This window comes from Triturus cristatus, chromosome 1_2, assembly GCF_964204655.1.
Source record: "Triturus cristatus chromosome 1_2, aTriCri1.1, whole genome shotgun sequence".
NCBI classification, from domain to species: domain Eukaryota; kingdom Metazoa; phylum Chordata; class Amphibia; order Caudata; family Salamandridae; genus Triturus; species Triturus cristatus.
The window spans coordinates 377,623,392-377,695,480 of NC_140580.1; positions in this window are offsets into that span (position 1 = coordinate 377,623,392).

The window sequence follows — 72,089 nt, forward strand, 5'->3', positions numbered from 1 at the left end:
AACAGAGAATCTTTTTTCAAGATTATGGTGATGGTCAGGCATAGTGGGAAGAGCTGAAAGAGGCCCAGGACACAGTCTGCTCCTCGGGACTACAGCTATCATTAGTGCAACAGGTGCAGTTGCATTGGGTCCCAGACGTTTGAGGGGCTCAAAACACCTCAATTATAGGTAGTAGTGTTTTTGCTTTATATATTTTCTCTTTTATAAACCTCACATTTAGCGCCCTATTTTTGAGAGGTTTGCGTCATGCTTGCACCATGCAACGTGGTCCGATTTATGAAGCTACCCAAAGTCACTTTGCCTGGCTTTAAATGGCTTCAAAAATCTGGGGTAAGGCAAGGCAGCGCAAATCACTGTGTTGCCTTACTCTGCGCCAGGGAAGCGTTCCATGGGCTTTGCTGTGGATGTTCCCACACAGCTCCCATGGTTTTTGATGCATTCCCAAATTTACAGGGACTTGTAAACCTGAGAAAGCACCAAAAAGAAATGCCTCCCCAGGAGAGGCATGACGAGGAGAAATATCTTTATTTCTCCTTGTTTTTCCCTCTTTCTATGTGTTCTGTATTCTGCAGCACACATAGTAAGAGAGGGAAACCTCTCAGGATTGGTTTTGTGCAGGAAGGTGCCCCTTCCTGCACAAAACAATCCTGCCTACAACGAAGGCACCCTTGCACCATGGTGCAAGGGTGGGTGCCTGTGTTGGTGCTAGGCTGCCAAAATGGCGCCAGCGCAGGGTAGAAGGATAGGAATGTGCCGTATTGGATAGATATGGCACATTCCTGCCATTTCCCTGTGACACAGGGCAGAGAAGCAAGCCACAAGTGTAATAAATATGTCCCAATGTGTGGATTATGAGCTACAGAAAAAGTACCCTTGAAATTATAAGCCTGCTCCCTGCATTTCACCCTGACCCTTCCACTCTCCCAAGTACTACCATAAGTTTTTGGAGGGGGCCTGACTTGAAAACACTTTTGTTTAGAGGGGGCTCACAGCAAAAAAGTTTGAAGACCTCTGCCCTTACAGATGAACAGACCTGCATTCAAATTCCTCAAACATGTATGTCCATGTATATACCAGTGGTGTATCTTGTACAGACTAGATTACCAACTAAAATAGCCCATTCTACAATATGTTAACCATCATGAGATTTTCACATATTCTTAACACTAAAGATAAAGTGTACTCTTTCCAATAGCACCAGGACCTGAGGTAACAATTGTAACAACAATACAAAAAGGGTGACCCATAGCAAATAAAATAAAATGTGTGCATATTCATAATACTAAATGAAAATTAGTAGGAAAGACCAACTAAGTAGAAAATATCATGAGGGAATGCTTACAAAGGGCTTGATTTAGATCTTGGCTTGACGGGTTACTTCGTCACTACAGTGACGGATATCCCATCCGCTGAAATATAAATCCTATAGGATATAATGAGATTTATATTTCTTATCCGCCAAAATCTAAATCAGGCCCCAAATCTTTACATTTATTACAAAATTATACTAACACACTGCAGAAGCAAACATATTAAGGAACTCACCCATCAACTCTTATGTAGAGAAACTCATGAGTCATGAAGAAAAGAAATTAAAAACCAATTATATACAACAAAGGGAAATAACACATCGAGAGGGCATGTAAATGGTCTATTTTCTCAGAGTCCATCAAGAGGGATGCTTTTCTTTTTCTGGTCTTCATCAGGACAAAAAACACATCACAATATTTTTAAAATATGGTTGGTTACATCCATGGTTACATCCATGATTCCGCCTAAGTGTTCTGAAGACTCTAGGAGAGGCATAGAAAAGAAACACATATGCATTTTCCACCTTACATGGGAAGTTATCTGACTTCTTTGAGGACAAGATTACTAAAATTGTTGGTAATTTGAGGACATATTCAATTGCTGTAAACTTGGCGAAAAAGCAGTATTCCAGCCAGAACCCTGTTGGTCCATCTGTGCGTGTTTGCTCAAATTTCTCTGAAAGAATGTGAATGGGCCATTCGTTCTTGTAAATCTGCTTCACCTGATGATTCATAACCTCATGGATTTTGATTGCTGGCTTGAAGGTGAGTAATCCTCTTCTGAATCAGTTAGTCAATAGTTCCATTCAATCTTCCACTGTACTAACTTGTTTGAAACAGGCCAGAATTATTGATTTATTTAACAAACCCTAGGTGGATAGATCAATGTTTGCTAATTTCATGTCAATTTCACTTTTATCAGCTGTGTCAAAAAGGTTGGAGAAACTCATTAATGGGCTGCTTTCCATATACTTGGAACAAGGTCAGCTGTTGCCTCACTCACAGTCTGGATGGAGACCACAATACAGTACCGAATTGGCACTAGTAGAGGTGACAGATTCCATCAAGTTGGTACTTGATCTGGGGAAACAGCCTACGTTGATTTTACTCTATTTATTCACTGTCTTTGACATGGTGTCTCACTCTATTCGCCTCCAGGGACTGGAAGACATCAGAGTCATAAGTTTCATTCCGGCATGGATCATCTCTTCCCTCTGTGATAGAGGCCAACTTGTTTGGATGGAACCATAAGCATCAGACCCTAAAGTGACCAGGTCTGGAGTACCACAGGGCTCTGCATTGAGCCCAAACCTTTTTAACGTGTCCATGGCTCCTTTGTTCTCCTTAGTTGAGTCAGTCAGTGTCTGGATAATGTGATATGTAGTCAACACACAGCTTGTTCTTTCCATAGATATGACTCTCCTGAAACAATCAGGCTGTTTAAGAGCTGTCTGTATGCAGTTTTTTTGTGGAAGTGGGCTAGTAATTTACAATGTAATGCCAGTAAAACGGAAATCTTGTTGCCTTCCCCCCCTTCCACTGGGACATGGTTTTCTGGCCAGAGTGTACCACCTCACCTCCCCCTCCAGCTACTGTAGCCTACAATTTAGGCTTAAAGACTGACTGCTGGTTAATCTTAAGTTCTCTGTTTGTGGCAGCAGTTGGTTCTGCTTTGGGTTGTTAAAACTTGTAAAGAAATGTCTTTATCTGCTCCCTCTCAGGCACAAACAATGGTGATACATGCTCTTATCATCTTGCGAGTTGACTATGCCAATGCTTTACATCTGGGCCTTCCAGCCCACCTGTTGAAGATGTTGCAGATGGTTCAAAATGCAGCTGCAAGGATGTTATTAAAAGTCTCTAGGCAGACACCTGTTTTTCCTCACCTAAAGGAGTTGCACTAGCTCCCCATTAGGGAGAGAATTCAGTTCAAAATATTACTTATGGCCCACAGAGCTTTTTACCATACGGGAAGTCGCTACCTCTCTGCGAGGATTACTCGCTATCATCCAATCAGAACTCTCTATTCCTCTGAAGCAGAGGTAGTCCATGTACTGAGAGTCAAGCAGAAAAAGTAGGGTGGTTTGTCTTTTTCCCATCTTGCTGCACGGGCATGGAATGTCCTTCCCCCAAATTAGTGCGCATTGTAGGAGGGAAACTGATTTAGACGATCACTTAAAACCTGGTTATTCAAGGCACTTTTTTAGTAGGAACACTGTTCTGCAAGGATTTGGGGTGTAGTAACCTGTGTTGTATTTATCTGGTTACTTATTCCCTAGCTGCTCAGCCAGTGTAAATGTGATGCTTGGAATGTTGGTGTGAGAGTCTTGAATGGAACAAACAGTTCCTGCACATCATCCAGGTTGGGTTGTTGAAGGCTTACCTGATGCTCAACCTAACCAAGACAAAATTCTTGTCATTTGCCAAACATAATAAACAAGAAACAATACAAACCTGTCTCAGTGACAGGAACCTGGATGATTTTGAACCCCAACTTTCATTACATGCCAAGTCACTTGAATTCCCCCTGGATACCAACCTCACTGCCAAGGAATTATTTGCCAGAAAAAGACAACCTGGTACCAGTTTCCCTCATCTAAAGAAAGTGAAACCCTTTCTTCCAGAAAACAACTTCAGAAATGCTGTTCAAGCCCTCATACTTTTGTACGACTCCACACTGACACTCTTTTAAGGCATCCTACATGACACACCCTTGCCTCATCCAAGGCCTGAAGAAGTATGATTACATCACTCCCATCCTGATGGAACTCCATTGGCTCCCCTTGCCAGCTCACACATCATCAAAACCAGCTGCATCATTTACAAAGTAATCACAAACAGCACCCCTACTTATCTTATAGACAAGCTCACCATCTCTGGTGGTTCTCGGTACACCTGCAGCCAGAACACCAAGATAATACATACTAATAAGTGTAAAAACAGAAACACAAGCTAGCAGTCCTGTTCTAACTATGAACCCAGGATCTGCAACACCATCCCTGTATCCATCAGGACAGTCCCAACCATACCGCCACTGGGGATGCTTCTTCTAATCGCCAGACTCCTTTTGTGTCTCTTTTGGCTAATAGTAGCCCTCTCACAATCAGTATGCTTGTGTACCAGGAACTTTCCACTTTTTCCATGGGACCTAGAAGTGCTTGTTATGGATACATAACAATCTTGAAGTCGGTTACACTTTTGACCTCCTCCCAAAAAAAACTGCCTCCAGCAATAGCTGGGCATAACCAATTATTATTTAATAATGTAACTTTTTTTTTCTTACATCTAAGGCTTTAGCAGTCTGTGACTTGGTTCATCTTCCACAGCCAGTCAGGGAAATAATAGGATCTATGGAAGTATATAAACTGTATTAATCATAATCTGCAAGAGATTGCTAGAGTTAGAGGAGCCATTTGGCCTCCACCCATTCTTCTTCTTCTAGTTCACACATAACCACTTCACACTTACTTCTCAGTTCATTCCATGGATCAGCTGAATTAGGTATTAAGGATCTATATATTAGTGATGGGCCCTTTCCACAAAACTGTTCTATTGTAATTTAGGTTCAACGGGTTTGAATTTCGTAAGAGGTATTGAATTAGCTGCATGTGAGGCAAGCATGTTTCTAAACTACTTGAAGAATTGTGTTATACTTGAAGAATATTCTTGGGCAAGCTGTTTGCACGAGTTTATATGACCACCTCCACATATGATTAACTCCCCATATGCCTTCCAGCTTCTCAATACCAATTTGGTCCCATGATCTAAATGCTTTAGGCTCAGCAAAATGTGGCAACCAGTTTCCCACCAAAGTGGAGTTTGGAGTGTTAGTTGTTTATTACATTTTATCAATTTCGCTGCTTGGCACCACCAGCGTCTAGGGGTGACAACAAACACTGGTAGTGTGTTCGGTGTAGGGGTACCGTACAAAAGATTCAGAAGTCCAACGTATTCCAGTATTTGAAGTTCCAATCTAATTGAAGGATTGTCCCTCTCGCCATTAATTGCTAACATTTGGGTAGCCCAATATTGCAATTGTATATCGGCAATTCTCTCAACAAATAGAGGCAAATATAGAGAGCTCTATGATTTTGTTTGGGAAGGAGGAGACATAGCACCTCAAAGCTAACTCTTGTTGCTACGCCCTAAGGGTGGGATCCCCACTCTTCGGGTGCAGGGTGGGTTCAACCAGTAATGGTGGACATGGGCAGGATGGTTGTTCGAGGTGGATCAGCTCATTAATGATATCATGCGCCCATGGGATATCACTGACCATGTCATGAGTAATGTAGTATATGATGTCATCAGCAGTGCATTGCAAGGGGGCACGAGTTATAGTTAGCTTAACTAACTATAACAGCCGAATTTCTCTGGTTTTGTACAAGTGAAATGTCCAACTAACTAAACCCTGTGTTTTTTTCAGTGAATTTTGAAGGTTTTAAATGTTAATTTCTAACTATAACATCCCTGAAACCTATGTTTTTTTTCAGTGAATTTCAAAGGCTTATTAAATCCTAATTTCTAACTATAACGTCCCTGAAACTTTCTAATTATGCCTACAGAGGTAGGACATGTGCAGAAAGAGGAAGAAAGGTGCAGAAAGAAGCAAGAGAAAAGCAGAAAGAGGCAACAGAAGTCCAGAACAAGCATTTGCAATGCAATGGGATTCGCATTTACGCGATGCCTATTGCATTGAAAATGGGACTGCAGGCGGGCAAAAAGGCACAAACAGGAGGGGGAATGGCAGCAGAAGTCACGGACTGTGGGAGGGGAGGGGGGAGACACGGGAAGTAAAAAGCGTCGAAAGTAAAGGGGCCAGTAGCCATGGAAGGATACAAATGACGACATACTCGTCATAAGGAGGGACTAACTAGCCTAAAACCAACTTCAAGGCAGCATTTAGGAACTAAGCCAATCAAAAAGATGGGCAGAGAGTGGGTGGAGCTTCCACAAAGCATCCACGCTAAACTGTATACTGCGTGCCTTGCAAAGAGAGTAGTGCATGTGCTGCAACACTAGGCACGACCTAAAAAGGAAGAAAAGTGCAGAAAGAAGGAAGAGATATGCAGAAAGAACCCACAGAGGTGCAGAAAGAGGCCTTGTTGCAAAGTCATCCTGTGCCCTTGGCACCCCCCAACTTTCTGCTGACTGCTACTGGTGGTAACTGACTCTGACTGGCCCTGGGCTCTGCCTAACCAGGCCCGGAGTCAGTGCTATGCTCCTAAAGACACTCAGAATACAGTGAAAACACCTACATATACTAGGGTACACTATGGGTTGGGGTACCCCTGTGATTGGCATGACCTCCCCTGTAAGGCCCTAGTACATAAAAGGGCAGGGGATTAAAACTACCTCAAAGTCCAGAGATTATAATAGCGCATGGTAGTTTAGAGGACAGCAGCCCTTTTCTGCACTTGCATGTGTGCACTGCTGAGCCTGAGGTCAGTTTAAAAGTAGCCCTGTGTGTGCAGAAAGAGGCAAGAGAGGTGCAGAAAGAAGGGAGAAGAGTACAGAAAGGGGGAAGATGGGTGCAGAAAAAAATCAAGAGAGGTGCAGAAAGTAGCAAAAGAAGTACAGAAAGAAGCAACAGAGGTGCAGAAAGAGGCAAGAGAAATGAAGAAAGAGGCAGCAGAGGTGCAGAAACAGGCAGAAGAGGGGTGCCAAAAGAGGCAAGAGGGGTGCAGACATTTGCAAAAGAGGTACAGAAAGAAGCAAGAACAGTACAGTAAAAAACAACAGAGGTGCAGAAGGAGGCAGGTGGGGTACAGAAAGAGGCAAAGGAAGAGCAGAAACAAGCCAAAGAGATGTAGAAAGAGACTAAAGGGGTGCGGAAAGATGCAAGAGAATTGTAGAAAGAAGGAAGAGGGGTACAGAAAGAGGCAAGAGTAGGGCAGAAAGAAGCAACAGAGGTGCAGAAAGAGGCAAGAGGGGTGCAGAAAGAGGAGAGAGAAGAGCAGAAAGAAGCAAAAGAGGTGCAGAAAGAGGCAAGAGGGGTGCAGAAAGAGGCAAGAGCAGTGCAAAAAGAGGCAAGAGCAGTGCAGAAAGAAGAAAGAGATGTGCAGAAAGACGCGAGAGAGGTGCAGAAAGAGGGGAGAAGGGTACAGAAAGAAGGAAGATGGGTGCAGAAAGAAGCAAGAGAGGTGCAGAAAGTAGCAAAAGAAGTACAGAAAGAAGCAACAGAGGTGCAAAAAGATTGAAGAGGGGTGCGGAAAGAGCCAAGAGAAGTGCAGAAAGAAGCAACAGAGGTGCAGAAAGAGGCAAGAGAAATTAAGAAAGCGGCAGCAGAGGTACAGAAACAGGCAGAAGAGGGGTGCCAAAGGAGGCAAGATGGGTGCAGACATTTGCAAGAGAGGTGTAGAAAGAAACGAGAGCAGTGCAGTAAGAAACAACAGAAGTGCAGAAGGAGGCAGGAGGGGTACAGAAAGAGGCAAAAGAAGAGCAGAAACAGCAAAAGAGATGCAGAAAGAGACTAAAGGGTTGCAGTCAGAGGCAAGAGAATTGTAGAAAGAAGGAAGAGGGGTGCAGAAAGAGGCAAGAGAGATGAAGAAAGGAGCAAGGGTGTTGCAGAAAGAAGCAACAGAGGTGCAGAAAGAGGCAAGAGGGGTGCAGAAAGAGGAGAGAGAAGAGCAGAAAGAAGCAAAAGAGGTGCAGAAAGCGGCAAGAGGGTGCAGAAAGATGCAAGAGCAGTGCATAAAGAGGCAAGAGCAGTGCAGAAAGAACAAAGAGATGTGCAGAAAGAGGCAAGAGAGGTGCAGAAAGAGGCAAGAGATGTGCAGAGAATGGGAAGAAGGGTGCAGAAAGAAACAAGAGAAGTGCAGAAAGAGGCAAGTGAGGTGCAGAAAGAGGCAAGTGAGGTCAAGAAGGAGGCTAGAGAACTGCAGAAAGAGGCAAGAGAGTTGCAGAAACAGGCAAAAGGGGTGACGAAAGAGGGACTAGGTGTGCAGACAGAGGCAAGAGGGGTGCAGAAAGAAGCAAGGGAAGTGCAGAATGAAGCAACAGAGGTGCCCGAAAGAGGCAAGAGAGGTGCAAAAAGAGGCAGAGCAATGCATAAAGAAGCAACAGAGGTGCCGAAAGAGGCAAGAGAAGTGCAGAAAGAAGGAACAAGGGTGCAGAAAGAGGTAAGAGGGATACATAAATTTGCAAGAGAGGTGCAGAAAGGAGCAAGAGCTGTGCAGAAAGGAGCAGAAAGAGGAGGAGAAATAGGGAAGAGGGGTATAGAAAGAGGCAAGAGGGATGGAGAAATTTGAAAAAGAGGTACAGAAAGAAGCAAGACTAGTGCAGAAAGAACCAACAGAGGTGCAAAAAGAGGCAGGAGGGTGCAGAAAGAGATAGGAGGGGTGCAGAAAGAGGCAACAGGGTGCAAAAGGAGGCAAGAGAACTGCACAAAGAGGCAAGAAAGTTGCGGAAACAGACAAAAGAGGTGCAAAAAGAGGGAACAGGGGGGAAGACAGAGGCAAGAGAATTGCAGAAAGAGGGAAAAGAGGTACAGAAATGAGCAAGAACAGTGAAGAAAGAAGCAACAGTGGTGCAGAAAGAGGGAAGAGAGGTACAGAAAGAGGCAAGAGGGATGCAGAAAGTTGCAACAGTGATGCAGAAAGAGGCAAGAGGGGTACAGAAAGAGGCAAGAAAAGTACATAAAGAAGCAAAAGAGGTACAGAAAGAGGCAAGAGAACTGCAGAAAAAGGCAAGAGAGGTACAGAAAGAGACAGGCGATGTGCACAAAGAGGCAAAAGGGGGACAGAAAGAGGCAAGAGGGGTGCAGAAAGAAGCAAGAGAAGTGCAGAAAGAAGCAACAGAGGTGCTGAAAGAGGCAAGAGGGATGCAGAAAGAGGCAAGAGAAGTCCAGAAAGAAGCATCAGAGGTGCTGAAATAGACAAAAGAGGTTCAGAAACAGACAAGAAAGATGCAGAAAGAGGGAACAGGGTTGCAGAAAGAGGTGAGATTGATACAGAAATTTGCAAGAGAGGTTCAGAAAGAAGCAAGAGCAGAGCAGAAAGAAGAAAGAGAAGTGCAGAAAGAAGCAAGAAAGGAGGAGAATTAGGGAAGAAAGGTGCAGTAAGAGGCAAGAGGGATGCAGAAATTTGCAAAAGCGGTACAGAAAGAAGCAAGAGCAGTGCAGAAAGAACCAACAGAGGTGCACAAAGAGGCAAGAGTGGTGCAGAAAGAGGAAGCAGAGATGCACAAAGAGGAAAGAGGGATACAGAAAGAGGCAGGAGGGTTGCAGAAAGAAGGAAGGGAAGTGCAGAAAGAAGTAACAGAGGGGCTGGAAGAGGCACAACAGAGGTACAGAAAGAGGCAAGGAATATGCAGAAACAGAGAGGAAAGGTGCAGAAAGAGGGAATAGGGGTACAGAAAGAGGCAAGAGAAGGTGCAGAAAGAGGAAAGAGGGGTGCAGAAAGAGGCAAGAGGGGTATAGTAAGAAGCAAGTATGGTGCAGAAAGTGGCAACAGAGCAGCAGAAAGATGCAAGAGAGGTGCAGAAACAAGCAAGAGAAGTGCAGAAAGAGGCAAGAGAGGTGCAGAAAATGGCAAGAGAACTGCAGAAGGGATGCAAAAAAAGGAAGAAGCATGCAGAAAAAAGCAAGAGAGGTGCAGAAAGAGTGGAGACAAGTGCAGAAAGAGACAACGGGTGTAAAAAGAAGCAAAAGAGGTGCAGAAAGAGGCAAAAGAAGTGCAGAAAGAAGCAACAGATGTGTAGAAGGAGGCAAGAGAACTGCAGAAAGAGGCATGTAAGTTGCAGAAACAGGCAAAAGAGGTGCAAAAAGAGGGAACAGGGGTGCAAACAGAGGCAAGAGAAGTACAGAAATGGAGAGGAGGGGTGCAAAAAGAGACAAGAAGGGTGCAGAAATTTACAAGAGAGGTGCAGAAAGAAGTAAGAGCAGTGCAGAAAGAAGTAAGAGAAGTGCAGAAAGAAGCATGAGAGGTGGAGGAAGAGGGTTAGGTACCGAAAGAGGCCAGAGGGATGCAGAAATGTACAAAAGAGGTGCAGAAAGAAGCAAGAGCAGTGCAGAAAGAACCTACAGTGGTGCCTAAAGAGGCAAGAGGGGTGCAGAAAGAAACAAAAAAGTGTAAAAAAGAAGGAACAGAGGTGCACGAAGAGGCAAGAGTGGTAACAAAAGAGTCAAGAGGACTGCAGAAAGAAGCAGCAGAGGTGCAGAAAGAGGCAAGAGAAGTGCAGAAAGAGGGAAGAGAGGTACAGAAACAGGCAGGAGAGATAGAGAAAGAGCAAAGATTGGTGCGGAAAGAGGCAAGAGAGATGCAGAAAAAGGGAAGAAGGATGCAGAAAGAGGCAAGAGGGGTGCAGAAAGAAGCAAGTGAGGTGCAGAAACAGTCAACAGAGGTGCAGAAAGAGGCAAGAGAGGTCACGAAAGTAGAAGAGATGTGCAGAAAAAGAAAGAAAGGTGCAGAAAGAAGCAACAGAAATGCAGAAAGAGGCAACAGAGGCACACCATTAGTACTAATTTAACACCCACATTTAGCAATAAATAACAGGCTTGCAAAGGGCCTTCCACCACGCTGTAACACTTGTTGCTGCATTTTTGGTAACGTTTGAGTCATTTGAACTAGTAACAAGTTCTTTTTGTTCAAATCTGCAGATTATGCAGCAGATGATGGATTATGTGGCAAATGCGGAAAATGTATAATTGTGCGAAAGTCGGTGCAGCCAAACAGTCGCATAATTTCAATGGCACTGCTCATACCTCTGACTAGGTCCAGAAGTGCTCCTCAGTGGTTCCTTCTTTTTTTTATCTCATTGAGTTTATATTATAGTTTAGATTCTCTGGAAACCAGGAAGGCTAAACCTGAGGTTACCACTTCACAACATAGACTACCATACCACATAATCCCACTCTACATAATTCCTATACACTAAATACCACATACTTTCTATCCACATCAAAGACAAAGTCTATCCACATAATTTTACTGCACATTATACCACATAATTCTACTACACACAACCTACATCCACTCCACTCCAAGAAACATTAGTAAAACACTTTTACATTTACAATGCCTACAGCTCTAACTCTCGCAAATGTGAAACCTGTTACATTGCAAATGCTTCTTTAACTAGTAGTCACGTTTGCAGAGAGGTGGAGAAAGGGGACTGGGCCTCCGACCAGTGCTCAGGAATTCTGCTGTGTAGGACTTACAGGAGGTACCAGGAGGGCTTCTTGGCCCCCCAACGTACCTCAGAATCAAAGTGGACTTCATCCCCCAACCAGTAGTGTGCCAGGAGGCGCTTTTGCAGAGCGGTGGAGAAAGGGGTGTGTGGCCTCCAAAGACGTCTTACCAATACCACTGTGTGAGACTTACTAGAGGTAACAGGAGGGGTAGTTGGCCCCCAAACTACCCCTCCTGGTACTGCCAGTAAGTCCCACACAATAGCATTGCTAAGTTGCCTTTCCCCACCACTCTGCAAACGCGCTCCCTGGCGTGCTCTAGGATGGGGATTACAGTACACTTCGCTGATGGAGGTTCGTAGGGGCCAACTAGCCTACCTGCTACCTCCAGTGAGCCCACACAGTGGGATTGCTGAGAGGTAGAGAGAGGCCACGCCCCCTTTCTCCACCACTCTGCAAACGCGCCCCCTGGCGCACTCCTGGTTGGGGATGAAGTCCCCTTGCCTCATGAGGGTCCCTGGGGGCCAACTAGCCCTCCTGTAATCTCTAGTAAGCCCCACACAGCTAGATTCCTGAGAGTAGGTCCAAGGCCACTCCCCCTTTTTACACCACTCTACAAACGCAGCTCTTGGGGCACTGCTGCTTGGGGGATGAAGTCCACTTTAGTCCTGAAGTTCTTAGGACACAAAGGGACCTCATTGCCCCGCCAGCCCTGTGCCAAGAGACACGTTTGCAGAGTGGTGTAAAAAGGTGTGTGGCCTCGGACCACCTCTCAGCAATCCCACTATGTGGGGTTTACAGGATGTACCTGGTGGGCTAGTTGGCCCCTAAGGATCCCTAGTATTCAAAGAGGCTTAATCCCCCAATTCAGAACATGCCAGGCACGTTTCCACAGTGGTGCAGGGAGGGGGCAGGGCCTCTGGAGATATGCCGGCTTTTTTTAAATGTTGTTTTTGGAAGGGGGACTGTGTGGCCCCCCTTCCCTTAATTATTTTTGGGCCCTGGGGACCCCCTCCCCTAAGCCGTGAGCATTTTAATTTTTTTTTTTTTTAAAGAGGGACACGTAGACCCCTTCCCCGGGCCACTATTGGCCCTGGGCACCCCATCCCCCAGGGCCTGGCCTCGTTTGAACATGCAGCTCCCCTTGTCCAAAACCGATTCTGCATTGCGAGAGCAGGTTTCCTGCTCTCGCTACCAAGAAGCAAAGCAGTGTTTGCTACGGCAGGCTGGGAGCCGTGCTCCCGCCCTGCCATAGCGAATGGCAATGTCCCGAGGGTGGGCATCCCAGGACTTTGCAGGAGCCGGCCCTGGGGATGGGTGTCCCCTGGGCTTTCGAGGGCTCCATGTAAATAGCCCAGGGAGGTGGTGGTCCCCGGGGCCGGGGGTCGCTACGGGCCCCCGTATGTTATTTCTTAAATGCCCTGGGGAGGTGGTGGTCCCCGTGGCAGTGTGGGGGGGCAGGAGAACCCCACACCTAATTTTTACAATAGCCCTGGGAAGGTGGCAGTCCCCGGGGGTTGGGGCGCCCGTGAGGCCCCCTCATCCACAATTAAACAAAGCCCCGAGGAGGTGGCGGTTCCCGGGGCTGCAGGGGCTGCGTCCCCCTCACACACAATTGAAGAAAGTCCCTGGAAGGTGGGAGTCCCTGGGGCTTGGAGGGCCCCCTCCCAACATGTAAATAGCCCAGGGAGGTGGTGGTCCCCGGGACCGGGGTCGCTACGGGCCCCCGTATGTTATTTAATAAATGCCCTGGGGAGGTGGGGGTCCCCGTGGCAGTGTGGGGGGGGCAGGAGCACCCCCACCTAATTTTTACAATAGCCCTGGGGAGGTGGCAGTCCCCGGGAGTTCGGGCACCTGTGAGGCCCCCTCATCCGCAATTAAACAAAGCCCCGAGGAGGTGGCGGTCCCCGGGGCTGCAGGGGCTGTGTGCCCCTCACTCACAATTAAACAAAGCCCCAAGGAGGTGGCAGCCCCCGGGGGTTACGGGGGCCATGTGTCCCCCGCACACAATTAAAGAAAGCCACAGGGCGGAGGCGGTCCCCAAAGCTGCTGGGGCCTGCACAGTCCCTACATATATTTACATATTACCCCCAGGACCTGGCCTACCCGGAGGCTCATTAAAACAAAGCGATTCATGTTTTCTTTTTCTAGGCTGGATTTGCTCACCCAGTGCGAATTCGGCCGATTTATTTTAAAAAAAGTTTTTGCCCTGAGCAGGCCAAGGGGGTCAGGGTGTTTCTACCCTGCTCCCTTTTCTTGTTTTTTTACCTTTTCTTCTGCTGTTTTCTTGTGGCTCAACCGAGTCATAAAATGGCTGCCAACCCTTCCTTGTTTGGAGTGTTGGCAGCCAATCAGAATGAAGCTTGTGCTCAGATATCAATTTTTTTTTTTTTTCTCAGTGACTACTGAACGGATTTACGCCATTTTAAAATAAAAAGGTCGCTTTCTGAACCAAGAGCTCCCAAATTTGGTGTAATTCCGTTCAGCAGTTTGGGCTGTAGTCATGTCTAAAGTTCCTATAGAAATGAACATGGGAAAAACGAGTTTTGGGACCCCCCTTTTTTCTTGGCCCCCACTTGACGAATCACCCTGAAACTTTCAAGACAGGAACTGACCTGAGTGAACCATTGGTTTTGAAAATTTCACGAAGATTTGTCAAACGGCGCCAAAGATATTGGCAAAAGAAAAAACGCTTTTTGAATAGAAACAAGGTCCTAACTATAGCTACCTACTGGCAACTGCCAGTAGGTGATATCTAGATATATATATATATCTCGGCTTGGAGCAACGCGTTTTACCTGCAAACTCTGGTTTGCGCATAAAACTGCTATGCGTCGCCCCCCCAGTGCCCCACTTGGTGGAATTTGTTGCATTGGGGAGAAGGGAGGCAGAATTTATTTTGCCTGACTAAGGGGGACAAACGAAGGACCTTACCTGCTGAACAGCTGCAGCGGCGAGGGAGCACCGGCCAACACTGTTTGGAGGCATCACGTGATGTATTAGAAGTCCCGTCACTGCATTGGGCTCTAAAGGTGGACTCCAACGCCCAGAATGCAGTGCAGCAGCAGAAATAGTGCAAGGTGCCTTGTAGTTGTGAGGCATAGGAGGAGCGAGTGATCACGTGATGGGGTGTGATCACTCTTAAACAACTGAGAAACAGACTCCCTGGAACATCGAGGACACTGAAATGGGCACTGAGGAAAGCCGATCAATGGCTGAAACGCGTCTGCCTAGCGTTTCAGGGACCCTTGTATTGCCAGCACTTTTGCAACATTAAAGCCTACTTTTGAACCCCTGGAGCTGTGTCACACTCTTTTCTTCTTAGAAGAGAGAGACTGGTAGCGATATATATATATATATATATATATATATATATATATATATATATATATATATATATATATATATATATATATTGTTTACGAAAGTCACTGTGAAAAGCCGCTCACCCTCCTGACGACGCCGGTGTCAGCAGCGGACACAGTACCGCTATTATTATTTTCCAAAGAAGTCGTTATCCAGAAATGCAGAATAACTTCCAGCGGCACACCAAACGACGAGTTCAATAAAGATTTATTGTCTCAAAAACCAAACAGTACGATGCATTTCGGCGAAGCCTTTGTCAAGTAAATGACCTGTGCCCAATTCCCCATAGAAATAGGGGTTACGGTTGATAGACAGTGAAAGAATACTATCGAAATATCGGCACTCATGGGAAACAGACTGAATCATGTTGCACAGAGTTTCTTCATGATAAGAGAAATAAATACCTAAATTATAAATACATATATATATCGACTGCATACTTCTGCAATTGCGATCATTATACACATCATGATTCATTTTGAGCCAAAATGCCATTTTGTGGGGGCAAATGGCTGGTTACATGGTGGCTTAGAGTAATCAATAGTAAATGCCAAATTTACATTTTCACAATTGTCTGGTGCCTGTTACAATCAATTAATATTGGTCGATTTCATTTCAATCAAATCGCTGACCACATGCTAAGTCCAAGAACAACGGGTAATGTACCCAATAAATGCAAAGAAGTATCCATTACAATTGCAAAAATAATGAGTGCAAGATTGTGTTCCCCAATCGTGTAGTGCCTATTACGATCAATTAATGATGGAAAGTTCTACGTAATTATTGTGATCAAATCGCTAACCACAGAATGAGCCCGTGTGTGATAGGTAATGTACCTAATGATTCATGTGTACCACAAAATCAATAGTGATATTCATAGTAATGTACTATCAGTAACGCACACAACTCTCATCTCATGTGGTATAGACCAAAAGTATCATAGTATCCCACTGTCAAAGAGGGCGAGGGAGTACTTCTGTTTGCGAGGAGAGTTTATATATGTCTACAGTGATTCTAACGTGTATGAATGCATTGAGTGAAAATGTGTCAAATAAAAAAAATAAAAAATTATATAATAATTAATAAATTGGTGAAGGAAAGAGAGAATATAGTGACTAAGGGTTAGGCTTAATGTAGTAAAATCATAACATTCAGGCTACCTACACTAATCATAGTGTGGCATGCAGGGGTGCTGGGTCAGATGCTAATAATCTGTCTTTTAACCACAGGAATCCTCACTCGTCAGATAGGTCACTATGTGTCAACAAACCTTCATAAAAGTGCAATTCAGTGAATTGGAACAGCAAAAGCTGAAAAAACATACTGGAGAACGAAGAAGGGTGGAGGCATCTAGTGGTATCATCTATGGCCTATATTGGATTTCCTGTAGGTTATTGCTGGAGCTTTTCCCACATCCTGACCGATAATTGGATCCATCTCTATGAGTCCCCAGTGTTTTCTCATGACATTCCTTAACTGATTAGATCTCCCATTGAAGGTGGTAATTAATCTTGGTGCCCCGCTGCTGTCTGTGGGCCTATTTCTGGTCGAGAAAAGTGCTTTGTGATGGGTAATGGCTTTGACTTTTTTGCTGGCAGCTTCAATGATCTTATATTGGTAGCCCCTTTGTCTAAATCTGTCTATCATGATGTGTTGTTCTTTTTCAAAAATATTTTTTAAAGGGGTAGGATGGTTACTTCCGGCATGGAGTAAAGTATTTCCAGCCGTTTTCTTAGGAAAAAGATTCGTAGTCATTTTGCCTCCTTCAATGGTAATGGCAACATCCAAAAACTCACAGTAGGATCGGCTGATGGACTCTGTGAATTTGAGATTAAGGTCATTTTTACTGAGTTCATGTATGAACTCCAATGCTAGATCCACCGGGCCATCCCAAATCAGGAACAGGTCATCAATATACCTGATCCAGATGGGGATGTGTTCGGTGTATCTGTCATTAGCCTCCACCCAGACTACGCGTTCCTCCCACCAACCAAGGAAAAGGTTTGCCAGACTAGGGGCAAAGCAGGTACCCATCGCGGTTCCTGCGTTCTGGCGATAGAGGGCTATATAATCTACTGGCGGTCGCCATTAGATAGTGATAGTTACAACCTAGTTTCCATAGGAAATCTCAAAATTCTATTTTGAATAACTTTGGCGCCGGTTGACGAATCCTCGCGAAATTTTTAAAACTAATGGGACGCTCCGTTCAGCTCCTACCCTGAAAGTCTCGGGGTGATTCGTCAAGCGGGGGCCGAGAAAAAGGGGGGTCCCAAAACGCGTTTTCCACATGCATTTTTCCGTAGGACCTTTAGTCGCAGCTACAGCCCGAACAGCTGAACAGAATTACGTGAAATTTGGCAGAGAGGTAGCCATAAGGTCAAGGAAGTGCCTTTTGCAGGTCTGGTGTAAATCTGTTCAGTATTTCCTGAGAAAATAGCATTTAAAAGCATATCAATATCTATACGTGCGCACCGTGCGCGCACGGTGCGCACACCCTGCCGTGCGCGAGCGCAGTTCTGATTGGTTGTTAGATGTCGGTAAACATACGAATCGGTCGAAACCAGGAAGTGTCGGCCGCCATTTTGTCTCTCGCAGTCTGAGGGGGTGAAAAAAAAAGGTGGAGAACGTGAAAAGGGGGCAGACTGGACAGTTCCTGACCCCCTAGCCTTGGTCAGGAGGTCACAAAGGGACCCCCAAGGGCGCAAAAAACAATTTTTTTTTTTTAAATCGCGAGGTGCGCGCACGGTGCACGCACGGTGAACAACCTGAAAAAAAAATGTTTATAAATACATAACTTAGCATTTAAAAAACCGTACAAATTCACTGAAAAAACCATAGGTTTCACACACGTTGTAGTTACGAATTAGCATTTAAAAAACCTTGCAAATTCACTTAAAAAACCATAGGTTTCACACATGTTATAGTTAGCTGGACATTTCACTCGTAAAAAAACAATGAAATTCCCCCGTTATAGTTAGTGCAGGCAACTATAACTCACGCGACCGCAATCCTCTGCTGATGACGTCAGATATTACATCACTGATGACATATGTGTCTTTATGAAAAATAAATATTTGTAATATATGTATAGCTAAAGATTAATGGAAGAAGACATGGGTAAATAAGTGTCTAAATACAGTGATGTAATATCTGACGTCATCAGCAGAGGATTGCGGTCGTGTGAGTTATAGTTGCCTGCACTAACTATAACGGGGGAATTTCATTGGTTTTTTACGAGTGAAATGTCCAGCTAACTATAACATGTGTGAAACCTATGGTATTTTAAGTGAATGTATATATATATATAAATTCAATGAGTTATAGTTAGCTGGACTTTTCACTCATACAAAAGCATTGAAATTCCCCCGTTATAGTTAGTTCAGCTAACTATAACTCGCGCGCCCGCAATGCACTGCTGATGACATCACATATTACATCACTCATGACATGGTCAGTGACATCACTCATGACATCACTGATGACATCTCAAATGACATCACTGATGACATCACTGATGACAACATCCAGTGAATGTGTGGTTTTCTGAAAATTACATATGTTTTATATATGTATATCTCAAGGTCAATGGAAGAATAAATGGGTATATAAGTGTCTAAATGGATGATTTGTTTTGGAAAAATTGATTGTATAACTGACTGATTAAGTGTATCTTAGTGAATACATGGCTTAGTGAGTAATGTTTAAATATGTAAATATCTGTATCAGTCTCTCAGTTTGTGTATAAGTGGCTGCATGGGTTGGTGAGTAGCTACATGAGTGTCTATATAGGTTATTAGTTGGTTTTTTGAGTATCAGTATGAGTGTCTGAGTGTCTGTATGGTTCGGTGGGGGGTATTACGTAGTGCATAGGTGCATGATTGAGTGACTCACTGTTTGTATGTGTTGAAGACAGCATGTGTGCAGGACTGTATGGGTGGATGAGTGTGTGCATGGGTGTGTTAGTGAGTGAATGACTGTCTCAATAGTGTCTTTATGAGTAACTACATATGTTTTAAACTATTATATGTGACTATTGGTGTATATAAGTGAGTATATGTGAGAGTGAGAGATTGGAAGAGTTCCTGCATGAATGAGTATGTGTTTCTATAAGTGATTGTTTAAAAGACTAAGTATGTGTAAGTTTCTGTAGAAGTAAGTGTGGTGGTGTGTGTATAACTGTATATGCAAGTAAATGGATGTTTGATTCTTTATTAGCATGAGTGACGATGTGTGTGAGTAACTCTATGGATGAGTGGCATTGTGTAACAGGATGTATAGGTGTATGTGTACATATGATGTGTGAGTACATGTATGAGTGACTTTATAGGACTGTTGGTGAATGAGTGGATGTGTATGTGGATCTTAGAATTACTGAATAGGTTGTTGTAACTGGTATTGGTATTTCCATTGTTTTTAAAATTTTAGTTTCTATTTTTGAATGTGTGAATCAAAGGTTATATTAGGGGGAGAGGAGGTCTGCCACTCTATCACAAGCATGATGTCATCAGTGATGTCATCAGTGATGTCATTTTAGATGTCATCAGTGATGTCACTGACCATGTCATGAGTGATGTAATATGTGACGTCATCAGCAGTGCATTGCGGGCGCGCGAGTTATAGTTAGCTGAACTAACTATAACGGGGGAATTTCAATGGTTTTGTACGAGTGAAAAGTCCAGCTAACTATAACGCCCCTGAAACCTATGGTTTTTTCAGTGAATTTCTAAGGTTTTTTAAATGCTAATTCCTAACTATAACGTGCCTGAAATCTATGGTTTTTTCAGTGAATTTCAAAGGTTTTTTAAATGCTAATTTCTAACTATGCCTACAGAGATAGGACATGTGAAGAAAGAAGAAAAAACGCACAGAAAGAAAAAAAAGAAATGCAGAAAGAAGCAACAGAAGTCCATAAAGACAAAGAAAAGTGCAGGAAGAAGGATAACGTGCAGAAAGAACAAACAGAAGAGCAGAAAGAAGCCTTGTTGCAAAATCATCCTGTACCCTCAAATTTTTCAGACGGATACTGGTGGTAACTGAGTCTGACTAACCAGTCCTAGAGCCAGTGCTATGTTAAGAGACACTCAGAATACAGTGCAAACACCTACATACACTAGGGAACACTATGCGTTGGGGTCCCCCTGTGATTCGCATGACCTCCTCTGTAAGCCACTAGTATATAATAGGGCAGGGGATTAAAACTACCTCTTAAAACGCGCCACAGGGCGTGTTTGCACACGTCACCTCAGGCCCCGCCCCGTCCCTTCCCCACTGTGTAAACTCGCCCTGTGGCCGTTTTAAGTTGGGAGATTAAGTCCCCCTGAATCCTGATGGTCCCTAGGGTCCAACTAGACCACTAGGTACCTCCAGTAAGCGCCACAGAGCTACGTTGCAGAGAGATGTTAAAGGGGCACGGCCTAGACCACCTCTCTGCAACGCAGTGCAGTGGCGCTTACTGGAAGCACCTGGTGGGCTAGTTGGCCCCCAGGGTCCCTCAGGATTGAACGGGAATTATTTCCCCATCTTAAAATGCACCACAGGGCGTGTTTGCACACGTTAACTCAGGCTCCGTCCCCTCCCTTCACCACTGTGTAAACACGCCCTGTGGCCGTTTTTAGTTGCGAGATTAAGTTCATTTGAATCCTGAGGGTCCCTAGGGTCCAACTAGCCCACTAGGTACCTCCAGGAAGCGCCACAGAGCTGCGTTGCCGTGAGATGTAAAAAGTGGCACGGCCCGGACCACCTCTCTGCAACGCAGCTCAGTGGCGCTTACTGGAAGCACCTGGTGGGCTAGTTAGCCCCCAGGGGCCCTCAGGATTGAAGGGGAATTATTTCCCCAACTTAAAACGCGCCATAGGGTGTGTTTGCACACGTCACCTCAGGCCCCGTCCCCTCCATTACCCACTGTGTAAACACGCCCAATGTCCGTTTTAAGTTGGGAGATTAAGTCCCCTTGATTCCTGAGGGTCCCTAGCGGCAAAATAGCCCACTAGGTACGTCCGGTAAGCGCCATTGCTGAGAGGTGTAAAAAGGGGCACGGCCTGCACCACGTCTCTGCAACGCAGAGCAGTGGCGCTTACTGGAAGCACCTGGTGGGCTAGTTGGCCCCCAGGGTCCCTCAGGATTGAAAGGGAATTATTTCCTCAACTTAAAACGCACCACAGGGCGTGTTTGCACACGTCACCTCAGGCCCCGTCCCATCCCTTCACCACTGTGTAAACGCGCCCTGTAGCCGTTCTAAGTTGAGAGATTAAGTCCCCTTGAATCCTAAGGTTCCCTAGGGTCAAACTAGCTCACTAGGTACCTCCAGTAAGTGCCACAGAGCTGCGTTGCATAGAGGTGTAAAAAGGGGCGAGGCCTCAGAACACCTGTCTGCAACGCAGCTCCCTTGCGCATACTGGAGATACCTGTTGGGCTAGTTGGCCCTCAGGGACCCTCAGTATTGATGGGGAATTAATTCCCCAACTTACAAGTGGCCAGGGGGCGCGATTGCAGAGTGCTGCAAAGAGGGGGCGTGGCCTCTTGCGCGATGCCGGTTTTTTATTTTTTTTATTTTTTTAAGAAGTAGGGCTGTGTGGCCCCCCTTCTTTTCTAATTTATTGGCCCTGGGGGCCCCATCCCCCAGGGCCTGCACCTTAATTTTTTGTTGTTGAAAAAAATACATTTGGAAGGGGGCCGCATGGCCCCCCTCCCAAGGCCTTAATCGGCCCCGGGGACCCCAACCCCCGGGTCATGGCCTTTTTAAAAAAAAAATTTTTAGAAGGGGGGCTGTGTTGCCCCCCTCCTCAGGCCACTTATGGCCCCGGGGACCCCATCCCCCGGGGCCGGCCTTTGTTTTTTATTATTTTAAAAATATATATATTTATAGAAACACCTAGGACATGCTGGACAAGCCGTATGTACCTATCACCATGACGATTTGCGTGATATTCATTAAAAGGCGACTATGCATACAATGAATCCACGTGGAATGTATTTACACCGCTAGTGAAGCTCTGACGTGTCTGACGCCCTACAGTACCTAATCCCGGTGCCCCCGCCGGTGGGTACTCTCCAAGTAGACACCCTTGTTGTTTATTTATACAAACATGGGTAGCTATTGACGGGCACATTTAATACACATGCACACCAAGCCATTCAAAGGGGATTCGACAAAAATTCAACCAAACTATGCAAGAAACCCCACTCATGGTTAATAAAACACACATCCACCACCGGATGTGTAATACTTTTTATTTTACTCTCTGGAAAGGAGACAAACCTCTCTTGAGAGTCACAGCGTGCTCCTGGCTGAGCCCAATGCTGTGTTACACCCACCAGTGCCCGCCGAGTGCCACACACCTCTGTGTTGTATTCCACCAGCTAGTGCGTATGCTATGACACTCTCTAGCCCATGTGCACTGTAACACCACCCCGTGAATATGTCATGCCACACTTGCCTTCGCATGGGTTTTATTGCCCCATCTAACGTGCCTTCCTCGATACCTATGTTATAATGCACAGCGCTATGCCATACATATTACAATCTGGGATCCATATCTTTGTCACAGTGCATATGCAACGTTACACTCCCCAACACATATTTTATATTACAACTTTAGAGACTAGATAGGTTACACAACATTGCCCTGTGCATATTACACTCCAAGGCGCATATCGCATAGCACGCGCTAGTGCCTGTGCTATCTCGCGCTCTCCAATGAATCTGTCATTGCGCACAATGTATTGCATATTATATTTCATGCCCCGGTTCATCTTATATCACACTTTTTGGTGCATAGTTTATACCATATACTATATCTAGTTTTCATTTTAAATCGTGCTCTCAGGACTATGTTCTATATAACACTGTGTCCACCTACCCTTTTTACGGGCATTACATTTTGCAATGGGGGTGGAGGGTCAGGGGGTGTTTCTGTCAAGTGAGCCCGGAGTCACAGTCACAAACGTCCTCTTCTTCCTGAATAAAAGTGAGATTATGCTGCATACTTGTTCATATTTTAAGTAGTTCGCACAGACACACATTTTAAGAACAATAAAGTTCCTAATACCCACCTTCTCTGAACAGTTAGCTTGCTGCCCCATCCACCTCTTCCCAATCCTCTGTTGTCTGAATCCATAGACTAGCCTCCTCCCTCCTGCCATGCATGGTCTGATGTGCTGCCGCTGCCCTCCATTTAGCATGATGTACCAGTCCACTCCTCCTGCCCTCCATTGCCCAATTCTATGGCCCATCATTGACCTCCTGCTTAGCCTCTGTGCTTAGCTTGCTGCCCCTATTCTCCTTCCCCCTACCCTCCGATGTCTTTGTGCATGCCCCTGCTCCATCCTTTTTGCCCACCATGTTCCATGGACCTGCCACTCCTATCTACTCTGAGTGTTCTGTTGAGCTGCCATTCCCCTCCCACCTGCCTAGCATTGTCAGATGACTGTAACCTGTCCCTGCCACCGCCACCCTGCCTGTCCACATGCCATGCCCCTATCCCCTTCCTCCTGTCCTCCATGGTCCATTTTACTGCCACACCCATCTGCCGTCCCTGGTCTGTTGTGCTGCAACTGCTCCTCCTGCCTGCCCCGCGCGGTCTGTTGTGAGGCCCCTTCCCCTGAACTCTCTTGTCTGTGCCCAGGTCCTGACCCTCCCTTCTATCCTCCATGGTCCTTTGTGCATGCCTCTGCACCCTCCTTCTTGCCCATCATAGCCATTGTGCTGCCACTAACCCTCCCACTCGCCATGCATGGTCTTCTGTGCTGCCATGGCCACTCCCACCTTCCCTGTGTGATCAGCTAGCTGCCCCTGACCACCTCCCACCTTCCCTCCATGGTCTGTGTGTATGCCATCATAGTCTCACTGTTGCTCTCCATGGTGTGTCTTGCTTCTAGTGCCCATCCTGCCTGACCTCCATGGTCATCTTGCTGCTCCTGCCCTGCCCCCTTGCCCCCAGCCCTCTGTTTCCATGTGCAGATCCCTATCCCCTCCCTCCTGGCTTGTCTGTTCCATTGTAATGCCCCTGATCCGTCCCTCCTGCACTTTATGGTCTGTTATGCTGCAGCTATCTTTCCTGTCTGTCCATTATGGTCAGCTAGCTACCATTGCCTCTTTCCCCTCTGTTCTCTGTTGTCCATGTGCATGGTCCTGTCCCCTCCCTATTGCTTTCTATGGATTGTTGTGCTGCACTCTCGTCCCGCATGCCCTGTGTGGTGTATTGTGCTGCTGCAAACCCTGATGCCTGCCCTGTAGGGTCAGTTTGGTGCACCTCTCCATGTCCCTCCTCTCCTCTGTTATCCGAGTCCATGTCCCTACCGGTAGGCGGTAGGGACGACGGTGGCAGCTATTCCCGATCCCGCTTGGCGTCATTATTGATTATGGTTCAAAATCATTGCTGTGTGCATTTCTTTTATTGAACTTGTTTAGATGAAACGTTTTTAAAAATATTGTGTCACCTTTTGTAAATCTCAGTTCGCTGAAGGGACCATATGAAGTTACATATTTAGTGTCACGCTGTACAAAATTGCATACTCGCACTCATTGAGGGCTTAGGTGCTCTAGTATCGCTCTAGAGTTCGAACTGTGCCTGCACGCCCGGTCTGACCCAGTAGCCAATCACAGGTGCGGAGGGCGGGGCAGTGACAGGCCCACACAGGAAGGCGAGCGGTTAGCGCTCTAGCTTCTCCACACCTGAGGGCTATTTAGGCTGCGAGGAGGCTCCGACTTTCGCGGTAGGGACGACGGTGGCAGCTATTCCCGATCCCGCTTGGCTTAATTATTGATTATGGTTCAAAATCATTGCTGTGTGCATTTCTTTTATTGAACTTGTTTAGATGAAACGTTTTTAAAAATATTGTGTCACCTTTTGTAAATCTCAGTTCGCTGAAGGGACCATATGAAGTTACATATTTAGTGTCAAGCTGTACAAAATTGCATACTCGCACTCATTGAGGGCTTAAGTGCTCTAGTATAGCTCTAGAGTTCGAACTGTGCCTGCACGCCCGGTCCGACCCAGTAGCCAATCACGGGTGCGGAGGGCGGGGCAGTGACAGGCCCACACAGGAAGGCGAGCGGTTAGCGCTCTAGCTTCTCCACACCTGAGGGCTATTTAGGCTGCAAGGAAGCTCCGACTTTCGCGGTAGGGACGACGGTGGCAGCTATTCCCGATCCCGCTTGGCGTCATTATTGATTATGGTTCAAAATCATTGCTGTGTGCATTTCTTTTATTGAACTTGTTTAGATGAAACGTTTTTAAAAATATTGTGTCACCTTTTGTAAATCTCAGTTCGCTGAAGGGACCATATGAAGTTACATATTTAGTGTCACGCTGTACAAAATGGCATACTCGCACTCATTGAGGGCTTAGGTGCTCTAGTATCGCTCTAGAGTTCGAACTGTGCCTGCACGACCGGTCCGACCCAGTAGCCAATCACGGGTGCGGAGGGCGGGGCAGTGACAGGCCCACACAGGAAGGCGAGCGGTTAGCGCTCTAGCTTCTCCACACCTGAGGGCTATTTAGGCTGCGAGGAGGCTCCGACTTTCGCGGTAGGGACGACGGTGGCAGCTATTCCCGATCCCGCTTGGCGTCATTATTTATTATGGTTCAAAATCATTGCTGTGTGCATTTCTTTTATTGAACTTGTTTAGATGAAACGTTTTTAAAAATATTGTGTCACCTTTTGTAAATCTCAGTTCGCTGAAGGGACCATATGAAGTTACATATTTAGTGTCACGCTGTACAAAATTGCATACTCGCACTCATTGAGGGCTTAGGTGCTCTAGTATCACTCTAGAGTTCGAACTGTGCCTGCACGCCCGGTCCGACCCAGTAGCCAATCACGGGTGCGGAGGGCGGGGCAGTGACAGGCCCACACAGGAAGGCGAGCGGTTAGCGCTCTAGCTTCTCCACACCTGAGGGCTATTTAGCCACTCGTCGACTCTAGCGCGCAGCGTTTGCGCGCAGTGTGGCGCCTACTCCTGCGCCTAAGACGAGCCGAAGACCAGCCCGTCTGCGCCCGTCCGCGACAGACCGGGGCGAGGGGCAGGGGGTCATGGAGGACCATCCATCCTGCACAGAGAAACCTCCCAGCAGCGGGATAACATACACCTCACAGGTATTATTAGAGATTGCCTCTTATGTACCTAGGGTATGCACACATGAGGTGGGAACCAATCTGGAGGGTCCGTTTGCCTGTCAGAGATGTCATGTGCAATTTTATAATTCCACTGAACGTGGACAATATCGGGAGTGCCCCCGGATTTGGCGGGACAAGCACAACATATCACATCGACAAATAACCCTATGGCCAATTCATCATTGGGGAGCAAGCACTTGTTATGCAACATTTGTTCATTAGCCAAACACTCCACTGAGGTATGGGACCTTATATCATCGGAAGAACCAGATTTATGTTTCCTAACCGAAACATGGCTCAAACCTCACTTAGTTCCGGCCATAACCCTCGGCATACCGACAGGATACAAAATAACCAGGTTGGATCGCCCAAATAAAACAGGGGGGGGGGGGAGGTAGCTATAGTATTTAAACAAGAAATGAACGTTACTATCATCGAAGAACTTTGTACACCTCAGATAGAATTAAAGATCTTTAAAATCAATCTAACATCTAAGGAACACAGGAAGGGAGCTGTGGTGTACCGCCCCCCGGGCCCATGTGAGAACTTTTCCGTTCTTCTTATTGAGGCTTTAGCCCCTCATGTTCAAGAGAAATCTGATTTTCTTCATGTAGAGGATTTTAATATCCACAGTGAACGGGGTAATTGTCCGGAGGCAAATACTCTGCTTGCGGACTTAGACCTATTGGGATTCAAAAAGTACAATCATGGCCCTACCCATCAAGCCGGCCATACTCTGGATTTAGTCATGTCCAATTCGCCCTTGATTAAATGTATGCCTCCTACTCAAGTGGACTGGACGAACCACTTCGTTCTTAAATTCTATACTTTTGCTAATCATAAGCCTCGGGCTGGACAGACTGCGCTAGCCAGCACAAGGAGACCCTGGCATAAACTTACTTTGGAGAATTTTAGGGATAAATACAAGGAACCCACAACTGAGAGCCCGATAGATGATATCATAATCGAATTAAAAAGGTTTGAGGAAGCGGTCGCCAAGGCTATAAACGCTACTATTCCTTTAAGAGTGTTTAAACCCCGTGTAGCACATAAGCAAGAGTTCTGGTTCTCTGATGAACTAAGATCCCTTAAGTTAAAGACTAGAAAACTAGAAAAGATATGGAGATCATCGCGGAGGGTTGAAGATATGGAACAGCATAAGATCGCTCTTAAGACATATCACAAGGCTAGTCGGATTGCACGTAAATACCATATTGCAACACAATTATCTGCAGCTGGTAAAAACTCGAAAATGTTATCCCAAATCTTACAAACTTTCACTAAGCCAGCAGCCTGTGAAACGGCAGAACTAACATCCCAAGAACTTTGCGACGAGATCTCACTATTTTTTACGAAGAAGATAGAAGGGATTTATGATAAAATAATGTATTCCAACAAAACCGCACTAACAGATAACATCTCTCCACTGATTGTTGAAGCCCATTCCCACTTCACTCTGTGCCTCACTGAATTCCCTTCCATATCAATAGATGAGGTAACTGCATTAATTATGCAAATAAAGAGTGGTAGTCCTTTGGATACCATCCCTGCACGCATCATGCCCACAGTAGCCAACGAATTAGGCCCGAGAATTCTGCAACTAGTTAATCTGTCCCTGAGTACAGGGGTAGTTCCCCCAGACTGGATACGGGAGCTGGTAAGACCCCTAAGGAAAAACAATGCCATCCCCTGGACAGAACTGCCTAATTTGAGACCGATCTCTCTTCTTCCCTTTCTGGGTAAACTAATAGAGAAGTTCGTAAATTGCCACCTATCGACGTATATCGAAAAAGCAGGGAGACTGGACCCTTCCCAGTCAGGGTTTAGGCCCAGACACAGCACTGAGACCACCTTGCTGTCCGTCACAGACGATCTACATATGCTCCAGGACAAGGGTTATTCCGTTATACTGGTGCTGCTGGATCTGTCTGCGGCGTTTGACACCGTGTCGCATAATATCCTGACTTCCAGGCTAGCTAATAGTGGCCTGGGAGGCAAGGCGCTGGCCTGGCTGAAGAGTTTCCTAACAGACCGTACCCAAAGTGTCATCTTGGGTACATTTCGGTCAGAGGAGCTGAGGATCTCTAAAGGGGTGCCACAGGGCTCTTGCTTAAGCCCTACGCTTTTTAACATCTATGTGGCCCCCTTGGCTAACATCATGAGATCCCATGGGTTCATCCCGGTGTCTTACGCAGATGACACCCAACTCCTCTTTCCATTTAAAACACTCACTACGGAGACTAGGACCTCTTTTGCCCAGGCAATGAAAGCCGTGGCACATTGAATGGCGTCCAACTATTTGCAATGTAATGTTGCTAAAACGGAGATGATGCTATTTGGCGAGGCTAAACTCCTGTGGACTCCGGACTGGTGGCCTCAAGATCTTGGGCCACTCCCTGAGCCTAAATTGGTAGTGAAAGACCTGGGTGTTAGGCTCGACCAGGAGCTTTCCTTAAAACAACATGGTAATCAAGTGGTGTGCTCATGCTTTCATATCATTGGGCTGCTCCGGAAGGTGTTTCCTTTACTCCCAGACGCCACACGAAAGACCTTGGTGCAAACTTTAGTGTTGAGCAGACTAGATTATTGTAACGGTTTGTTACTATCTGCCAACGAAGGAGTTATCTCAAGACTACAGGTGGTCCAGAACACTGCTGCCCGCCTTGTATTAAATGCACCTCCTCGAACACCCTCCAAACCTTTGCTGACCAAACTTCACTGGTTGCTAGTGAAACAGAGGGTGAAGTTTAAAATATGTTGCACCATACATAAATGCTTGACGGGGACAGGCCCGGCCTACTTGACCAACAAGTTCATTCCATATGTCCCCATTCGCTCCCTTAGATCTGGTGATCGGGCTTTGCTATGTGTTCCCAGAGCTAGGAAAGCAAGACAAGGGTCTAGAGCTCTATCGGTGGCAGGTCCCACGCTCTGGAACAGCCTCCCTACAGCTATTAGATTGCACAGAGAACATCTTCCTTTTAGGAAACATTTAAAGACCTTCCTCTTTCAAAACTAAGATATCATCTTAATGTTATAATGCACACGGCTAATATCTGTTCCTGATATTGATGATGCTAAAGGGCGTGGAGATACTCCTTAGGGAGTCGATTCTAGCGCGGTATAAACTTGAAAATAAATAAATAAATACCCCAATTCCTCATGCCTACCATGATCCAATGTACCATACTTGCGAACATTTTGAACTTGGTAAGAGGAAGATAATGAAAAAAAAACTGGGGTATTGATTTTCCCCTTTGAGTTACATTGAAAAAGAGGAGATTGTAGACAGGAGACAGATCAATTAAAGCCCATTTGAGCTTAAAAACATTGGACGTTTCCTGGCTGACACGGGTCTGTTGGCATGTATGGTTGTACTACCACTGCCTCTTCCTTGTGCCCACAACGGTCTATTATATTGCCACAGCCTCTCTTACCAGTCCTGTATTGTTGGTTTGTTGCCCCTGCCCCCCTTTCCACTGCCCTCCATAGTCTGTTGTGCTGCCACTGCCGTTCCTGCCTGCCCAGTGTGGTCAAATTGTTCCCTCTGCACTCTCCTACCTGGCTTCAATTTTCAGAGTCCGTGCCCCTGGCCTCTGCCTCTCAACAGTATCCCAATGAACAACTAGATTGCTAACATTCTATATTTATTACAAAGGTGTTTGAACGCCTGACGTCATCTTGATGTAATCAAAACTGTAATAGCTAGAGCATTTCCTTTAGAAATTACATATGAGAGGGTCTTATTTGCATCAAAATTATGGTTAGTGCTCTGAAAAACTAAAATGAGGACATATTTTCTGAGTTTTCAAATAGCGACAAAGAACCTTTAAATTATTTGTAATCTTTATGTTTTTTTATCCAGTTGACCACTTGATTAAATGTTGCACTTAGGGGAGAGGATGTGGTGTTACTTCCAGAGCTGTAAACTTTGCAACTGGGGAACCAGGTTGGAGTTTCTGCTTCAGCTCAACATTCTGTGATTCTGGTCAAATCACTTAATCTCCCCATGTCTACAACCAAAATGAATTTGATCTTGTGTGATGTAACCAATGCTCATGTAAAGCACTCCAATACCTGACAAGTCTGCACTATATAAAACTGCAAATACACAAAAAATAAGTGTTTTGCACACTTCTGTCATTGGGCCACATCTGGGCGATATTTGTGCTGCATTTGGGCTCTTTTGTCTCTGGTGGCCATTTTGGGAGATGTATTTGTTATGAAGTTTCCTAATTTCCTCATTTACTGCAGTCTCCTCAGTAGGGAATGCTTTCAGTTTTTTACTTTGATTCCATCAAGAAGGTATTCAGATATGTCACACATTTGCCACAAATTCTGGATGTTAGCACTCTAGTTGCTCATTAGATCACTGTAGTAAAGCTACTGCTCACCACGGAATTCTGCTGCTGGTATTAAAAGTGTTTCAGTCTGCATATCAGAATTTTTTAATGAAATAGAAGAGGATTTGAGAAGTCACTCAAAATGTGCCCTAATTTTTCTTTCTTCAGCATTAATCATAATTTCTATGGCAAAATGAACCCCCCATTGTGTTCCTTTTTAAATTAAATGTTTTAAGTGTTAACAGTTTATTCCGATCAAGATGGCTTCAGGTGTGCCATACTTTTGTCATAAGTAAGACAGTAAGCGCTCTAGTTGTCCTGAAGTACACTCTGGGACATTCTGTCATTGGGCTATACTTGGGCTACATCTGGGTGATATTTGGGCTACATTTGAGCTCTTTTGTCTCTGGTGGCCATCTTGGGAGATTTATTTGTTATGACGTTTCCTAATTTCCTCATTTACTGCAGTCTCCTCAGTAGGAAATACTTTCAGTTTTTTACTTTGGTTCCATCAAGAAGGCATTCAGATGTGTCACACATTTGCCATAAATTCTGAATGTTAGCACTCTAGTTGCTCATTAGATCACTGTAGTAAAGCTACTGCTCACCAGGGAAGTCTGCTGCTGGTATTCAAAGTGCATGTTTCAGTCTGCATGTCGGAATATTATTATGAAATAGAAGAGGATTTGAGAAGTCAAAATGTGCCCTAATTTTTCTTTCTGCGTCACTAATCATAATTTCTATGGCAAAATGAACCCCCCTCATGTTGTTCCTTTATAAATTACATGTTTTAAGTGTTACCACTTTATTCTAATCAAGATGGCTTCAGGTGTGCCATACTTTTGTCATAAGTAAGACTGTTAGCGCTCTAGTTGTTCGTTAGAACACTCTGGGACATTCTGTCATTGGGCTATACTTGGGCTACATCTGGGTGATATTTCGGTTACATTTGGGCTCTTTTGTCTCCGGTGGCCATTTTGGGAGACTTATTTGTTATGAAGTTTCCTAATTTCCTCATTTACTACAGTCTTCACAGTAGGAAATACTTTCAGTTTTTTACTTTGATTCCATCAAGAAGGCATTCAGATGTGTCACACATTTTCCATAAATTCAGAATGTTGGCACTCTAGTTGCTCATTAGATCACTGTAGTAAAGCTACTGATCACCAGGGAAGTCTGCTGCTGGTATTGAAAGTGCATGTTTCAGTCTGCATGTCAGAATTTTGTAATGAAACAGAAGAGGATTTGAGAAGTCACTCAAAATGTGCCCTAATTTTTCTTTCTGCAGCACTAATCATACTTTCTATGGCAAAATGAACCCCCTCATTTTGTTCCTTTTTAAATTAAATGTTTTAAGAGTTACCACTTTATTTCAATCAAGATGGCTTCAGGTGTGCAATACGTTTGTCATAGGTAGGACTGTTAGCGCTCTAGTTGTTCTTTAGAACACTCTGGGAAGCTGCAGTAGAACAAAAAGGAATCAACTGACAGTCTCTGCCCTTGTTGGATGTACATGTTTTACTGAGAATGTCAGACTTCATTCTAACATGACTGAGAAAGATAATGTGAATTTACAGAAAATATGCTCTCAGTTTAGCTTATAGATCACCTTCCAAACCTCTGTGGGAAAAGCATGAGAAAGTAGTTTTCTCTCAAACATGATTCATGATATCACAGCAGAAGGCTTTTTCACATGGTAAAATCACTTTCGAACACACCACAATTCCTAAAATAAGTATGGTACCATCAACAAATGAGATGTTTAGTTAGGCTCCACCCAGATATATTTATCTTTTTAACTCTAATTTTCTCAGGAACTACTGAAAGGATTTACACCATTTCAGCAAAAGGCACGAGTCCGAACTGAGGACTACCTCTTTGCCAAATTTGGTGCAATTCCGTTCAGCAGTTCGGGCTGTAGCTGCGTCAACAGGTCCTATGGGAAAATGCATGGGGAAAACATGTTTTGGGACCCCCCTTTTTTCTCGGCCCCCGCTTGACGAATCACCCTGAGACTTTCAGGGTAGGAGCTGAGCGGAGCGCCCCATTAGTTTTGAAAATTTCGCGAGGATTCGTCAACCGGCGCCAAAGTTATTCAAAATAGAATTTTGAGATTTCCTATGGAAACACGGTCCTAACTATAACTATCTACTGGCAATCGCCAGTAGATAATATATATATATATATTCACTGAAAAAAACATAGGTTTCACACACGTTATAGTTAGGAATTTGCATTTAAAAAACCTTGCTAATTCAATGAAAAAACCATAGGTTTCACACACGTCATAGTTAGGAATTAGCATTTAAAAAACCTTAGAAATTCAATGAAAAAACCAAAGGTTTCACACACGTTATAGTTAGCTGGACATTTTACTCGTAAAAAACCATTGAAATTCCCCCGTTATAGTTAGTTAAGCTAACTATAACTCGCGCGCCCGCAATGCACTGCTGATGACGTCACATATTACATCACTCATGACATGGTCAGTGACATCACTCATGACATCACTGATGACATCTCAAATGACATCACTGATGACATCACTGATGACATCATCCAGTGAATGTGTGTTTTTCTGAAAATTAAATATGTTTTATATATGTATATCTCAAGGTCGATGGAAGAATAAATGGGTATATAAGTGTCTAAATGGATGATTTGTTTTTGAAAAATTGATTGAGTAACTGACTGATTAGGTGTATCATAGTGAATACATGGCTTAGTGAGTAATGTTTAAATATGTATATATCTGTATCAGTCTTTCACTTTGTGTATAAGTGGCTGCATGGGTTGGTGAGCAGCTACATGAGTGTTTATATAGGTTATTAGTTGGTTTTTTGGGTATCAGTATAAGTGTCTGATGTCTTTATGGTTCGATGGGGGGTATTACGTAGTGCATAGGTGCATGAATGAGTGACTTACTGTTTGTATGTGTTGAAGATAGTATGTGTGCAGGACTGCATGGGTGGATGAGTGTGTGTATGGGTGTGTTAGTGAGTGAATGACTGTCTCTACAGTGTTTTTATGAGTAACTACATATGTTTTAAACTAGTATATGTGACTATTGGTGTATATAAGTGAGTATATGTGAGAGTGAGAGATTGAAAGAGTTCCTGTATGAATAAGTATGTGTTTCTATAAGTGATTGTTTAAAAGACTAAGTATGTGTAAGTTTTTGTAGAAGTAAGTGTGGTGGTGTGTGTATAACTGTATATGCAAGTAAATGGATGTTTGATTCTTTATTAGCATGAGTGACTATGTGTGTGAGTAACTCTACGGATGAGTGGCATTGTGTAACAGGATGTATAGGTGTATGAGTACATATGATGAGTGAGTACATGTATGAGTGACTGTATAGGACTGTTGGTGAATGAGTGGATGTGTATGTGGATCTTAGAATTACTGAAGAGGTTGTTGTAACTGGTATTGGTATGTCCATTGTTTTGAAAAGTTTAGTCTCTATTTATGAATGTGTGTATCAAAGGTTATATTAGGGTGAGAGGAGGTCTGCCACTCTATCACAAGGATGATGTCATTAGTGATGTCATCAGTGATGTCATTTGAGATGTCATCAGTGATGTCATGAGTGATGTCACTGACCATGTCATGAGTGATGTAATATGTGACGTCATCAGCAGTGCATTGCGGGCGCGCGAGTTATAGTTAGCTTAACTAACTATAACGGGGGAATTTCAATGGTTTTTTACGAGTAAAATGTCCAGCTAACTATAACGTGTGTGAAACCTTTGGTTTTTTCATTGAATTTCTAAGGCTTTTTAAATGCTAATTCCTAACTATAACGTGTGTGAAACCTATGGTTTTTTCATTGAATTAGCAAGGTTTTTTAAATGCAAATTCCTAACTATAACGTGTGTGAAACCTATGGTTTTTTCAGTGAATTTGTACGGTTTTTTAAATGCTAAGTTATGTATTTTTTTCTATTTTTTTTACATATTTTTTTTTTAAATTTTCTATCCTTTTTTTAAGACTGTGGTTAAATTTTTTAAATTCTATAATATGTTTTTTTAAAAAAAATGTATAATACAAAAAGGTAAAATTTATTAGCAATACATTTTTTCCTTTTTTTTTTTTTTTTTTAGTACGCGTACCGTAAGCTTACGGTAAGCGTACGGTTTACGCAACGCCCGTAATTTTTCTACGCTGTTTGCGTATAGTTACGCAATTTGCGTAGCCGCGCGTACTCCTCGTGGGACGCGTACGCGTGTACGCTACACGCGCACGTTACGCGGAAGTGTCGGGTAGTGACTGTTATGCGCATGCGTGCAAGCGCGTGTCTTTTTTACGCGCATGCGCACTTTTGCCGTAAGCGTACCGTAAGCGTACCGTAAGCGTACGGTAGGTCATGTGATCATGAAACACAACTTTTGATTGGTTGAAACTACTTTCAGTTCTAGAACTCTCCTACACCACACCCATTCCCCTCATTTCTGCTTGTGATCCCTTAGGAGAAGGAGCTGGGTTGTCTTTGTGATACGATGGCAGACCAGCAGAGCTCTTCTGAGAGTGAGGCTAGCACTAGCAGCACTACCTTGAGGCAGAGAGCGAGGAAACAAAAGACCTCTTATGTATGGGATTATTTTACTTTTCCTGAAGGCCAGCAAAAGGTAAATGCACCCTTGGTAACTTGCAAGCTGTGTAAGCGTGTACTTTCAAGAGGTAATCCTGACAGGAAGTATTCCTTTGGGAATCATACCATGAAGAGACACCTCAAGGATGTACACAGAAGGACACATGCTCGACTTTTTAGAGGTAACCCTTCAGAAAGTCAACCAAGCACATCCACAGCAGCTCAGCCTGGACCATCATCTGCAGGGCTGACTCCTTCTTCTGCAGGTCAGGTGAGCCCTTCATCTGTGGGGGGAGCATCTCCTTTTGCTGGCCCTCTGGAAATTAACCCTCGATTTCTGAGGGTTGATATTCGATGTGCCTCTTGTCATGATCTAATTTGTCATAGGGAGACCAGTGTTTCCCTAGTGGACCTCAAAATAGATCAGCACACTTGTCACAGAGACTAATTTTCCCATTCTTTCTTTCCTCTCTCCCTGCATGAACACAACGGCTCTTTTAAGAGCCAACCTTATCTTTCATCTTTTTTTATAGATATTTTTTAAAACTTTTTTTTTTTTTTTTTACCGTACGCGTACGGTGCGCGTAATTTTTTTTTTTTTTTTTTTTAAAAACACTAAAAATCAATAATCACATTACAAGGACTTTGAAACACTACAATTATTATTATTGACTTACCATACCCACTCAAAAAAATATTTATTCATTTGTTTTTTTAAAAAAAAATTCCTTTAAAAATGGGTCTAGTTTTCGAAAATTTTCTATATCAATCTGAAAAAAAAGAAAAAAGTATTAATATTTTTTAAACATTTTAAAATACAGTACTCGTATTTACATATTTTTAAAAAAATATTTTTGCCTTATTTTTGCTGTTTTCAGAATATATTGCATTTCACTTTAAATTGTGAAAGCAATTGCATTCATCATTTAACAGCGGGCAAAAAAAAAATAACAATCTCAAAGATTGTATTAAAAAAGCCCAGAATCTCTTCTCACTTAAACTTAACATTACAGAAATGCATAATATTCTAAAAAAATATCATCAAAAAACAATACTTATTTCTTTAAACTACCGTCTGATATTTTTGTTTCAGAAGTATAATCACAATATTATATCTCAAATAACTCCACAATACAGACTGACACATTATGAAACCACTTTTCAGATTTTTTTTAAAAAGCCCATGTCCAGACTGCTTTTTCAGACCACCACCATGTGTATCCTCGGTGACTGCCTACACTCCAGCAAGGGCAACCAGCCTTAGTGATGCAGAATGTATTTGCATTACAGACTGAAACCTCAAACCCTTAAAGTATTCCTTATTTTTACCAGTACACCTTAATTTATCATGAAAAAATTGTCCATATTATTTTACATGTTCCTCACATTTAAATTTCTCCCAAAACAGAAAATAATAAACACAACTTCTACAAAAGGAATTCCAATTCTATTATTCATTTCTTAATTTACCATATACATCCCCTCTCAAACTCTAAACTCACCTTTAAAATTAGTTAGTTGTGAAAGAAATGTGGCACTCAAACAGCAGATTATCAGAGCCAGGATCTCTGTTCTCTACACCTCTCTCCTCTCAGCAGAACCAGATAATGGCAAACTTTCCCTCTATTTTTCCACACATATACATGTAAGTTTCAAATCTCAGTGCTTCCCCCTTTTTTTCAAATGTAATCACACATTTCTATTGGTTGAAAACCAACCCTTTTCCAAAAGTACCCTGCCCCCAACTTGACTTCTGCCTAGTAAAATATGTATGCCTCCATTTCCAAACTGTCTTTCTTTTCTTATTGCCATTCTACTGAAAGACACCTCCTGAGTGCATCCAGTTCTCCTTTGAAGATGTTCACAGTGTGGATTGTAGGGCACAGCTATGTCTTCTGGAGTGAAAAGTTTGCAGAGAAAACAGGTATGGTGAGAGACCTTGCTTTGCCAAATGTAGACATTAAATGGATTGGTCAGAGAGGGTTAAAGTGGCACCAATTGATGCCATTGGTGAAATCCTTCATGCAAATCCAACACCCTGACCTCATAATAGTGCACTGTGGTGGCAATGACCTAGGCACTTTGACTGGGGTAGGTCTGGAAATGCTTATGAAGGACACCTTTGCACAACTGTTTTCACTTTTCCCTAAAACTGCCTTTGTGTTTTCCAACATATGCCAAAGGCAAAAATGGAACTGGTCCAATCATTTCTGTCCGCAAATTGACAAAGCAAGAAAGCACGTCAACAAATCTGTTTCTGCTTTCCTCCGTGACTATGGTATGGGTGCCATTTACCACAACAACTTGCGTTATGACATGCAAGACATTTATAGAGGAGATGGTGTGCACTTCAATGATGAAGGGAACAGAGTCTTCCTCTTGAACCTTAGACTCTGCATCGGTACTTACTTGTAGGTACCACTTAAAAAATCACTTCATAAACACAACGGCTCTTGTTAGAGCCCCCTAATATCTAAACTCTTAAATCTGCATTTCTTTTCTTTTTAAATTTTTTTTTTCATCCGTACGCTTACCGTAAGCTTACCGTACGCGTACCCCGTGATTTTTTTTAAAATCCATAAATGTTTTCTTTGTACTTTTCTGTCCTTCTTTGACCCCCTCACAAATGTAAGGGGGTCTGTAACTCTCCTCCTTGCCCCCTTTTCTTGTTTTCACTCTTTTTTTTCTGAGTGAAACACACAAAATGGCGGCCGCCGCTTCCTGGTTTCGGCCGATTCGAATGTTTACTAAGATCTAACAGCCAATCAGAATCGCGCTCGCGCACGCCACCGTACGCGAACGGTAAGCGTACCGTAAGCTGGCTCAGATATATATATTGATTTAAAGGCTATTTTCTCAGGACCTACTGAACAGATTTACACCAAACCTACAAAAGGCACTTCCTTGACCTAGGGACTACCTCTCTGCCAAATTTCTAGTAATTCTGTTCAGCCGTTCGGGCTGTAGCCCTGTCTAAAGGTCCTATAGAAAAATGCATGGGAAAAACGCGTTTTGGGACCCCCCTTTTATCTCAGCCCCCGCTTGACGAATCCCCCCGAGACTTTCAGGGTAGGAGCGGAGCGTAGCGCCCCACCTATTTTGAGAAATTCGCGAGGATTCGTCGACCGGCGCCAAAGTTATTCAAAATAGAATGTTGCGGATTTCCTATGGAAAAGGGGTCCTAACAATAACTACCTACTGGCGACCGCCAGTAGGTAATATATATATATATATATATATATATATATATATCAACCAAGAGTTCCCAAAAGAAATTGGAACGCACTCCACAGCAGCTGTTCAGCAGAACTTTTAATCGGAGGATGACACAACTTGCGGACATAGACTTTCACGCCGACCGGTTTCGGAGCCTCCTACTCCTTCTTCACGGGCGTTGCCTGAATCATTACAGCGTCAAAGCATCACTTGGCAAGCATTTAAAGACTGTGTCCTGATTGGACATTTGCTAATTAGTAGTAATCCCTCTGGTGGGTTGCATGCTGGATCTTGTAGTGTGCTTTGAAAAATCAACCCGCTGGTGGGTGCTGTATTGTTCCATGCAAAATAGTGTTAATAAAGACCCTTTGGTGGGCGCCATGCCCACAATGTTGGTACTAATTTCAAGAGTTGCTGTGCCGCTCGAGGGCTGAAAGTTCTTGCCCGAGCGGTCTCGTCCACTTCAAATTGGACGGCGGTGCAGTTCCTCGCGGCTTTGGGACCGCGAAATACATCAACCAAGAGTTCCCAAAAGAAATTGGAACGCACTCCACAGCAGCTGTTCAGCAGAACTTTTAATCGGAGGATGACACAACTTGCGGACATAGACTTTCACGCCGACCGGTTTCGGAGCCTCCTGCTCCTTCTTCACGGGCGTTGCCTGAATCATTACAGCGTCAAAGCATCACTTGGCAAGCATTTAAAGACTGTGTCCTGATTGGACATTTGCTAATTAGTAGTAATCCCTCTGGTGGGTTGCATGCTGGATCTTGTAGTGTGCTTTGAAAAATCAACCCGCTGGTGGGTGCTGTATTGTTCCATGCAAAATAGTGTTAATAAAGACCCTTTGGTGGGCGCCATGCCCACAATGTTGGTACTAATTTCAAGAGTTGCTGTGCCGCTCAAGGGCTTTCTTGCCCTCGAGCGGCACAGCAACTCTTGAAATTAGTACCAACATTGTGGGCATGGCACCCACCAAAGGGTCTTTATTAACACTATTTTGCATGGAACAATACAGCACCCACCAGCGGGTTGATTTTTCAAAGCACACTACAAGATCCAGCATGCAACCCACCAGAGGGATTACTACTAATTAGCAAATGTCCAATCAGGACACAGTCTTTAAATGCTTGCCAAGTGATGCTTTGACGCTGTAATGATTCAGGCAACGCCCGTGAAGAAGGAGCAGGAGGCTCCGAAACCGGTCGGCGTGAAAGTCTATGTCCGCAAGTTGTGTCATCCTCCGATTAAAAGTTCTGCTGAACAGCTGCTGTGGAGTGCGTTCCAATTTCTTTTGGGAACTCTTGGTTGATGTATTTCGCGGTCCCAAAGCCGCGAGGAACTGCACCGCCGTCCAATTTGAAGTGGACGAGACCGCTCGGGCAAGAACTTTCAGCCCTCGAGCGGCACCGCAACTCTTGAAATTAGTACCAACATTGTGGGCATGGCGCCCACCAAAGGGTCTTTATTAACACTATTTTGCATGGAACAATACAGCACCCACCAGCGGGTTGATTTTTCAAAGCACACTACAAGATCCAGCATGCAACCCACCAGAGGGATTACTACTAATTAGCAAATAACCAATCAGGACACAGTCTTTAAATGCTTGCCAAGTGATGCTTTGACGCTGTAATGATTCAGGCAACGCCCGTGAAGAAGGAGCAGGAGGCTCCGAAACCGGTCGGCGTGAAAGTCTATGTCCGCAAGTTGTGTCATCCTCCGATTAAAAGTTCTGCTGAACAGCTGCTGTGGAGTGCGTTCCAATTTCTTTTGGGAACTCTTGGTTGATATATATATATATATATATATATATATATATATATTATCTACTGGCGGTCGCCAGTAGGACCGTGTTTCCATAGGAAATCCGCAACATTCTATTTTGAATAACTTTGGCGCCGATTGACGAATCCTCGCGAAATTTTCAAAATAGGTGGGGCGCTCGGCTCCGCTCCGCTCCTTCCCTGAAAGTCTCGGGGGGATTCGTCAAGCGGGGGCTGAGAAAAAGGGGGGTCCCAAAACGCGTTTTCCCCATGCATTTTTCCATAGGACCTTTAGTCCAAGCCGCAGCCCGAACGGCTGAACAGAATTACTTCCAATTTGGCAGAGAGGTAGTCCTCAGGTCAGGGATGTGCCTTTAGCAGGTCTGGTGTAAATATGTTCAGTGTTTCCTGAGAAAATAGCATTTAAATCAATATATATATCTATAGGCGTGCTCCGAGCGCGTACCGTAAGCTTACCGTATGCGCACGCTGCCGTGCGCGAGCGCGATTCTGATTGGTTGTTAGATCTTTGTAAACATTCAAATCGGTCGAAACCAGGAAGTGTCGGCCGCCATTTTGTCTCTCGCAGTCTGAGGGGGTGAAAAACAAAGGTGGATAACGTGAAAAGGTGGCAGGCTGGACAGTTCCTGACCCCCTAGCCTTGGTCAGAGGGTCCCAGAAGGACCCCCAAGGGCAAAAATGTATTTTAATTTTTTTACGAAAAATCGCGGAGTGCGCGTAGTGTACGCGCACGGTAGAAACAGAAAAATTCCGCGAACTACGTAACGTGGGCGCGTGGAGCGCGAAGCGCACCGCGCGCCCACAGCGCGCGCACGGTGTGCGAAGCGCACCGTGCACGCACGGTATGCGCACGGTGAAAAAACTTAAAAAAAATAAATAAATAAATACATAAATTAGCATTTAAAAAACTGTACAAATTCACTGAAAAAACCATAGGTTTCACACACGTTATAGTTAGGAATTAGCATTTAAAAAACCTTGCAAATTCACTTAAAAAACCATAGGTTTCACACATGTTATAGTTAGCTGGGCATTTCACTCGTGAAAAACCATTGAAATTTCCACGTTATAGTTAGTGCAGGCAACTATAACTCACGCGACCACAATCCTCTGCTGATGACGTCAGATATTACATCACTGATGACATATGTGTCTTTATGAAAAATAAATATTTGTAATATATGTATAGCTAAAGATTAATGGAAGAAGACATGGGTAAATAAGTGTCTAAATACAGTGATGTGATTTCTGACGTCATCAGCAGAGGATTGCGGTTGCGTGAGTTATAGTTACCTGCACTAACTATAACGTGGAAATTTCAATGGTTTTTCACGAGTGAAATGCCCAGCTAACTGTAACATGTGTGAAACCTATGGTTTTTTAAGTGAATTTGCAAGGTTTTTTAAATGCTAATTCCTAACTATAACGTGTGTGAAACCTATGGTTTTTTCAGTGAATATATATATATATATATATATATATATATATATATATATTAGTTAGTTGGACATTTCACTCGTACAAAACCAGAGGCATTCCCCGTTATAGTTAGTTCAGCTAACTATAACTCGCACCCCCGCAATGCACTGCTGATGACGTCACATATTACATCACTCATGACATGGTCAGTGACATCACTCATGACATCACTAATGACATCTCAAATGACAACACTGATGACATCACTGATGACATCATCCAGTGACTGTGTGTTTCTGTAAAGTTTAAATATGTTTAATATATAAAGGGAAAGGCGTATTGAAGAATGAGTGGATGTATAAGTGTCTGAATGGATGATTTAGTAGGTGCGTGACTGACTCTGTAAGTGAGTGATTAAACGTATCTTACTGAATGCATGGGTTAGTGACTAAACTGTGTGAATGTCTGTATCCGTCTGTCTGTTGGTGTGTACGCAGCTGCATGGGTTTGTGAATAGCTGCATGAGTGTCTATATGGGTTATTGATTGGTTGTCTGAGTATCTGTATGGGTGCCTAAGTGTTTGTGTGGGTGAGGTGTGTGTGACTCTGTGCATAGATGTGCGAGTAGGTGATTCACTGGGTGCATGGTTTCAAGAGTGCATCTGTGATGGACTGTATGGGTGGGTGAGTGTGTGTATGGGTGTGTTCGTGAGTGAATGTATATCTCCGTGGTACATGTGTGAGTAACTACATATGTGAAAAGCAGTATATATGTGTGTTGGAGTACATAAATGGCAATATGTGAGAGTGTCTGATTGTGAGAGTGGCTGTATGGATGAGTGTGTGCTTGTATCAGTGATTGTATAAGAGCATAAGAATGTGCTAGTATTTGTATGAATAATTGAGCTGGTGTGTGTATAACTGTATAGGTGAGTAAATGGCAGTGTGATTAATTATTTGCATGACTGACTCCGTGTGTGAGTACCTCTATGGTTGAGTGGTAGTGTGTGAGTTTCTATATAGGTGTATGAGTGCATATGATAGTCCTGTACTGAATGACCATAAGTATGAGTGACTGTACGGGTGAGTAAGTGGATGTGTGTGTATGGTTTTGAGAATGGCAGTCTGTAATTTAGATAGGGTATATCAAAGGTTATATTAGGGTGTGGGGAGATGCATCAATTTATCACATGGATGATGTCATCAGTGATGTCATTTGAGATGTCATCAGTGATGTCATCAGTGATGTCACTGACCATGTCATGAGTGATGTAATGTGTGACATCATCAGCAGTGCATTGCGGGGGCGCGAGTTATAGTTTGCTGAATTAACTATAACGGGGGAATTTCTCTGGTTTTGTACGAGTGAAATGTCCAACTAACTATAACTTTCCCTAAAACCTATGGTTTTTTCAGTGAATTTCAAAGGTTTTTTAAATGCTAATTTCTAACTATAACGTGCCTAAAACATATGGTTTTTTAAGTGAATTTCAAAGGTTTTTAAAATGCTAGTTTCTAACTATGCCTACAGAGGTAGGACATGTGAAGAAAGAAGAGAAAATGCACAGAAAGAAGCAAAAGAAATGCAGAAAGAAGCAACAGAAGTCTACAAAGACGAAGAAAAGTGCAGGAAGAAGCAAGACATGTGCAGAAAGAACCAACAGAGGAGAAGAGAGAGTCCTTGTTGCAAAATCATCCTGTGCCCACAACTTTTTTAGACGGGCACTGATGGTAACTGACTCTGACTAACCAGGCCTAGAGCCAGTGCTATTCTAAAAGACACTGAGAATACAGTGAAAACACCTACATACACTAGGGAACACTATGCGTTGGGGTACACCTGTGATTAGCATGACCTCCTCTGTAAGGCCCTAGTACATAATACGGCAGGGGGATTAAAATTACCTCTAAATCAGAGGTGCAGATATATGCTACTTTAACTAGTAGTCGTGTTTGCAGAGTGGTGGAGAAAGGGTGCTGGGCGTCCAACCAATGCTCAGGAATTCCGCTGTGTAGAACTTACAGGAGGTACCAGGAGGGACTCTTGGCCCCCAAACTCCCTCAGGACTAAATTGGACTTCATCCCCCATCCCGTAGTCTGCCATGAGGCACGTTTGCAGAGTGGTAGAGAAAGAGGGCCATGGCCTCCGAAAACATCTTAGCAATCCCACTGTGTGGGACTTACTGGAGGTAACAAGAGGGGTAGTTGGCCCCCAAGGACATCCTTGGGGGCCAACTTCCCAAACTATTACCTCTAGTCAGTTCCATACAGCAGCACTGGTAAGTACTCGTAACAGGCCACGCCTACTTTGCCCACCACTTTACAAACACCGCTCTCTGGCACGCTCTTGGATGGGGATTGAAGTCCCCTTCACTGCTGGGGGTCCTTTAGGGGCCAACTAGCCTACCTTTTACCTCCAGTAAGCCCCACACAGTAGGATTAGTGAGAGGTAGACAAAGGCCATGCCCCCTTTCTCCACCACTCTGCAAACACGCCCCCTGGCACGTTGTAAGTTGGGGGATTAAGTCCCCTTGAATCCTGAGGGTCCCTGGGGTCCAACTAGCCCACCAGGTACCTCCAGTAAGTGCCACAGAGCTGCGTTGCAGAGAGGTGTAAAAAGGGGGGTGGCCTGGCCCACCTCTCTGCAAACCAGTAAAGTGGCGCTTACTGGAGGTACCTGGTGGGGTTGTTGGCCCCCAGGGTCCCTCAGGATTGAAGAGGAATTAATTCCCCAACTTAAAATGCGCCACAGGGCAGGTTTGCACACATGTCGCCTCAGGCCCCGCCCCCTCCCTTCACCACTGTGCAAACGCGCCCCGTGGCGCATTTTAAGTTGGGGGATTAAGTCCCCTTGAATCCTGAGGGTCCCTGGGGTCCAACTAGCCCACCAGGTACCTCCAGTAACCGTCCCAGAGCTGTGTTGCAGAGAGGTGTAAAAAGGGGCATGACCTGGACCATCTCTCTGCAATGCAGCGCAGTGGCGCTTACTGGAAGCACCTGGTGGGCTAGTTGGCCCCCAGGGGCCCTCAGGATTGAAAGGGAATTAATTCCCCAACTTTGAACGCGCCACAGGGCGTGTTTGCACACATATCACCTCGGCCCCGCCCCCTCCCTTCACCACTGTGCAAACGCGCCTTGTGGCGTGTTTTAAGTTGGGAGATTAAGTCCCCTTGAATCCTGAGGGTCCCTGGGGTCCAACTAGCTCACTAGGTACCTCCAGTAAGCGCCACAGAGCTGCGTTGCAGAGAGGTGTAAAAAGGGACGTGGCCTGGACCACTTCTCTGCAACGCAGGCCTGTGGCACTTACTGGAGGTACCTGGTGGCAGTCCCCGGGGCAGCGGTAGGGCATGTGCCCCCCGCAAATATAACCAATAAAAGCCCTTGGGGTGGCGGTCCCCGGGGCTTGGTGGGGCCTTGCAGGCCTCCCCACAATACAAATATGAAGCCCAAGGGGGTGGAGGTCCCCGGGGCTGCGGGGGGCCGTGTGCCCTCACAAATATTTATGGAAAGCCCCAGGGGGTGAAAGCCCCCGGGGCTGCGGGGGCCTCCCTGGGCCCCCGCAATTACAATTTTGAATACCCCCAGGACTTGGCCCACCCGGGGGCTAAATAATAACAAAGCGCGGGAGTCCACGCTTCGTTCGGGTACGCAAATCTCGCCGATTTAAAAAAAAGAAGCTTTTTTTGGCCCTGAGCAGGCCTAGGGGGTCAGGGTGTTTCCACCTTGCCCCCTTCTCTTTTTTTTCACCTTTCTTTACCTGTTTTCTTGTGCCTCGGTTGCGGAATCACAAGATGGCTGCCAACACTTCCTGGTTTGGAGTGTTGACAGCCAATTAGAATAAAGCTTATGGTCGGCAGGGTGTGTGCATCCACCGCGCCTCTAAATATCGAAACTTTTATTTTTTTGATTTTCTCAGAAACTACTGAACGGATTTATACCATTTAAAAAAAATGATCTCTTTCTGAACCAAGGGCTACCTTTTTCCCAAATTTGGTGTAATTCCGTTCAGCAGTTTTGGCTGTAACCGTGTCTAAAGTTTCCTATGGGAAATTGATTTTCCGACCTCTATTTTTTGAATCTCTCAGGAACTACTGAACGGATTTACACCATTTAAAAAAAAAGGTCTCTTTCTGAACCAAGGGCTACCTTTTCCCCAAATTTGGTGTAATTCCGTTCAGCAGTTTTGGCTGTAACCGTGTCTAAAGTTTCCTATGGGAAATTGATTTTCCGACCTCTTTTTTTGAATTTCTCAGGAACTACTGAACGGATTTACACCATTTAAAAAAAAGGTCTCTTTCTGAACCAAGGGCTACCATTTTGCCAAATTTGGTGTAATTCTGTACAGCTGTTCGGGCTGTACCCGTGTCTAAAGTTTCCTATGGAAATTAAGATGGAGAAAACACGTTTTGGGACCCCCCTTTTTTCTTGGCCCCCGCTTGTCGAATCACCCCGAAACTTTCAAGAAAAGAGGTGACCGGAGTACCCCACTAGGTTTGAAAAATTTGCGATGATTCGTCAACCGGTGCCAAAGTAATTGGGAAAAGAATAAATGCTTTTTGAATAGAAACAAGCTCCTAACTATAACTGCCTACTGGCGACCGCCAGTAGGTAATATATATCGCGAACAAGGAGTAGGACGCTTGAAACGCGTAGAGTGACTTGGCTGAAATAATAAAAATCACGCTATAAGGAATCTTGTGTGGCCGTGTCATATTGTTTCCTGGATTTGCGAATGCGATACGGCTTGGATTGATTGGGGCCCGCGACCCCGTCAAAGCCCGCCACTGTTAGCGGCTTGGGTTACTACGTTAACTGTCTGTGGGATATATATACTAGAAAGAATGTCTAAATCACATTAAATAAGTCATGGGGTTGGCACTCCAATGAGACACAACTACACTACTGTTTGGAGCACCTGAAGATGATCATTTCTACTTAATGGCTAATTTGCTGCAGACACTGCTTACTTACATATTTTTAGCTGCCAGGCAGACTCCTAGAAACATCAGTCTGCTTCACCACTTGTCCAGTGGTGGGTGAAAGTCTGGAAGGTATACGCAATGGAGAAGCTGACTACCATAGTCCATTATAAAATAAAAAAAATCATGAAAACTTGATTCTCATTTAAAAAGTGCATAAGAAGAGACGGACCGACACATTGAAGACCTTGATAATATGCCAATCACTGTTCTCCATTCTCGGTCTTGTGACATGTCTTCCTCTGAAAGTAACTCAGCTTATGTTCCTAAAGTCAAGATTCTTCTCTTTACGCATAGGATGCCTGCACTGTACGATCCTTGCCATGATATACATAATTGATTGCTTATAGTTCGAATGACTTCCATTTTGTGAATTAATGATTTCCCAAGAAGAGTGTATTTTTGGTTTTATCTGTATAACGTAAATATTATTGGCATGGCACCTGAATAGCCCTAACAAATATCGAACTTATTAAAAACCAAGCAGGAGGCATATTATGTAATATGACGTGTTGGGATTCACAGACGTAGACTATAACTCGACGTGAGCTTGATATGCTCAGATTTCAATAAACTGCCTTTGCCTCCACCAAGGATTTCACATGAGGATGTTATTTTTGCTAAGGTGGAAATTCGCACCACAGCTTGCGTGTATGACACGTGTCATATTTTGTCGATCTAGCATTATAGGCCTTGAGCAGAAGCCATTTTTCTCAAATGTGTCCACTTTATTGTTGACTATTGATGACAGCTTCTGAATAGCATAAACATAGCACTATTTATTCCACCACTGAACCAAGCGGTGGAGGAGCTATGGGGAAGGCAGAGGAATTCCAAGTCAGGGCTATAGTAGGTGTCTCCAATCTTTTTTGCAATAACAGCTACTTATGTTCCCGGGTTACTAATATTTAGTCTAGTGACCACATCAAACCACATTACATTAGTGAGCCCCCTCTCCCATTCCTAGCAAGTTTGCCAGCAGTAAACACGTCTGTGGACCAGGCAGTGTTGTTAGTAGTAATGTAAAAAGGGTTTTGCCAATTTGGAATGCCTTGTCATGGGAAATGCATGACACTGATAGCTGCAGTGCCCCTGGCACCAAGGTAATTATGTTGGTAATATGCCTCCCCAACGCCACATGATTCATAAATCAATGGGAGAATTCTATATTTTCTGGAAATTTAACTATATTTTACCTCACATCAGCTTATATTTTGTGAAAGCACACACATTTTGTCTCAAATCCACACTCTTCAATTTTGGTAGACATAGATTAATTGAGCTAAGCAAAATCGTCTGATTTATTAATCTGCACTGCACACAGCAGAGCCCCTTACAAATAGCTGGAGAACTACCAGTAACACACGAGCGACTCATTGGAGAAGCCTGGGCTACTGTAAGCCTGGCCACCATAAAGACATGCATGACTAATTTGGCTATTGGTGTTGCAAGAGTATAGATACTGTCCTCTACTCAATCTACCAGTAAAAGAATCACTGGATAAAGTGGAAACTCTATGCCGGTAATGGATTTACTATGGAACAGAATTTTTTTCCAGAATGTTTGCACGCACTCCCACATAAACGAATATATGTGTCTGCCAGCCCACAACCTCTTGAGCATTTAACTGTTAATCATTGAGTTCAATCCAGAGTGTGCCAAAAACCACTTTGCAATCATTATATAGGTGTTTCTTTTTCTTGGGAGCAGATAGAAGACATTGCTGCTCTGGTCCAGATGTTAGCCCATGCTTCTTCTGTTATGTCCTTACTCAGGGACTAATTTAGAGTTTGGCAGACAGAGTATTCTCCATCAGGATGGTGGAGGACACTATCTCTGCCACCCTGAGAAACCTCCTCCCGCCAAATTTAGAGTTATACCCTGCAGACAACCCTCTACATTGACAGGATTCACCATCAAGGCAGATGGTACTTTCAGCCATGATGGCGGGCCGTCAAACATTTCAAAAGTTTTACAAAAACCAACCCAAGGCAGATTTGGCAGACAGGGTACAGCATTTTTGATGGTGTACCCTGCACGTCAAATGCTGAATCAGGCCACGAACTCCCTGTCCCAATGTAGCATGTAATTGGCATTTTTAACTGCTTGTGAGTTATACTACCTGGCATAAAGGTTGAAGATGCCTCTTTCAGTGTAAGGTCGTGAAAAGAATGTTTCTGTCAGAGTCATTACTCAGCTGCTTTCTCCATTGATAACACTCATGCCAACCCAATGTAGTAACTGATTGAGGCTGAATTCGTCATGATTTATAAATTGGAAGATATATCACATTTATTTCTGCTCAAGGTCACTCCATTTATGTTGAGTTCTTCTAATTTGGGATGACAGCTCTGCACTCTACTTACTAGAACCCGAGTCCGTGATTCCTGGTTTGAAGTTAGGGTTGAAAATGATTGGGGTTAGTGGGAATGAGAATGTGATCACACCTTTTATCCTTGTAGAGAGGAGCCAGAAAAGTGCTAGAATGATCACTGATGTCAAAAGTGCCTTGATGGGGAAAGTAAATTTGTGGGGCATCCATTATCATTCATAGCATTATCATGGAAATGTCCTACATCAAGACTACCCATTGTTAGGTAATGCCAGTCGATGGCCTGGTATAGCTGGGCAGCTATTAAAGAATTTCCTAATATAGGGAGTCCCAAACCATCATCTGCCAGACGTCTGAATAATACTCCTTTAGGTATTCTGGGTTTTTTATTTCCCCAAATAAATGCTATGATTTTCTTATGCTTGAGCTTTAAATGGTTTTCAGAGAGCCTGAGAGGCAAGTTCTGTGCCATGTGTAGCAATCTTAGCAAAAGGTTAAATCTTATACCCAAGATTCATTCTAAGCAGCAGATCATAAGTTTGTCCCCATTATAAATATCTTTATACAAAGAATCGAGCAACAGAGGAACATTTCTTATGTAAAGGTCTTTGATCTTGATGGGAAGATTAATAATACCTAGGTATTTATTCAGCCCTGGGATCCGGTTTAGACCCGGTTGCAGCAATAAAAGTTTGCAGTCACCAGGAGGATCTGATGTGCCCATCCCCTGCAGCTTTGTGAGATTTATTTTGAAGGTATGTTTTGTAGGTCTTCAAGGAGAGCTGGCAACAACCTCTCAGGTTCCATTAAAAAGCATTAAAAGGATTGCATTATTACCACCCCCCTTCAAGGTTCATCCCTTATTACAAAAAAACAGAGACCGGTCATCTTCTGAAAGAATAATGTCATAAGCATCTGATGAATGTGGCCAACATATTGCTTTTATCCCTCTCAAACTGCATTTCTACATTATAAGCTGCAGATACACATTACATGCCCATCTTGGGCTTCAACCTCTATATATTCTTTAGTTGGAGTCACCACCAGATGGTCTTTGAGATTCTGGTGAACTTTCGGCACTTCTGCTGCGTTGTCCAGAAGCGCTTTCTCTCAAGATCCATTCTGCAGAAAAATCTGTCGTTTTCGCGGCATGTTTCTTTGGTACTCAGGCAACTTACGGTTTTTAATGTGAGTCTTGGAATCCGAACCTTTCTCTTCCTTTGTTATATTGATCTCAGCCTCATATCCTGAATCACTTTCTGCTTGATGTACTAATCTTTTCAGCCATATTCAGTTTATCCCCTTCTGTCAGCTCTCTTTAGGTCGCGCCTAGCGCAGCGTGCATGCGTTGCGGCAGAAAATGACCTCTTGGAATCACTTCAGCTTTTCATCAAACTCGTGCGTGTGGCTAAAAAAAGCCACACACATGAGTTTGCTGAAAAGCTGAAGTGATTGGCCATTGCGTGTGGCTTTCAAAAACTGAAAGACGGCAATTGGCCAAAGGCGGATGCATGTCCCGCCTTCTCTCTAAACGTTAACTCCCCTGGCCTAGGGAGCTTGGGAGCGACAGCAACGGGGCCGGATGCCAGCTGCATTCCTGACATTCCTTGTGTAATTAGCACGGTCGCTTTCACTTTCGTGGCCGCGTTTTTTCTTTTTTTAAAGAACTTCGAATATTAATGATAAATAATGCGCCGAAACAAATTGTGGTCCAAGCGCTCCCATATTTTCAGAGGGAAGGATTTCTCCACACAGAAAAAAACTTTTTTACATACCTTATGTATGTTTATGTTGGCAATAAGTTTGTGCTTGATAGTGTCGGTCAATATGTCATTATTATTGGCCTCGACACTGTAACAGCCCCAATGGTGGCGTCCTGATCAACCGTGAGAGCCCGTGAAGCGTTGTATGCAGGAACCACGTGACACAGGGCGAGTCCACTGCAGGGATTTTCGGGCAATGTTGAGACTACACATTGCTTCCTGGCAGCACTGTTGAGAAGAGCCCAACCTAATAAAGTTCTTCTAAACAAAACAAAAAGTAAATTTCGAAGGCAAACATGAGTGAACTTGTTAGTATGAATTGTGATGTAACTTCTAATACTGGAAGTTCACTACATCAATTTAGTACAGTTACACAGAATGTGCTGCTTGGCTAAACACTTACAAAGTCCCAAAGGCGAGACCTATTGGCTATGCCAATGCTTGTTCTGTCTGAGTTCTGAAAAGAATAGGAAGAACGGCTATCAGGATATGGATATCGATCCTGCTTGTTATCTTTATCACAGTTCCTAAAATGATATCCACCCCAGCCAGACTCCTGCATTGAAAGGGATTCAGTCCTTGTTATCTGTTTGGCTTTCTGCTGAATTTTTGTCTCCGGAGGGGCTTTCTCCTTGCTGGAACCTTCTAGCTCATTTTTTACTTTAAAATGAAATTAATGGGCTCATGAACCCAAGGTATCACAGTCCACATAAGGGGAAACTTCTGAAATCATTTTCGATAATTCCCATTTACGATCCTGAACATGGATCATTGCCAACTTCTTGTGAACTGCCAGAACGTCAGCTTCGCCTCAGATCTTACTCAGAATGATCAAAGGGATTGTTTCAAAATTGCTGATAAATGTAATCCTTAAACGAAGAGCTGATGTACTTTTGTGCTCACCTTTGATAACACTGCTAGTTTGGGTGAACAATGCAAAGCAGTGTATATACTTTCAAATAGGCTTCCGCAGGTGTTGCAATTATCTACTGGTGGAACAATCCCAAAGGGAAGGCATATATTTACAATTGTAGGCTTATTTTGGTGTGTTGTATGAAGATATACTACTAGCAACTGGTTGGTCTTTCGAGCAATCTAGAATGACATTTCATCTTGGGTTAGGGGCGCTTTGCTCAGAAAGGAGTTTATGGACTGTGGACTGATTTCCTGTGCTGCTGCATAGACATGTGGTGCAGGTCCTTGAGGGGCTGTCACAGATATTTGTAAAACATACTGTTGAAGTGTTCTATAGACATTTACTAGCTGATTCAGCAATCATGTAATTTCTTTACAAGACACATTTTCTGCACCAGGATATGGTGCACATACAGCCAATACAGACTAAGTGGGACCCTCAGTACTTAAGAGTCCCAATCTTACATTCTGAGCTGCATGAAATAGTTGACCGACAAACCATGCCTGCTGTTCTTGGTATCCTTAAGGGACTTCCAGGTCACGGTAGAGTACATGTTTTGCTGGTACCTGTGCAGGTCTGTATGTATGAAAGTCTCCTCTGTTAGGATCTACAGGCTCAAACTTCACCCATGAATAACATATTTCAAAAGGATATGCAGCATGTGCATTCATGAGAACTGTTCAGAACAACCCCGTGTTAGGGACACTCCTGACCAGGAAATGCTGTGTAAAAGTTGTATTTTAGTCCTACTGCTACAGGAGCTGATTGCTCCATTATCTAACAAACATATTTAAAAACATGACATTCAAAATCCAGAAATAAAAAATGCTGAATAAGCTCTTATAAGTCAAGCATCTGACAAACCTACAGCAGATAGGGAACCACTACCTTAAGCTGGAGCAGGTAACCAATACTACAACAGACTATCTGTATTACTTGGTCTCTTAACCCCTTCGCTGCTAGGCCTTTCCCCCCAGTGCTAATCCTTTTTTGGGCAATTAGGGGTAGTTCGGGCTGAGGCCAATGTAACTTTTTGACCACATAAGGTATCCATGCCAAATTTGCGTCCCTTTTTTCCAACATCATGGGGATTCTAAAGTTACCCAGGGTTTGTGGATTCCCCTGGAGGGGACCCATAAATTAGGCAAAATACAGCTAAATGTTGATTTTTTGGGGAAAAATGGGAAAAAAGGGCTACAGATGAAAGCGTCTGGTTTTTCCCCTACAAATGGTATCAAAAAAGGGGTTGTGGTGCTGAAATCACCATCTTCCCAGCTTTCAGGGACAAGCAGACTTTTTTTAGAAAACCAAAAAGTTTTACACAGTTTTGGCATTTTTCTGGGACATAGCCTATTTTTGCTATTTTTTGTGCTTTTAACCTCTGTCCAGTTAATGGATAAATGGGTATGAAAGCATTAATGGATCCTGGAAAGCTATACATTTTATAAAAGTAGACAAACTTCTGAATTCAGCAAGGGGTCATTTGTGTAGATCCTTCAAGTTTTCTTTATAGAAACTAACAGTTAAATATAGGTAAAATTGAAAACTATATACTGTTACATCTGCTGGATCTTTCTGGTTGTGGGGATATATAGGACTTGTAGGTTCACCAAGAACCCGACGAACCCAGAGCCAATAACTGAGCAGCGTCTTGCAATGTTTTTTTATTATGTACCGGTTATATAGCAATTACTTTGGGAAAATGTATACATGGAAAAATCGGTATGAAAAACACCTATGTATTTCTGAAATGGGAACAAAATATAGAGTTTGGAAACAGTAGATATTTGCTCATTTCCGAAATTGGGAGTACCCATAATAGCATGAGAATTATAGGTCATTTTTCAAAATGACATCTTTTTTACACATTGTCTTTCATTTGGAAGGCAGAAATGCATCGAAAGTCAATAGGTAATAACAGTTGTTCTACAATTCTGTGTTACCCTAAGTCTCTCAATAAAAATAGTACCTCACTTTTGTGGGTACACCTAGTGCCCACGACAGGAAACGGCTCAAAACGCAACATGGACACACCACATTTTCACAGTGAAAAATGACCCTTTTTTTGCAAAGTGTCTAGCTGTAGCTTTTGAACCCTAGCTCTACCAGCACCTAGGGAAACCTAGCAAACCTATACATTTTTTTAAAACTAGACACCCAGGGGAATCCAGGATGGGGTGACTTGACTGGCTCTCACCAGGGTCTGTTACCCAGAATCCCTTGCAAACCTCAAAATGTGTCCAAAAAAACACTTTTTCCTCACATTTCTCTGGTGGAAAGTTCTGGAATCTGCGTGGATCCACAAAATTCCACCCACCCTGCATCCCCCAAAGTCTTCCGAGAAAAATGGTACCTCACTTGTGTGGGTAGGTTTAGTGCCCGCGACAGGAAACGGCCCAAAACGCAACGTGGACGCACCACATTTTCACCGTGAAAACGGACCTTTTTTTGCAAAGTGCCTAGCTATAGTTTTTTAACCCTAGCTCTGCCGGCACCTAGGGAAACCTACCAAACCCACACATCTCTGAAAACTAGAAACCCGGGGGAGTCCAGCGAGGTATGGCTAGCGTGGGTCCCCCAACATTCTTTTATTTTTGTTTATTATACAGAGTTTTATATAGCGCAACCTTGACCCAAATCGGGTATCAGAGCGCTTTACATAGCACCATTGCATTACACGAGGACACATTCATTATTATTTTTTTGTTAAGCATGGGGAGATTAAGTGATTTGGCCAGAATCACAGGATGTTCAGCGTCATTGCCGAGACTCAAACCCAGTTCCCCAGATTCGAGGTCGATTGCCCAAGCTGTTAGGCCAACTCCTCTCCCCAGAAAACTCTTCTACTCAGAATCCCCTGCAAACCTCAAATTTAGCTGAAAAAATCATTTTTTTCTCATATTTCTGTGTGGGACTCCCCTGGGTCTCTAGTTTTCAGAAATGTGTAGGTTTGGTAGATTTCTCTAGATGGCTGCCGACTGGGGCCAAAAACTCAGATTCCCCCTATGTATCTACAATTGGTATAATGTGGTTAATGCTTCTGGTGCCAGAGATAAGTTAGCAAGCAGAGATGTAGCATTGCTAGCTTAGCTCTGGGTCAAATATGTATTAGGGCCACTGAATGTTTCTTATGGAATGGAAATGAGAGTGTGTCATCACAATGTTCCCTACTTGTCTACCTTAGAATGTTCCTAATCAGTTGCTGTGTTGTGCCTGGCCTGCAGGTGTCCGAATGGTGTTCAACTGTTTTGTAAGATTGTGACTGAGTGGCATTTGTGTGAAAATAAGGTCATGATGAAGAGTGACAAGGTTGTGCTGTGGTTTGTGGTGGGACCTAAAATGTTAAGCATAGCGCATAAGGGATACTTAGGTCAGATGTTGACTCTTAAAAGATTGAAAGAAAGGTTTTCGTGGCCAGCCATGGACAATCGAGTGAGGCAATGAGTTGTGTAATGCGAGCTCCACAAGAATTCTGAGAAGTGTTTGAATGTCGGATGGGGGCCTTGAATGAGGCTCAACGGGAGTGAGGCAGATTTTGTTTGGGCGATAGTGCATATGGTGGTATGTATTGTATAACTATCTTATCAGTGCTTGAAGAAGTTTTCAGGAGAGAGGCTATCCCTTCTCTCCTTGTGACTGACAATAGCACACAATTAACTTTGGTGAAAATGAGTACGTTTTGGTGTAGTATGGGGCAAGTATGTTGGTACCTCTTTATACAACCCTCAAGTTAATGGCTAAGTGGATAGGATTAAGAGGCTTGTGAAAGGGACCATGGAGTTGGCGATAAATTCAGAGTTGTGCCTTCAGGATGCAATTTAGGACATGCTGTGTGCTCATCGCACCACCGTGAATTTCAGCACAGGAAAGTCACCTTTCGAGATGATGAGAAGCAGGCAGCCGGGAACAACACTGGTCTCTTCATTAAAAGCAAGCAAGGAGGAAAGTTGTAGTGAGTGATTTCATATGACTGACACTGATTTTCAAGGAAGTAGGATTGCTGGTAGAGGCAGTGCAGATGGAATTGAGGAAATAGCTGCAGGGGGCTTCAATCCTACTTGTGCTGCCCACAGAAGTGTGGAGAATATCTGGTATGGGAGTGGCAAGGTCTTGTAGACTTCCATGATCGTCATGGGATTTTGTGTGGGATTGAGTTTTCCTAAGAGTTGGAGAATTTGTTTTTGGTTGTGTAGTCATCTCCATGTGTCTATGTGTGTGTGTGTGTGTCTCTTTGGTTGTCTTTGGGTTACTGCCTTATATATGTGTGTTACGTATACAGTCAATGTGTGTTCTTCGTTTTTTGTCTCTTTCATGTTGTTTTTGTTGTTGTGGAGGAAGGGGGGGTGTGTAGTATTGTTAGCTTAATTGAGCGCCAACTATGTATTGGGGCCACTGAATGTTTCCTACGGAATGCACCTAAGAGCGTGTCATTATGGTGTTCCATACTTGTTTACCGTAGAATCTTCCTAGTCAGTTGCTGTTGTGGTGCCTGGCCTACAGGTATCAAATTGTTTCTGCTGAATAAAGTTAATCTTCAATCAAGATTTAACTGCCTCTTTCTCGAGAGTACAACAAGAGTGGAGAATGGCTTGTAAAACAAAACGGACACTTGGGATTCCACAGATAAGTCTTTCACATGTTTAGTGCAAAAAATAAGCAAATTCAATATGTCTAATCAATAGACCAGAGCTTCACCTCTTGTCAGTTGGTGCAATGCAGTGGTAAAATCTATTTCGTTTTGATGCTACATTAATATACTTTTTCTCACTGAAAGTGAATGGAGGTAGGGCCACGTGACAGACAGCAACCTAAAGAAAGGCAACCATGAGCAGGTGTCGGGCTCTCCTCGTGCGAAGAATGTAAGAAGACCTTGAGAAACTGTTAGAGGTGTCTCGAGGAAAAAGGATGACTACTGCTTCTTGCAATTCTCTCTTTCATGTGTCAACTGCAGAACAAGGTTATGCTTACTAAAATAGTTCAGCTATAATGTGCAAGGTGCAACACAGGATAACTAAAAGATAGTTGGTTAAAAAAAACTCTTCGGGCTGCAGATCTGAACGGGCTAAAGATCATACTTGAAACACAAAAAGGTGAAGAGGAGAAATGCTTGTAATTTGTCGAACCACTGGCAATTGGTCAGGGTAGCATCCCAAATCATTGTTCTTTTATTCACCATGCCACCTCAGTTTGGACCCAGCCATACGCGAAACAATCTTGACCCTGCTCATGTGAACAGTCCAGCGCGAACTGCCAAGCCAGGTTCTTTCTGAATCAGAACACAAGCAACCCAGGACCAGTTTTACCCCAGTTATGGGCTCATCAGCTCATCAGCCTAGTACAGCTTGGTTCCAGTGACACAGTGAACTTGGGACCCACTCTGGGCATACCTATGCCACTTAGGGCAGTGCATTAATCACAAAAAGGTGATGGGATGAATGCTGGGTCCAAACCAAGGTGGCATGGTGAGAAAAAGAACAATGGGTTGGAGTGCTAACCCAAGCTATTTCCAGTGGTTAGACTTGTTGCAAACAGCCTTCCGTTACCTTTTGTGCCTCCGGGCGAGAGCAATCTTTTCATTTGTTTCCCTGCCCGCTTCACCGCGGGCAAGGGTAACAGATCAAAAGTCTGCTCCTAGCTGGCTAGAATTTTTTTAAGCTCCCGCTAGCTGGGAATGGACTTGATGTTTGATTCTGCTTGGCGGGAGATTTGAGCTGCAAGGCAGCCCTCGGGGGTGGACTTCCCACGACCTTTTCTGGTTTGGGTAGGGGGCCGGCTACCATTTTTCTTTTCTTTTCAATCCTGAAAGAGTCTTGTGGGAGATCTGCATTTTTTGTCTTTTTTTCCGTTTTGGGCCAGGTGTGGTCCTTCTGGGTCCCCCCCCATAGGGCCTAGGGGGTCAGGGTATCCTGACCATGCCCCCATATGTCTCTTTTTCTATCTTCTATCTTTCTATCTTCGGAACGGGAATTAAGTCTACCATGCAACATTGCTCTCATGTTGCTGGCAGCCAAACAGAACACTCGCAGGAGTTTGACTTTCATCGGAGCAAGATTGCCCAAGGGAAAGAAAGCTCTCTGGGCCAATCAGAACATTCTATTTTAAAACTGGCACCCTGTGCGCGGCTATAGATATGTATGTGCTTTAACTGCAATTTTCTCAGGAAATACTGAACAGATTTACTCCATACATGCACAAGGCACTTGCCTGACCTGAGGACTACCTCTCTGCCAAATTTCAAGTAATTCTGTTCAGCCGTTCGGGCTGTACCTTCGACTAAAGGTCCTATGGAAAAATGCATGGGGAAAACGCGTTTAGGGACCCCCCTTTTTTCTCGGCCCCCGCTTGACGAATCACCCCGAGACTTTCAGGGTAGGAGCTGAGCAGAGCGCCCCATTAGTTCTGAAAAGTTTGCTAAGATTTTACAACCGGTGCCAAAGTTATTCAAAATAGAATTTTCAGATTTCCTATGGAAACACGGTCCTAACTATAACTATCTACTGGCGACCGCCAGTAGATATATATATATATATATATATATATATATATATATATATATATATATATATATATATATATATATATATATATATATATATATATATATATATATATATATATATATTACCTACTGGCAGTCTGGCAGTCGCCAGTAGGATAGTTAGGACCTATTTTCCATAGGAAATCCGCAACATTCTATTTAGCGCCGATTGACGAATGGCGCAGATTGACGAATCTTCGCGAAATTTTCCAAACTTTTGGCCAGCTCCAGTCCGCTCCTATCCTGAAAATTTCACGGTGATTCGTCAAGCGGGGGCCGAGAAAAAAGAGGGGTCCCAAAACGCGTTTTCCCCATGCATTTTCCTATAGGACCTGTTGACGCAGCTATAGCCCGAACTGCTGAACGGAATTACACCAAATTTGGCAAAGAAGTAGTCCTCAGTTAAGCCTCGTGCCTTTTGCTTAAATGGTGTAAATCCGTTCAGTAGTTCCTGAGAAAATTAGAGTTAAAAAGATAGATATATCTGGGCGGAGCCTAACCACACATCTCATCGTGAGATCTGCTTGGCTGTTAGCACTTCATCCAAGAAGTGTTGGCAGCCATCTTGGGACCAATATACATGATCGCACCTCATTAAAAAGGATTGCAGTTAATAGAAGGTTTTAAGACTTTAGTTACATTGTAAATCATTTGTTGATGGTACCATACTCATTTTAGGAATTGTGGTGTTTTCTAAGGTGATTTTACCATGTGAAAAAGCCTTCTGCTGTGATATCATGAATCATGTTTGATAGAAAACTATTTTCTCATGCTTTTCCCACAGAGGTTTGGAAGGTGATCTATAAGCTAAACTGAGAGCATATTTTCTGTAAATTCACATTATCTTTCTCAGTCATGTGAGAATGAAGTCTGACATTCTCAGTAAAACATTTACATCCAACAAGGGCAGAGACTGTCAGTTGATTCCTTTGTGTTCTACTGCAGCTTCCCAGAGTTTTCTAAAGAACAACTAGAGCGCTAACAGTCCTACTTATGACAAACGTATTGCACACCTGAAGCCATCTTGAGTTGGAATAAAGTGGTAATTCTTAAAACATTTAATTTAAAAAGGAACAAAATAAGGGGGTTAATTTTGCCATAGAAAGTATGATTAGTGCTGCAGAAAGAAAAATTAGGGCACATTTTGAGTGACTTCTCAAATCCTCTTCTATTTCATTAAAATATTCTGACATGGAGACTGAAACATGCACTTTCAATACCAGCAGCAGACTTCCCTGGTGAGCAGTAGCTTTACTACAGTGATCTAATAAGCAACTAGAGTGCTAACATTCTGAATTTATGGCAAATGTGTGACACATCTGAATGCCTTCTTCATGGAATCAAAGTAAAAAACTGAAAGTATTTCCTACTGAGGAGACTGTAGTAAATGAGGAAATTAGCGAACAGCATAACAAATAAGTCTCCCAAAATGGCCACCAGAGACAAAAGAGCCCAAATGTAGCCCAAATATCACCCAGATGTAGCCCAAGTATAGCCCAATGACAGAATGTCCCAGAGTGTTCTAACGAACAACTAGAGCGCTAACAGTCTTACTTATGACTAAAGTATGGCACACCTGAAGCCATCTTGAATGGAATAAAGTGGTAACACTTAAAACATTTAATTTACAAAGGAACACAATGAGGGGATTCATTTTGCCATAGAAATTATGATTAGTGCTGCAGAAAGAAAAATTAGGGCACATTTTGACTTCTCAAATCCTCTTCTATTTCATAAAAAAATTCTGATATGCAGACTGAAACATGCACTTTGATTACCAGCAGCAGACTTCCCTGGTGAGCAGTAGCTTTACTACAGTGATCTAATGAGCAACTAGAGTGCTAACATTCAGAATTTATGGCAAATGTGTGACACATCTGAATGACTTCTTGATAGAACCAAGTAAAAAACTGAAAGTATTTCCTACTGAGGAGACTGCAGTAAATGAGGAAATTAGGAAACTTCATAACAAATACATCTCCCAAGATGGCCACCAGAGACAAAAGAGCCCAACTGTAGCCCAAATATCACCCAGATGTAGCCCAAGTATAGCCCAATGACAGAATGTCCCAGAGGGTTCTAACGAACAACTAGAGCGCTAACAGTCTTACTTATGACAAAAGTATGGCACACCTAAAGCCATCTTGATTGGAATAAAGTGGTAACACTTAAAACATTTAATTTACAAAGGAACAAAATGAGGGGGTTTGTTTTGCCATAGAAATTATGATTAGTTCTACAGAAAGAAAAATTAGGGCACATTTTGACTTCTCAAATCCTCTTCTATTTCATAAACAAATTCTGACATGCAGACTGAAACATGCACTTTGAATACCAGCAGCAGACTTCCCTGGTGAGCAGTAGTTTTACTAAAGTGATCTAATGAGCAACTAGAGTGCTAACATTCAGAATTGATGGCAAATGTGTGACACATCTGCATGCCTTCTTGATGGAACCAAAATAAAAAACTGAAAGTATTCCCACTGAGGAGACTGCAGTAAATGAGGAAATTAGGAAACTTCATAACAAATAAATCTCCCAAGATGGCCACCAGAGACAAAAGAGCCCAAATGTAGCCCAAATATCACCCAGATGTAGCCCAAGTATAGCCGAATGACAGAATGTCCCAGAGTGTTCTTAAGGACAACTAGAGTGCTTACTGTCTTACTTATGACAAAAGTATGGCACACCTCAAGCCATCTTGATTGGAATAAACTGGTAACACTTAAAACATTTCATTTAAAAAGGAACACAATGAGGGGGTTCATTTTGCTATAGAAATTATGATTAGTGCTGAAGAAAGAAAAATTAGGGCACATTTTGAGTGACTTCTCAAATCCTCTTCTATTTCATTAAAAAATTCTGATATGCAGACTGAAACATGCACTTTTAATACCAGCAGCAGACTTCCGTGGTGAGCAGTAGCTTTACTACAGTGATCTAATGAGCAACTAGAGTGCTAACATTCAGAATTTATGGCAAATGTGTGACATATCTGAATACCTTCTTGATGGAATCAAAGTACAAAACTGAAAGCATTTCCTACTGAGGAGACTGCAGTAAATGAGGAAATTAGGAAACTTCATAACAAATAAATCTCTCAAGATGGCCACCAGACACCAAAGAGCCTAAATGCAGCACAAATATCACCCAGATGTAGCCCACATGTAGCTCAATGACAGAAGTGTGCAAAACACTTATTTTTTGTGTATTTGCAGCTTTATATAGTGCAGACTTGTCAGGTATTGGAATGCTTTACATGAGCATTGGTTACATCACACAAGATCAAATTCATTTTGGTTGTAGACATGGGGAGATTAAGTGATTTGACCACAATCACAGAATGTTGAGCTGAAGCAGAAACTCCAACCTGGTTCCCCAGTTGCAAAGTCTGCAGCTCTGGAAGTAACACCACATCCTCTCGCCAAGCTGCAACATTTAATCAAGTGGTCAATTGGATAAAAAAACATAAAGACTACAAATAATTTAAAAGTTCTTTTTCGCTGTTTGAAAACTCAGAACATATGTCCTCATTTTAGTTTTTTAGAGCACTAACCATAATTTTGATGCAAATAAGACCCTCTCATATATGTAATTTCTAAAGGAAATACTCTAGGTATTACAGTTTTGATTACATCAAGATGACGTCAGGCGTTCCACACTTTTGTAATAAATATAGAATGTTAGCAATCTAGTTGTTCATTGGGATACTGTTGAGAGGCAGAGGCCAGGGGCACGGACTCTGAAAATTGAAGGCTGGTAGGAGAGTGCAGAGGCAACAATTTGACCACACTGGGCAGGCAGGAAGGGCAGTGGCAGCACAACAGACTATGGAGGGCAGTGGAAAGGGGGGCAGGGGCAACAAACCAACAATACAGGACTGGCAAGAGAGGCTGTGGCAATATAATAGACCATTGTGGGCAGAAGGAAGAGGCAGTGGTAGTACAACCATACATGCCAACAGACCCGTTTCAGCCAGGAAACGTCCAATGTTTTTAAGCTCAAATGGGCTTTATTTGATCTGTCTCCTGTCTACAATCTCCTCTTTTTCAATGTAACTCAAAGGGAAAAATCAATACCCCAGTTTTTTTTCAAAATCTCCCTCTTACCAAGTTTAAAATGTTCGCAAGTATGGTACATTGAATCATGGTAGGCAGGAGGAATTGGGGTAGGGACATGGACTCGGAAACAGAGGACAGGAGGGACATGGAGAGGTGCACCAATCTGACCCTACAGGGCAGGCATCAGGGTTTGCAGCAGCACAATACACCACACAGCGCATGCGGGACGGGAGTGCAGCACAACAATACATAGAAAGCAATAGGGAGGGGACAGGACCATGCACATGGACAACAGAGAACAGATGGGAAAGAGGCAATGGTAGCTAGCTGACCATAATGGACAGACAGGAGAGAACGCTGCAGCATAACAGACCATAAAGGGCAGGAGGGACGGATCAGGGGCATTACAATGGAACAGACAAGCCAGGAGGGAGGGAATAGGGGGTCTGCACATGGAAACAGAGGGCTGGGGGAGAGGTGGCAGGGCAGGAGCAGCAAGATGACCTTGGAGGTCAGGCAGGATGGGCACTAGAAACAAGACACACCATGGAGAGCAACAATGAGACTATGGTGGCATACACACAGACCATGGAGGGAAGGTGGGAGGGGGTCAGGGGCAGCTAGCTGACCACACAGGGAAGGTGGGAGGGGCCATGGCTGCACAGAAGACCATGCATGGCAAGCGGGAGGGTTAGTGGCAGCACAATGGCTATGATGGGCAAGAAGGAGGGTGCAGGGGCATGCACAAAGGACCATGGAGGATAGAAGGGAGGGTCAGGACCTGGGCACAGACAAGAGAGTTCAGGGGAAGGGGCCTCACAACAGACCGCGCGGGGCAGGCAGGAGGAGCAGTTGCAGCACAACAGATCAGGGAGGGCAGAAGGGTGTGGCAGTAAAATGGACCATGGAGGACAGGAGGAAGGGGATAGGGGCATGGCATGTGGACAGGCAGGGTGGAGGTGGCAGAGACAGGTTACAGTCATCTGACAATGCTAGGCAGGTGGGAGGGGAGTGGCAGCTCAACAGAACCCTCAGAGTAGATAGGAGTGGCAGGTCCATGGAACATGGTGGGCAAAAAGGATGGAGCAGGGGCATGCACAAAGACATCGGAGGGCAGGGGGAAGGAGAATAGGGGCAGCAAGCTAAGCACAGAGGCTAAGCAGGAGGTCAATGATGGGCCATAGAATTGGGAAAAGAAGGGCAGGAGGAGTGGACTGGTACATCATGCTAAATGGAGGGCAGTGGCAGCACATCAGACCATGCATGGCAGGAGGGAGGAGGCTAGTCCACGGATTCAGACAACAGAGGATAGGGAGGAGGTGGATGGGGCAGCAAGCTAACTGTTCAGAGAAGGTGGGTATTAGGAACGTTATTGTTTTTAAAATGTGTGTCTGTGCGAACTACTTAAAATATGAACAAGTGTGCAGCATAATCTCACTTTTATTCAGGAAGAAGAGGATGTTTGTGACTGTGACTCCGGGCTCACTTGGCAGAAACACCCCCTGACCCTCCACCCCCAATCCAAAATGTAATGCCCGTGAAAAGGGTAGGTGGATGCAGTGTTATATAGAACATAGTCCTGAGAGCACGATTGAAAATGAAAACTAGATGTAGTATATGGTATAAACTATGCACCAAAAAGTGTGATATAAGATGAACCGGGGCTTGAAATATAATATGCAATACATTGTGCGCAATGACAGATTCATTGGAGAGCGCGAGATAGCACAGGCACTAGCGCGTGCTATGCGATATGCGCCTTGGAGTGTAATATGCACAGGGCAGTGTTGTGTAACATAACTAGTCTCTAAAGTTGTAATATAAAATATGTGGTGGGGAGTGTAACGTTGCATATGCACTGTGACAAAGATATGGATCCCAGATTGTAATATGTATGGCATAGCGCTGTGCGTTATAACATACACATCGAGGAAGGCACGTTGGATGGGGCAATATAACCCGTGCGAAGGCAAGTGTGGCATGACATATTCACGGGTTGGTGTTACAGTGCACATGGGCTAGAGAGTGTCATAGCATACGCACTAGCTGGTGGAATACAACACAGAGGTGTGAGGCAATCGGTGGGCACTGGTGTGTGTAACGCAGCATTGGGCTCAGCCAGGAGCACGCTGTGACTCTCAAGTGATGTTCGTCTCCTTTCCAGAGAGTAAAATAAAAAGTATTACACATCCGGCGGTGGATGTGTTTTTTATTAACCGTGAGGGGGGTTTCTTGCATAGTTTGGTCGAATTTTTGTCGAATCCCCTTTGAATGGCTTGGTGTGCGTGTATATTAAATGTGCCCGTCAATAGCTACCCATGTTTGTATAAATAAACGATAGGGGTGTCTACTTGGAGAGTACCCACCGGCGAGGTCGCCGGGATTAGGCACGGTAGGGCGTCAGACACGTCAGAGCTTCACTAGCAGTGTAAATACATTCCATGTGGATTCATTCTATGCATAGTCGCCTTTTAATGAATATCACGCAAATCGTCATGGTGATAGATACATACGGTTTGTCCAGCATGTCCTAGGTGTTTCTATAAATATATATATTTTTAAAATATTAAAAAACAAAGGCCGGCCCCGGGGGATGGGGTCCCCGGAGCCATAAGTGGCCTGAGGAGGGGGGCAACGCAGCCCCCTCCTAAAGAATTTAAAGAAAAAAAAAGCCATGACCCCGGGGGTTGGGGTCCCCGGGGCCGATTATGCCTTGGGAGGGCCAAATTAATTTTTTTCAACAAAAAAAATTAGGGTGCAGGCCCTGGGGGATGGGGTCCCCAGGGCCAGTAAATTAGAAAAAGAAGGGGGGCCACACAGCCCTCCTTCTTAAAAAAATAAAATAAATAAAAGACGGGCATCGCGCTAGAGGCCACGCCCCCTCCTTGCAGAACTCTGCAAACTCACCCCCTGGCCAGTTGTAAGTTGGGGAATTAATTCCCCTTCAATTCTGAGGGTCCCTGAGGGCCAACTAGCCCAACAGGTATCTCCAGTGTGCGCCAGGGAGCTGCTTTGCAGACAGGGGTTCTGAGGCCACGCCCAATTTTACACCTCTATGCAACGCAGCTCTGTGGCGCTTACTGGAGGTACCTAGTGGGCTAGTTTGACCCTAGGGACCCTTAGGATTCAAGGGGACTTAATCTCTCAACTTAGAATGGCCACAGGGCGCGTTTACACAGTGGTGAAGGGAGGGGACGGGGCCTGAGGTGACGTGTGCAAACACACCCTGTGGCACGTTTTAAATTGGGGAAATAATTCCCTTTCAATCCTGAGGGACCCTGGGGGCCAACTAGCCCACCAGGTGCTTCCAGTAAGTACCACTGCTCTGCGTTGCAGAGAGGTGGTGCAGGCCGTGCCCCTTTTTACACCTCTCTGCAATGGCGCTTACTGGACGTACCTAGTGGGCTATTTTGCCCCTAGGGATCCTCAGGATTCAAGGGGACTTAATCTCCCAACTTAAAAAACAGCCACAGGGCATGTTTATACAGTGGGGAAGGAAGGGGACGGGGCCTGAGGTGACGTGTGCAAACACGCCCTATGGCGCGTTTTAAGTTGGGGAAATAATTCCCCTTCAATCCTGAGGGCCTCTGGGGGCTAGCCCACCAGGTGCTTCCAGTAAGCGCCACTGAGCTGCGTTGCAGACAGGTGGTCCAGGCCGTGCCACTTTTTACACCTCTCTGCAACGCAGCTCTGTGGCGCATACTGGAGGTACCTAGTGGGCTAGTTGGACCCTAGGGACCCTCAGGATTCAAATTAACTTAATCTCCCAACTAAAAACGGCCACAGGGTGTGTTTACACAGTGGTGAAGGGAGGGGACGGGGCCTGAGTTAACGTGTGCAAACAAGCCCTGTGGCGCGTTTTAAGTTGGGGAAATAATTCCCCTTCAATCCTGAGGGCCCCTGGGGGCTAACTAGCTCACCAGGTGCTTCCAGTAAGCCCCACTGAGCTGCGCTGCAGAGAGGTGGTCCAGGCCGTGCCACTTTTTACACCTCTCTGAAATGCAGCTCTGTGGCGCATACTGGAGGTACCTAGTGGGCTAGTTGGACCCTAGGGACCCTCAGGATTCAAATTAACTTAATCTCCCAACTAAAAACGACCACAGGGCGTGTTTACACAGGGGTGAAGGGGGAGGACGGGGCCTGAGTTAACGTGTGCAAACAAGCCCTGTGGCACGTTTTAAGTTGGGGAAATAATTCCCCTTCAATCCTGAGGGACCCTGGGGCCAACTAGCCCACCAGGTGCTTCCAGTAAGCACCACTCCGCTGCGTTGCAGAGAGGTGGTCTAGGGCGTGCCCCTTTTTACATCTCTCTGCAATGCAGCTCTGTGGAGCTTACTGGAGGTACCTAGTGGCCTAAATGGACCGTAGGGACCCTCAGGATTCAAGGGGACTTAATCTCCCAACTTAAAACGGCCACAGGGTGTGTTTACACAGTGGGGAAGTGAGGGGACGGGACCTGAGGTGACGTGTGCAAACACGCCCTGTGGCGCGTTTTAAGAGGTAGTTTTAATCCCCTGCCCTATTATATACTAGGGGCTTACAGAGGAGGTCATGCTGATCACAGGGGGACCCCAACGCATAGTGTTCCCTAGTGTATGTAGGTGTTTTCACTGTATTCTGAGTGTCTTTTAACATAGCACTGGCTCTAGGACTGGTTAGTCAGACTCAGTTACCACCAATATCCGTCTGAAAAAGTTGAGGGTACAGGATGATTTTGCAACAACGCTTCTTTCTGCTCTTCTGTTTGTTCTTTCTGCACGTTATCCTTCTTCCTGTACTTTTCTTCGTCTTTGAGGACTTCTGTTGCTTCTTTCTGCATTTCTTTTTTTTCTTTCTGTGCGTTTTTTCTTCTTTCTTCACATGTCCTATCTCTGTAGGCATAGATAGAAATTAGCATTTAAAAAACCTTTGAAATTCACTGAAAAAACCATAGGTTTCAGGCACGTTATAGTTAGGAATTAGCATTTAAAAAACCTTAGAAATTCACTGAAAAAACCATAGGTTTCAGGGGCGTTATAGTTAGCTGGACTTTTCACTCGTACAAAACCATAGAAATTCCCCCGTTATAGTTAGTTCAGCTAACTATAACTCGCGCGCCCGCAATGCACTGCTGATGACGTCACATATTACATCACTCATGACATGGTCAGTGATATCACTCATGACATCACTGATGACATCTCAAATGACATCACTAATGACATCATCCTTGTGATAGAGTGGCAGACCTCCTCTTCCCCTAATATAATCTTTGATACACACATTCAAAAATAGAAACTACAATGTTCAAAACAATGGACATACCAATACCAGTTACAACAACCTATTCAGTAATTCTAAGATCCACATACACATCCACTCATTCACCAACAGTCCTATACAGTCACTCATACATGTACTCACTCATCATATGTACTCACACACCTATACATCCTGTTACACAACGCCACTCATCCATAGAGTTACTCACACACATAGTCACTCATGCTACTAAAGAATCAAACATCCATTTACTTGCATATACAGTTATACACACACCACCACACTTACTTCTACAGAAACTTACACATACTTAGTCTTTTAAACAATCACTTATAGAAACACATACTTATTCATACAGGAACTCTTTCAATCTCTCACTCTCACATATACTCACTTATATACACCAATAGTCACATATACTAGTTTAAAACATATATAGTTACTCATAAAGACACTATTGAGACAGTCTATCACTCACTAACACACCCATGCACACACTCATCCACCCATACAGTCCTGCACACATGCTGTCTTCAACACATACAAACAGTGAGTCACTCATTCATGCACCTATGCACTACGTAATACCCCCCACCAAACCATACAGACCCTCAGACACTCATACTGATACTCAAAAAACCAACTAATAACCTATATAGACACTCATGTAGCTACTCACCAACCCATGCAGCCACTTATACACAAAGTGAGAGACTGATACAGATATTTACACATTTAAACATTACTCACTAAGCCATGTATTCACTAAAATACACTTAATCAGTCAGTTATACAATCAATTTTTCAAAAACAAATCATCTATTTAGACACTTATATACCCATTTATTCTTCCATCGACCTTGAGATATACATATATACAACATATGTAATTTTCAGAAAAACACACATTCACTGGATGATGTCATCAGTGATGTCTTTTGAGATGTCATCAGTGATGTCATGAGTGATGTCACTGACCATGTCATGAGTGATGTAATATGTGACGTCATCAGCAGTGCATTGCGGGCGCGCGAGTTATAGTTAGCTGAACTAACTATAACGGGGGAATTTCAATGGTTTTGTACGAGTGAAAAGTCCAGCTAACTATAACGCCCCTGAAACCTATGGTTTTTTCAGTGAATATATATATATATATTACCTACTGGCGGTCACCAGTAGGTTGTTATAGTTAGGTCCTATTATCCATAGGAAATCCGCAACATTCTATTTGGAATAACTTTGGCGCTAGTTGACGAATGTTCGCGAAATTTTCAAAACTTGTGGAGTGCTCCGGTCCGCTCCTATCCTGAAAGTCTTGGGGTGATTCGTCAAGTGGGGGCCGAGAAAAAAGGGGGTCCCAAAATGTGTTTTCCCCATGCAATTTTCCATAGGGACCTTTAATCGCAGCTTCAGCCCGAACTGCTGAACGGAATTACCCCAAATTTGGCAGAAAAGTAGACCTTGGTTCAGAGTCGTGCCTTTTGGTTAAATGGTGTAAAATCCGTTCAGTAGTTCCTGAGAAAATTGAAATTGAAATCACATATATATCTATGGCCGCGGTGGATCCGCGCACCCTGCGCACCCTGCCGGGCACGAGCTGTATGCTAATTGGCTGTCAACACTCCAAACCAGGAAGTGTTGGCAGCCATCTTCTGCCTCGGCAGAACCGAGGTACAAGAAAGCAGAAAAAAAAGCTTGCAAAACCCAGTGCGAATTTCAGCCGAAATAAAAAAAAAACGAAGTGTGGGCTCCCGCGCTTTGTTGGTAATTAGCCCCCAGGGGGGCCAAGTCCCAGGGGCATGATCAAAAAAAGTGTGTGGGGGCTCAAACCCCCCACACTGCCCCGGGGACTGCCACCCCTGGGGCAAAGCACTAATAGTCGCGGGGGCACATGGCCCCCCCACAGCCCCGGGGACCGCCACCCCCAGCAGCTTATAAATATAATGATGGGGGGCCTCTAAGGCCCGCCAGCCCCAGGGACCACCACCCCCCAGGGATCGACTTAATTTTTGATCGCGGGGGCACACTGCCCCCACGCAGCCCCGGGGACCGCCACACCCCAGGGCGTTCTTTTTTTTTAAAACATACCCTGTGTGAGGGGGCTCAAGCCCCCCCCCACACGCCCGGGGACTGCCACCTCCCCGGGGCTCTAAATATTTAGATTGGGGGGTCCATGATGGACCCCCCAGCCCCAGGGACCTCCACCCTCCGGGGCTTTGTGGATGGTGGGAGGGGGCCTTGCAGCCCCCATCCTGGAACCTTGTCATGGCCCTGGGCCAGCTCCTGCAGTGTCCCGGGGTGCCTACCCCCGGGACACTGTAGTTTGCTATGGCAGGACGGGAGCAAACCTGCTCTCTCATCCAAATGGCCCACCAGGTACCTCCAGCATGCGCCAGGGAGCTGCGTTGCAGAGAGGTGTTCAGAGGCCACGCCCCTTTTTACACCTCTCTGCAACACAGCTCTGTGGCGCTTACTGGAGGTACCTGGTGGGCTGGTTGTCCCCCAGGGACCCTCAGGATTGAATGAGACTTAATCTCCCAACTTAAAACGGACACAGGGCTAGTTTACACAGTGGTGAAGGGAGGGATGGTGTAGGAAAGTGGCTCTATATATACTGGACCAAAGTAAAATCAACCAAACTACGAAATCCGATTTACTCACCTGATATCAGGATAGACCTCAGTGCTGCATCTTTGAGCCCGGTACTGATCCTGGAAAGTAATTCTAACCGTACTTACCAGTAACTTGAATTTCCTTCCATAGGCTAACATTGACTGGTTTCACTTGGAAATTCTTCTAAGTGTCGATTTTTGAAACTTACAAATATTCCTCTAAAATCAGTCGAACTACGAATTCCAATTTACTCACCTGTTATCAGGAGAGACCTCAATGCTACATATTTGAGTTCTGTACTGATCCTGAAGAGTAATTCTAACCGTACTTAACAGTAACTTGAATTTCCTTCCATAGGATATTATTGCCTGCTTTTTGCTAAAAAAAAGTTTGTGTCGATTTTTTAAACTTACAACTATTCTCTAAAAATCGTACCAATGATAAAAACATAATTACTTGCCTGTTTTGGATAGAGGTCCCAGTGCTGAACCTAGGAGTCCAGCACAGGATTGCAAAAGTAACATGAACATACTTTACCTGCAAATTGAATTTCCTTCCATAGGATAACATTGGTAATTCCAACTGAAAAAAAATTAAGATAATAATATAAATATATTAAAATAAAAATATAAAACAAAAAAAATCAGTTTCAATACTTTCAAAAACATTTTTTTTCCATTTATATTAAAAATATATAATGTAATTTACAAAATAAAATATGTAAACATAAACAGTTAAAAAACTGTAAAAAATCAGTATAAAAAAATACATATAACTATTATTACATTTAAAAATTATCATTTAAAAAAACCTTTGAAATTCACTGAAAAAAATATAGGTTTCAGACATGTTATAGTTAGGAATTAGCATTTAAAAAACCTCAGAAATTCATATGTGTGACTGCCCAAAGATGTGTGAATAGTTGATTCAGTAGGTATATAAGGTTAAGACTACATGTTTTAACAGTTGTTTGGGTGAGTGAATATCTTTATGGGTGTGGAACAGGACCCAGGGGCAGTTTACAAAAAAACGAGGGGGTCATTGGGCCCTCTCCTGAGGCTCTTTGAGCCCCGGGGACCACCACCTCCCTGGGGCTTAATTCATGCAAAAGGAGGAGGCACACAGGGACCCCCTCATGAGGCTTTATAAGACCCAAGGACCACCACCTCTCTGAGGCTAAAGAAACATTGATGGGGGCCATGCAGGCCATGCAGCCCATCTGAGTCCTGGGGACCACCACCACCCCAGGGCTAAATATTTTTTAAAGATTGGGAGGGGGTCACGCGGCTCCCCTCCCAGACCACATAGGGCCCCAAGTACCACCAACTCCCTGGAGCGGCCCTAAACAAGAAATATGGGGGGCTTCGGGACCCCCTCCTGGATCCTTATATATGGCCTTGAGGACTGCCACTCCCCCAGGCCCAGCTCCTGCTATGTCCCGGGTGGCCACCCCGGGGACATGGCTGTTTGATTTTGCTTGGTGGGACCTGTGACAGATCCTGCCAAGAAAAAGCAAATACTCTGGTTCCAGCGGGCGGGAACTGTCAAAGTGCTCCCACCCACTGGAAGCAGAGGTTCAATCTTTTCCCTGCCCGCAGACATGAGGGCAGGGAAGGAGATGAAATGTTTTCTCTTGCACACAGGGTGCTGCCTTTGCAGCAGCTCCCTGTGTGCAATGGCAATGCCTGCTCCCACCTTGAGGCTCCCCACATGGTCCTCATGTTGCACACTGTGTGCGCTGGGAGAGCTCCAGGACATCCAGGAGACATGGCCTGGCCCCAGGGGATGGGGTCCCTGGGGTTGAAATTTGCAAGGCGAGGGGGGAAACATGGCCCCCTCTCCCATTTGTTTGTGGCCAGACCCCGGGGAGGGGGTCCCCGGGGCTGAATCAGCCTGGGAGGGGGCCATGCAGCACCCACCCCCATTCAATTAAGGCCACGCCCCAGAGGGTGGGGTCACCAATGGGGTCCCCGGGGCCAAAGTAGGCCCAGGTAGGGGGATCACATGACCCCCTCCCTTACGAAGAGGAGGGGGGAAAACGAGTAGTACAGGCAAAAGGGAAGGCAGCAAAAAGAGCATAAAGGGCAAAACAGAAGGCAGAAAAAAGAGCAGGAAAGGCAAAACAGATGGTAGAAAAATTAGCAGAAAAAGTAAAACAGAGCAGAAGCGTGCAAAGAGAGGGCAGAAAAATGAGCAGCAAAGGCAAAACAGAAGCAGAAGAACAAGCAGGAAAGGTAAAACAGAGGACAGAAAAACAAGCAGGAAAGGTAAAACAGAGCTGAAGAAGGCAAAAAAGGGAACACACACACACACTCACACTCACTCACAGACCCACTCAGAGAATCATG